The sequence below is a fragment of the Rutidosis leptorrhynchoides genome, chromosome 2 (assembly GCF_046630445.1).
Source record: "Rutidosis leptorrhynchoides isolate AG116_Rl617_1_P2 chromosome 2, CSIRO_AGI_Rlap_v1, whole genome shotgun sequence".
Classification (NCBI taxonomy): Eukaryota; Viridiplantae; Streptophyta; class Magnoliopsida; order Asterales; family Asteraceae; genus Rutidosis; species Rutidosis leptorrhynchoides.
The window spans coordinates 563,764,887-563,836,975 of record NC_092334.1 but is presented as its reverse complement, the minus strand read 5'-3'; the positions used below and the strand labels follow the sequence as shown (position 1 = coordinate 563,836,975).

The 72,089-nt window shown below is 33.7% G+C and overlaps 4 protein-coding genes and 2 long non-coding RNA genes across 28 annotated transcripts; 4 read left to right on the top strand and 2 right to left on the bottom strand.

The window, feature by feature from the left end:
• Nucleotides 1-37,528: 37,528 nt before the first annotated feature.
• On the bottom strand, nucleotides 37,529-43,110 carry LOC139893132 (uncharacterized). 6 transcript variants are annotated; one of them, XR_011774360.1, is made up of 7 exons: nucleotides 42,718-43,110; nucleotides 41,912-42,058; nucleotides 40,489-40,646; nucleotides 40,194-40,391; nucleotides 39,759-39,935; nucleotides 39,102-39,237; nucleotides 37,532-37,837 (listed from the first exon to the last, which is right to left on the bottom strand). It is a non-coding gene; the product is annotated as an uncharacterized lncRNA (long non-coding RNA). The 6 variants fall into 6 exon arrangements; XR_011774356.1 differs by having other exon boundaries at nucleotides 37,529-37,837; nucleotides 39,102-39,935; nucleotides 41,708-42,058; XR_011774358.1 differs by having other exon boundaries at nucleotides 37,529-37,837; nucleotides 39,102-39,935; nucleotides 41,708-41,999.
• Nucleotides 43,111-43,651: 541 nt separating this feature from the next.
• Nucleotides 43,652-46,632, top strand: LOC139889750 (NAC domain-containing protein 1-like). The gene is made up of 4 exons (XM_071872686.1): nucleotides 43,652-43,838; nucleotides 44,421-44,689; nucleotides 44,914-45,060; nucleotides 46,060-46,632. Exons 1-4 carry the CDS (start codon nucleotides 43,652-43,654, stop codon nucleotides 46,525-46,527), a joined length of 1,071 nt encoding a protein of 356 aa, XP_071728787.1. The 3' UTR covers nucleotides 46,528-46,632.
• Nucleotides 46,633-48,036: 1,404 nt separating this feature from the next.
• Nucleotides 48,037-50,950, top strand: LOC139893131 (histone-lysine N-methyltransferase CLF-like). Of its 8 annotated transcripts, XM_071876276.1 has the most exons (10): nucleotides 48,037-48,342; nucleotides 48,995-49,090; nucleotides 49,182-49,229; nucleotides 49,335-49,474; nucleotides 49,589-49,664; nucleotides 49,806-49,858; nucleotides 49,937-50,005; nucleotides 50,087-50,214; nucleotides 50,340-50,490; nucleotides 50,785-50,950. In XM_071876276.1, the coding sequence occupies exons 3-8, from the start codon at nucleotides 49,197-49,199 to the stop codon at nucleotides 50,112-50,114; spliced, it is 399 nt and encodes a 132-aa protein (XP_071732377.1). In that variant the 5' UTR covers nucleotides 48,037-48,342; nucleotides 48,995-49,090; nucleotides 49,182-49,196; the 3' UTR covers nucleotides 50,115-50,214; nucleotides 50,340-50,490; nucleotides 50,785-50,950. The 8 variants fall into 8 exon arrangements, 7 of the variants coding, with proteins under 7 accessions (XP_071732377.1, XP_071732378.1, XP_071732380.1 ...); XM_071876277.1 differs by lacking the exon at nucleotides 49,937-50,005 and having other exon boundaries at nucleotides 50,149-50,214; XM_071876279.1 differs by lacking the exon at nucleotides 49,937-50,005.
• Nucleotides 50,951-56,630: 5,680 nt separating this feature from the next.
• On the bottom strand, nucleotides 56,631-60,544 carry LOC139893130 (uncharacterized). 4 transcript variants are annotated; one of them, XR_011774351.1, is made up of 5 exons: nucleotides 60,152-60,544; nucleotides 59,142-59,492; nucleotides 57,929-58,086; nucleotides 57,634-57,831; nucleotides 56,631-57,375 (listed from the first exon to the last, which is right to left on the bottom strand). It is a non-coding gene; the product is annotated as an uncharacterized lncRNA (long non-coding RNA). The 4 variants fall into 4 exon arrangements; XR_011774350.1 differs by having other exon boundaries at nucleotides 59,346-59,492; XR_011774353.1 differs by having other exon boundaries at nucleotides 59,142-59,433.
• Nucleotides 60,545-61,086: 542 nt separating this feature from the next.
• LOC139889749 (NAC domain-containing protein 1-like) lies at nucleotides 61,087-64,067 on the top strand. Its single transcript, XM_071872685.1, has 4 exons — nucleotides 61,087-61,273; nucleotides 61,856-62,124; nucleotides 62,349-62,495; nucleotides 63,495-64,067. The coding sequence occupies exons 1-4, from the start codon at nucleotides 61,087-61,089 to the stop codon at nucleotides 63,960-63,962; spliced, it is 1,071 nt and encodes a 356-aa protein (XP_071728786.1). The 3' UTR covers nucleotides 63,963-64,067.
• A 1,404-nt stretch (nucleotides 64,068-65,471) lies between these two features.
• On the top strand, nucleotides 65,472-68,385 carry LOC139893129 (histone-lysine N-methyltransferase CLF-like). Of its 8 annotated transcripts, XM_071876269.1 has the most exons (10): nucleotides 65,472-65,777; nucleotides 66,430-66,525; nucleotides 66,617-66,664; nucleotides 66,770-66,909; nucleotides 67,024-67,099; nucleotides 67,241-67,293; nucleotides 67,372-67,440; nucleotides 67,522-67,649; nucleotides 67,775-67,925; nucleotides 68,220-68,385. In XM_071876269.1, exons 3-8 carry the CDS (start codon nucleotides 66,632-66,634, stop codon nucleotides 67,547-67,549), a joined length of 399 nt encoding a protein of 132 aa, XP_071732370.1. In that variant the 5' UTR covers nucleotides 65,472-65,777; nucleotides 66,430-66,525; nucleotides 66,617-66,631; the 3' UTR covers nucleotides 67,550-67,649; nucleotides 67,775-67,925; nucleotides 68,220-68,385. The 8 variants fall into 8 exon arrangements, 7 of the variants coding, with proteins under 7 accessions (XP_071732370.1, XP_071732371.1, XP_071732373.1 ...); XR_011774349.1 differs by lacking the exon at nucleotides 67,372-67,440 and having other exon boundaries at nucleotides 66,770-66,945; nucleotides 67,584-67,649; XM_071876270.1 differs by lacking the exon at nucleotides 67,372-67,440 and having other exon boundaries at nucleotides 67,584-67,649.
• Nucleotides 68,386-72,089: the final 3,704 nt, after the last annotated feature.

Genomic DNA, 72,089 nt, shown 5'->3' with positions numbered 1-72,089 from the left:
AATATGAAAATTTTGTTTTCCAAAACTAAATATATTTAAGAATTATTTTGTTAAAAGATTAAAATAATGGAAATAGTTATATCATAAAACATTTTAGAAAAGTAGAATTATATATATTCATAATAGGTTCAAGTTTTTAAATTACGGTCTGTTGGTGAAGCATGGGATAAAGTCCAAAGGTTAAATAAACGTATGAAATCATCTTAATGAAAAATGTCGAGTTACTTAACTTGTCGATATCCAACATCTAAGTTATTTACACTTCACGTTCTTATTTTCATATTAAATAAAATGAAAGTTAACATAGTTATCTTATCAAGGTCACGAGGAAAATATTATAAAACATGCCTTGGAAATTAAACAGGAATTTCCACTAACCCTTGTCTAGTTCCCGTTAATTGACACATTTGTTCTTACTTATAAATCACTTTACCATTTTTCGAATGTTGTCAAAAAGAATAGATTTCTTAAATCACAGTGGACCTCATAACATAGGCCCGTAATCATATCATAATGTATCTGATAATTCAATCATTTGATACTATCTCTTAATTTTGTCGATAAATATATCGAAACAAATACGTTCATGTAAAGTATCATATATCTAATACTTTGTTAATGTTTTCAGTTAATATTATATATATACATATCTATATACTCATAATTGTTCGTGAATCGTCGAACACGGTCAAAGGGTAATTGATTACATGAATGTAGTTCCAAACTTTTTGAGATTCAACATTACAAATTCTGCTTATCGTGTCGGAAACATATAAAGGTTAAGTTTAAATTTGGTCGAAAACTTCCGGGTCGTCACATATATAAACTATATTACTTAAGATATATAAAAACATATTTTTATCATATATAAAATTTTAATATACATTCTTATTTATTAATAAATGACTTGTATTATTTACTTTAATAAAATCTGATAAATATATTTAAATATATTAAATGACTATATTTAAGTTATATAATAAACATGTATATATTTTGGAGGTCATTTTGGGTCAAGTGGACTTTTGTTGACTTTTGCATATCGATCTCGAGCATTATGATTGTGATATACTATGACCTAACCTAAATTGTTAGACAAATATTGACCAACATATAAATATATATAATTAATATAGGTTCGTGAATCCGAGGCCAACCTTGCACTTGTTCAATGACGTCATATGTATTTTTACTACGAAATACAGTATAGTGAGTTATAGTCCAACTTTTAATATCTAATATTTTTGGGATGAGAATACATGCAGTTTTATAAATGTTTTACAAAATAGACACAAGTAATCGAAACTACATTCTATGTTGGATTATCGAACCGAATATGCCCCTTTTTAGCTTGGTAGCCTAAGAATTAGGGAAATGGCCCCATATTGACGCGAATCCTAAAGATAGATCTATGGACCTTGACAAGTTCCATTCGGGTTACGAATGCTTTAGTACTTCGATTTATCATATCCGATGAGAGTCCCAGAACGATGGGGATATTCTATATGCATCCTGTTAGTTAGGTTATAAAGCGTTCACCATATGAATGATTTTTATCTCTATGCAGTGCGAAATGCCTGATATGAGATGATGTTTATGAGAAATGGAAATGAAAATCTTGTGGTCTATTAAATTAATGGAAATGATTGTTTATGATAAACTAATGAACTCACCAACCTTTGGTTGACACTTGAAAGCATGTTTATTCTCATGTATTAAAGAAATCTTCTGCTGTGCATTTGCTCATTTTAAAGATATTACTTGGAGTCATTCATGGCATATTTCAAAAGACGTTGCATTCGAGTCGTTGAAGTCAACAAGATTATTATTAAGTCATTTATAGTTTGGATATATTATGAAATGGTATGCATGCCTGTCAACTTTCGATGAAATGAAAGTTGTCTTTTAAAAGCGAATGCAATGTTTGTAAAACTTATCATATAGAGGTCAAATACCTCGCAATGTAACCATATGTTATTGTATTCGTCCTTATGGATTAGGACGGGTCGTCTCACAATAAACGTTCTAAATCTGCTGTTATGGAGCCATCTAGCATGCTAAAACATAAGGTAATTATTAAAATAAGTTCTTTTATATTACATATTATTCTAATTTATTTAATAACTAATTTTGGGTTATCACTTCATCAGTAATCGATACTGTTAGTTTTTTAGGAATAGGTCGCTAGTTTTTAATTCATTGTTCTGCTGCTGCATTATTGATTTGCTGCTGCATTACATATGCTAGCCTCGTAATATCTATGTTGTATTCCTTTGTTTATTCTACAGGTTAGAATGGAAATGAAACGTAAAAAGTCTGAAAGTGGAATACAAGACTCGAAGTCGGAGTTGGATAGGTATTTAAATAAGGATGTTGAAGATGATTCAGAGGGTTTTGATATTCTGAATTGGTGGAAGGTAAACAATCCTAGGTTCCGTATTCTATCTCTACTAGCAAGAGATGTTATGGCAGTTCCAATTTCCACCGTTGATTCCGAGTCTGTATTTAGCACTAGTGTGTAGTGACCCGAACTTTTCCATGTTTATATATATTAATTGAGATTGATATTTACATGATTAAATGTTTCCAACATGTTAAGCAATCAAACTTGTTAAGACTTGATTAATTGAAATATGTTTCATATAGACAATTGACCACCCAAGTTGACCGGCGATTCACGAACGTTAAAACTTGTAAAAACGACATGACGATATATATATGGATATACATATGGTTAACATGAGATTATGATAAGTAAGTATCTCCATAAGTATATTAACAATGAGTTATATACATATAAACAAGACTACTAACTTAAGGATTTCGAAACGAGACATATATGTAACGATTATCGTTGTAACGACATTTAAATGTATATATATCATATTAATATATATTAATATATCATAATATCATGATAATATAATAATTTAACATCTCATTAGATATAATAAACAATGGGTTAACAACATTAATTGAGATCGTTAACTTAAAGGTTTCAAAACAACACTTACATGTAACGACTAACGATGACTTAACGACTCAGTTAAAATGTATATACATGTAGTGTATTTAGATGTATTAAAATACTTTTGGAAGACTTCAAGACATATATCAAAACACTCATACTTAACGAAAATGGTTACAGTTACTTTTCCATTCTTTTCTTTCATCAAGAATTCTAGTCGTATTCTTACCCGTATTATACACAGCTTCAAAATGTACTTACTATGAGTATATACCAATAGGAACTAGCATGGGATTCCACTCTTGATTATGTCATGTATGACTAATCAATTTTAACTTCTACCATGAGCTAGTCAACTAACTAGAACTCCTTTTAACCCCACTCACCACTCACCAATTACCACTCATCATTCACTCCATTTCACTTCCAATTCTCTTTCTAATTCTCTCTCAACACACACACACTATTATGAACGTATTTTTCCAGTATTTAATCATTATCTTCATCAAAAATCACTTCAAGAATCAAGCTATAATCATCATAGAAAGAACACTTCAAGAACACTTCAAAAATCCCTTCAAGTTTACTAATTTACTTCCAAGCTTTCTAATCCATTCCAAGTAATCATCTAAGATCAAGAAACCTTTGTTATATACAGTAGGTTATCTTTCTTATTCAAGGTAATATTCATATTCAAACTTTGATTCAATTTCTATAACTATAAACTATCTTAATTCGAGTAAAAATCTTACTTGAACTTGTTTTTGTGTCATGATCCTACTTCAAGAACTTTCAAGCCATCCAAGATCCTTTGAAGCTAGATCATTTCTTGTCACTTCCAGTAGGTTTACCTACTAAACTTAAGGTAGTAATTATGTTCATAACATCATTCGATTCATATATATAAAACTATCTTATTCGAAGGTTTAAACTCGTAATCACTAGAACATAGTTTAGTTAATTCTAAACTTGTTCGCAAACAAAAGTTAATCCTTCTAACTTGACTTTTAAAATTAACTACACACATGTTCTATATCTATATGATATGCTAACTTAATGATTTAAAACCTGGAAACACGAAAAACACCGTAAAACCGGATTTACGCCGTCGTAGTAACACCGCGGGCTGTTTTGGGTTAGTTAATTAAAAACTATGATAAACTTTGATTTAAAAGTTGTTATTCTGAGAAAATGATTTTTATTATGAACATGAAACTATATCCAAAAATTATGGTTAAACTCAAAGTGGAAGTATGTTTTCTAAAATGGTCATCTAGACGTCGTTCTTTCGACTGAAATGACTACCTTTACAAAAACGACTTGTAACTTATTTTTCCGACTATAAACCTATACTTTTATATTTAGATTCATAAAATAGAGTTCAATATGAAACCATAGCAATTTGATTCACTCAAAACGGATTTAAAATGAAGAAGTTATGGGTAAAACAAGATTGGATAATTTTTCTCATTTTAGCTACGTGAAAATTGGTAACAAATCTATTCCAACCATAACTTAATCAACTTGTATTGTATATTATGTAATCTTGAGATACCATAGACATGTATACAATGTTTCGACCTATCATGTCGACACATCTATATATATTTCGGAACAACCATAGACACTCTATATGTGAATGTTGGAGTTAGCTATACAGGGTTGAGGTTGATTCCAAAATATATATAGTTTGAGTTGTGATCAATACTGAGATACGTATACACTGGGTCGTGGATTGATTCAAGATAATATTTATCGATTTATTTCTGTACATCTAACTGTGGACAACTAGTTGTAGGTTACTAACGAGGACAGCTGACTTAATAAACTTAAAACATCAAAATATATTAAAAGTGTTGTAAATATATTTTAAACATACTTTGATATATATGTATATATTGTTATAGGTTCGTGAATCAACCAGTGGCCAAGTCTTACTTCCCGACGAAGTAAAAATCTGTGAAAGTGAGTTATAGTCCCACTTTTAAAATCTAATATTTTTGGGATGAGAATACATGCAGGTTTTATAAATGATTTACAAAATAGACACAAGTACGTGAAACTACATTCTATGGTTGAATTATCGAAATCGAATATGCCCCTTTTTATTAAGTCTGGTAATCTAAGAATTAGGGAACAGACACCCTAATTGACGCGAATCCTAAAGATAGATCTATTGGGCCTAACAAACCCCATCCAAAGTACCGAATGCTTTAGTACTTCGAAATTTATATCATATTCGAAGGGTGTCCCGGAATGATGGGGATATTCTTATATATATGCATCTTGTTAATGTCGGTTACCAGGTGTTCACCATATGAATGATTTTTATCTCTATGTATGGGATGTGTATTGAAATATGAAATCTTGTGGTCTATTGTTACGATTTGATATATATAGGTTAAACCTATAATTCACCAACATTTTTGTTGACGTTTAAAGCATGTTTATTCTCAGGTGAATACTAAGAGCTTCCGCTGTTGCATACTAAAATAAGGACAAGATTTGGAGTCCATGTTTGTATAATATTGTGTAAAAACTGCATTCAAGAAACTGATTTCGATGTAACATATTTGTATTGTAAACCATTATGTAATGGTCGTGTGTAAACAGGATATTTTATATTATCATTATTTGATAATCTACGTAAAGCTTTTTAAACCTTTATTTATGAAATAAAGGTTATGGTTTGTTTTAAAAATGAATGCAGTCTTTGAAAAACGTCTCATATAGAGGTCAAAACCTCGCAACGAAATCAATTAATATGGAACGTTTTTAATCAATAAGAACGGGACATTTCAGTTGGTATCAGAGCGTTGGTCTTAGAGAACCAGAAAATTTGCATTAGTGTGTCTTATCGAGTTTGTTAGGATGCATTAGTGAGTCTGGACTTCGACCGTATTTTCTTTAAAAATGATTGCTTAACATTTTTGTTGGAAACTATATATTTTTAACATATGAATATTATGTGATATATTAATCTCTTAACGTATTTGATATTATGTGATAGATGTCTACCTCTAGAACAAGTCCCATTGACTCACCTAATAATAATGAAGAGTCAAATGTAAATTGGAATGATTCGTGGACTTATTCACAAGTTCCCGAAGAGGAACCGGAAGAAGAGTCTGAACCGGAAGAAGAATCGGAACCGGAAGAAGAAATAGAACCGGTGGGGGAAATAATAAAACGGTTAAGTAAAAGAGAATCCTCAACCAACCGACCAAGGTTAATTATGGTCAATGGTGTTTCCGCTAAGGAAGCAAAATATTGGGAGGATTACCAATTCTCCGATGAATCGGATTCCGACGAGAATTCCGATGATGTTATAGAAATTACCCCAACTGAATTTAAAAAGGCAAAAGAAAATAATAAGGGAAAGGGCATAAAAATAAAGAAATTTAATTCCAACCCCGATGAACTTTATATGTATCGTCAACCCCCGAAGTCCTTAAGTTGTAATAATGACCCGGGAACCTCTAAACCACCAGGTTTTTCTAAACCAATGTGGACAACAACGGCTCGTATTAGGGGAACATCATATATCCCTAGAAACTTGGCAAAACGAACCAAAACCGAACAATAAGAAACGAGCGAGTCGGAATAAGATAGTTGTATTCGTGTGGTGTAATATATGTAATATAGTGTGCTTATGCTTTATGATATATGTAAAAATTGCTTGTATTAATAAGTATTTTTTTTATGAATCTAACTCTTGTCTATTTTACAGTATAAAAACACAAAATGGATAGACAACCCAATATTTTAAGAGACCTACCCGGAGACATGATTGATGAAATCTTGTCTAGAGTCGGTCAGAATTCCTCGGCACAACTATTTAAGGCGAGATCAGTTTGTAAGACATTCGAAGAACGTTCCAAGAATGCCTTGGTTTATAAAAGGCTTTAGTTTGAAAGATGGGGGATATCACATTGGGAAATTCATAAGTTACGATGTGTTTACTTTGATGCATATATTGCGGGGAACCCAAATGCTATTTTACGCAACGGGTTAAGAAATTATTTTGACTCAGTATATCCGAATATAGGACTTCGTGATTTAGAAAAAGCGGCTAACATGCAACATAAAGAAGCATGTTATGCTTACGGGATAGTAATGTTCGCTTCTCACCAAAGTGAGAACAAGAACATCGGGCTACAACTATTAAACAAAACGTTCCCACAAGTGACGGAGTCGGTAATTGGGGTAAGAAATGAGGTTTTTAGGTTATTACGAGACTGTTGGTCATTACGTAACCCTCGTCCCTTTGACGACATTACAACACGTTGTCTTATCAACGGCCATAACGGTTATGTTCCACAAGACCAAGGATGGGAAGTAGTCCTAGTAAAACCAGAATGCATGACTTGTTTCTGGACGTATGAATTACGTGTCTTTATTGCCTTTGCTGAACGACTTGTGTACTAGCTAGAATTATCTTCACAACTATCTTAGTTATTGTGTGCTATATTTCATGCTTTATGTAAAATAAGCGGTATTGTAAGTTTGTAAAATATTGTATAAAAGTTTGAACGCGAAATATTATTACAATCAGTTTTTCATATAGAATTGTAGTAGTTGAATTGTATATTAGCTACTACCCGAATTTAAACTTATAAAACGCTAATATGAAGAAAAAGCTTTTATAAATGAGTTCATATTATGCTACGAAATACTATTAACTACTCTTAATATTCTGTATGATTAACTTGTTCCATTTGACTATTTTGAAGGAAATGGCACCGACTACTCGACACACCGTGAATATGAATGAAGAGGAATTCCGTACTTTTCTAGCTTCAAACATAACCGCAGTACAGGCTGCGCTACATACCAACAATAATCTTGGATCTGGCTGTACAGGAAATCGTGTAGGATGCACCTACAAAGAATTCACTGCCTGCAAACCTTTGGAATTTGATGGAACCGAATGACCGATCGGACTGAAACGGTGGACCGAGAAGGTCGAATCGGTGTTTGCCATAAGTAATTGTACTGAAGAGGACAAAGTGAAGTACGCTACGCATACCTTCACAGGTTCTGTGTTAACATGGTGGAATACCTATCTAGAGCAAGTGGGACAAGATGATGCGTACGCACTACCGTGGTCAGCATTCAAGCACTTGATGAACAAGAAGTACCGTCCCAGAACCGAAGTCAATAAGCTTAAGACAGAACTTAGAGGGTTACGAACCCAAGGATTTGATATTACCACGTACGAAAGACGATTCACAGAATTGTGCCTATTTTGTCCGGGAGCATTCGAAGATGAGGAAGAGAAGATCGACGCGTTTGTGAAAGGATTACCGGAAAGAATCCAAGAAGATATAAGTTCACACGAGCCCGCCTCTATACAACAGGCATGTAGAATGGCTCACAAACTAGTGAACCAGATTGAAGAAAGAATTAAAGAACAGACTGCTGAAGAGGCCAATGTGAAGCAAGTCAAAAGAAAGTGGGAGGAAAACGGTGATAAGAATCACCAATACAACAACAACAGCAATTACGACAATAATCGCAACAATTATCCCAACAATCGCAACATCAATCGCAACTACAACAAACGGCCCAACAACAACAACAACAACAACAACAACAACAACAACAACAACAGCAACTACAACAATCATCCTAACAACAATAATAACCGCAACAACAACAACAATCAGAAGCAGCTATACCAAAGGTGTGAAAAGTATCACTCGGGGTTCTGCACCAAATTTTGCAACAAGTGTAAAAGAAATGGTCATAGCGCGGCGAAGTGTGAGGTCTACGGACCAGGGGTTAATAGAACGAAAGGAACAAATGGTGTCGGAACGAGTAATGGCGGAGAAAGTAGTGTCGGAGCAAGTTATGCCAATGTAGTTTGTTATAAATGTGGAAAACTGGGCCACATTATTAGAAATTGCCCGAACCAGGAGAACACGAATGGACAAGGCCGCGGAAGAGTTTTCAATATTAATGCGGCAGAGGCACAGGAAGACCCGGAGCTTGTTACGGGTACGTTTCTTATTGACAATAAATCAGCTTACGTTTTATTTGATTCGGGTGCGGATAGAAGCTATATGAGTAGAGATTTTTGTGCTAAATTAAGTTGTCCATTGACGCCTTTGGATAGTAAATTTTTACTCGAATTAGCAAATGGTAAATTAATTTCAGCAGATAATATATGTCGGAATCGAGAAATTAAACTGGTTAGCGAAACATTTAAGATTGACTTGATACCAATAGAGTTAGGGAGTTTTGATGTGATAATCGGTATGGACTGGTTGAAAGAAGTGAAAGCAGAGATCATTTGTTACAAAAATGCAATTCGCATTATACGAGAAAAAGGAAAACCCTTAATGGTGTACGGAGAAAAGGGCAACACGAAGCTACATATTATTAGTAATTTGAAGGCACAAAAACTAATAAGAAAAGGTTGCTATGCTGTTCTAGCACACGTCGAGAAAGTACAAACTGAAGAAAAGAGCATCAATGATGTTCCCATTACAAAAGAATTTCCTGAAGTATTTCCGAAAGAATTACCTGGATTACCCCACATCGATCCGTTGAATTTCAAATAGATCTTGTACCAGGAGCTGCACCAATAGCTCATGCTCCTTACAGACTCGCACCCAGTGAGATGAAAGAACTGCAAAGCCAATTACAAGAACTTTTAGAGCGTGGTTTCATTCGACCAAGCACATCACCGTGGGGAGCTCCTGTTTTGTTTGTTAAGAAGAAAGATGGTACATTCAGGTTGTGTATCGACTACCGAGAGTTGAACAAACTTACCATCAAGAACCGCTACCCACTACCGAGAATCGACGACTTATTTGATCAACTACAAGGCTCGTCTGTTTATTCAAAGATTGACTTACGTTCCGGGTATCATCAAATGCGGGTGAAAGAAGATGATATTCCAAAGACTGCTTTTAGAACACGTTACGGTCATTACGAGTTTATGGTCATGCCGTTTGGTTTAACTAATGCACCAGCTGTGTTCATGGACCTTATGAACCGAGTGTGTGGACCATACCTTGACAAGTTTGCCATTGTTTTCATTGATGACATACTTATTTACTCAAAGAATGACCAAGAACATGGTGAACATTTGAGAAAGGTGTTAGAAGTATTGAGGAAGGAAGAATTGTACGCTAAGTTTTCAAAGTGTGCATTTTGGTTGGAAGAAGTTCAATTCCTCGGTCACATAGTGAACAAAGAAGGTATTAAGGTGGATCCGGCAAAGATAGAAACTGTTGAAAAGTGGGAAACCCCGAAAACTCCGAAACACATACGCCAGTTTTTAGGACTAGCTGGTTACTACAGAAGGTTCATCCAAGACTTTTCCAGAATAGCAAAACCCTTGACTACATTAACGCATAAAGGGAAGAAATTTGAATGGAATGATGAAAAAGAGAAAGCGTTTCAGTTATTGAAGAAAAAGCTAACTACGGCACCTATATTGTCATTGCCTGAAGGGAATGATGATTTTGTGATTTATTGTGATGCATCAAAGCAAGGTCTCGGTTGTGTATTAATGCAACGAACGAAGGTGATTGCTTATGCGTCTAGACAATTGAAGATTCACGAACAAAATTATACGACGCATGATTTGGAATTAGGCGCGGTTGTTTTTGCATTAAAGACTTGGAGGCACTACTTATATGGGGTCAAAAGTATTATATATACCGACCACAAAAGTCTTCAACACATATTTAATCAGAAACAACTGAATATGAGGCAGCGTAGGTGGATTGAATTATTGAATGATTATGACTTTGAGATTCGTTACCACCCGGGGAAGGCAAATGTGGTAGCCGATGCCTTGAGCAGGAAGGACAGAGAACCCATTCGAGTAAAATCTATGAATATAATGATTCATAATAACCTTACTACTCAAATAAAGGAGGCGCAACAAGGAGTTTTAAAAGAGGGAAATTTAAAGGATGAAATACCCAAAGGATCGGAGAAACATCTTAATATTCGGGAAGACGGAACCCGGTATAGGGCTGAAAGGATTTGGGTACCAAAATTTGGAGATATGAGAGAAATGGTACTTAGAGAAGCTCATAAAACCAGATGCTCAATACATCCTGGAACGGGGAAGATGTACAAGGATCTCAGGAAATATTTTTGGTGGCCGGGTATGAAAGCCGATGTTGCTAAATACGTAGGAGAATGTTTGACGTGTTCTAAGGTCAAAGCTGAGCATCAGAAACCATCAGGTCTACTTCAACAACCCGAAATCCCGGAATGGGAATGGGAAAACATTACCATGGATTTCATCACTAAATTGCCAAGGACTGCAAGTGGTTTTGATACTATTTGGGTAATAGTTGATCGTCTCACCAAATCAGCACATTTCCTGCCAATAAGAGAAGATGACAAGATGGAGAAGTTAGCACAACTGTATTTGAAGGAAGTCGTCTCCAGACATGGAATACCAATCTCTATTATCTCTGATAGGGATGGCAGATTTATTTCAAGATTCTGGCAGACATTACAGCAAGCATTAGGAACTCGTCTAGACATGAGTACTGCCTATCATCCACAAACTGATGGGCAGAGCAAAAGGACGATACAAATGCTTGAAGACATGCTACGAGCATGTGTTATTGATTTCGGAAACAGTTGGGATCGACATCTACCATTAGCAGAATTTTTCTACAACAACAGCTACCATTCAAGCATTGAGATGGCGCCGTTTGAAGCACTTTATGGTAGAAAGTGCAGGTCTCCGATTTGTTGGAGTGAAGTGGGGGATAGACAGATTACGGGTCCGGATATTATACAAGAAACTACCGAGAAGATCATCCAAATTCAACAACAGTTGAAAACTGCCCAAAGTCGACAAAAGAGCTACGATGACATTAAAAGAAAAGATATAGAATTTGAAATTGGAGAGATGGTCATGCTTAAAGTTGCACCTTGGAAAGGCGTTTTTCGATTTGGTAAACGAGGGAAATTAAATCCAAGGTATATTGGACCATTCAAGATTATTGATCGTGTCGGACCAGTAGCTTACCGACTTGAGTTACCTCAACAACTCGCGGCTGTACATAACACTTTCCACGTCTCGAATTTGAAGAAATGTTTTGCTAAAGAAGATCTCACTATTCCGTTAGATGAAATCCAAATCAACAAAAAAACTCCAATTCATCGAAGAACCCGTCGAAATAATGGATCGTGAGGTTAAAAGACTTAAGCAAAACAAGATACCAATTGTTAAGGTTCGGTGGAATGCTCGTAGAGGACCCGAGTTCACCTGGGAGCGTGAAGATCAGATGAAGAAGAAATACCCGCATCTATTTCCAGAAGATTCGTCAACACCTTCAACAGCTTAAAATTTCGGGACGAAATTTATTTAACGGGTAGGTACTGTAGTGACCCGAACTTTTCCATGTTTATATATATATTAATTGAGATTGATATTTACATGATTAAATGTTTCCAACATGTTAAGCAATCAAACTTGTTAAGACTTGATTAATTGAAATATGTTTCATATAGACAATTGACCACCCAAGTTGACCGGCGATTCACGAACGTTAAAACTTGTAAAAATGACATGATGATATATATATTGTCATAACCCGTCCTTAACCATAAGAATGAGTTAAATAACGTATGATTTCATTGCGAGGTATTGACCTCTATATGCGACATTTTTAAAAGAACAACTGCATTTATTTTACATTACAAACCATAACTCTTATTTTAATACAAGTTTTAGACAATATAAAGATGATTATCGTTTAGCGATAATCTTAGACTTACAAACTTTACATGTGATGATAACAATACGATTTCTAGCATATTTTACATTACAAATCCTCGGATATGCAGTTTTATTTTTGACACAAATATGCATACTCAAGATCTTGCTTAAATTCAACATGTTGCAGCGGAAGCTTTTAGTTATCACCTGAGAATAGACATGTTTAAAACGTCAACATAAAGTTGGTGAGATATAGGTTTAATGCCGGCAGCGATATAAATATAGACCACAAGATTTCATATGTAAACATTTTAATAAGAATATTCTAAGTGGTTGGGCACTTGGTAACCATACTTAACATTTAATCACGTCGCATATTCCCTTTATTATGAAATCTTACTACACCGTACCAAGTGTAGTCACGAAACGAAGTACTGTGCAACCGTTGAATACTGGTCGTCCAGTCCGGTTGGGGTTGTCAGGCCCGATAGATCTATCAACAGGATTCGCGTTTACAATACCGCTGTAAATAATAGTTACCAAGCTACAGGGAAGTATGCCAGTGGTACAACTCAACGTAGAATATATTTTTCAGTTACTTGTGTCCATAACGTAAAACATAAAATACATGTATTCTCATCCCGAAATATTTAGAGTTTAAAAGTGGGACTATATACTCACTTTTGCCTTGAAGATATATATATTTTGACTTGGTCTCCGGTTGATATCACGAACCTATCCATATATAATATATCAATACCTTTTCTTTTTAAAACAATCGTCACATATATATACTTATTATACTTTTAATACTTTTAATAATTTCTTAGTCCGTAGTTAGCAGTCCGATGTTAGTAATTCAATTTTAATGGTTCATTTTTAGGTGTTTAATAAACCCCCAATGAAATAAATAAAACCCCCATCGTATATGTATTGGTCGAGATTAATCTTGACCCACGGTACCGGTGTTGTCAAATGACGTGTTGCGTACATAAAGTACCGGTGTTGTCAAATGACGTGTTGCGTACAATCATGGGATCTTATGATTAATCTTCTCGTATTGTTTACGGGTGATCCTGAACCATATAAAATTAAATTATGAGTACATATATATATAATATCATGTTATTTTAGAAAGATGTGATTTTTTAATTTTCTCCAATTATTTTCGTGGCTAAACTAGTCTTGGATATCCGATTTTGTTTTGGTCATAGTTTCTTCGTTACAACTCCGTTTTCGTTGGTTCAACTTGCCACTTCCTTGGATCGAGTCCTTCTTTAAGAATATGAACTGTAAATACCTTAGTTTGTATTCGAAATCACAGGTCATAGGTCAAACTTTGGTGAAACTTATGAAGTTAATCATTTTCCATCATGTAAACAACCTTAAATGATTATTTTTCTAAAAATACTTATACTTTGAGTTAAATCATGAAATTTTTATGTGTTATCATATTCATAGTAAATATCATTTTTCCAGAAAATAAACCTCCAATTCAAGGTTCAAGATAGTTTTTAATTATCCAACCCAAAACAGCCCCCGGTTGCACTCCGACGTCGTAAAAACAGTTTTTAAGGTGTTCTTTGAAAAACCAAGTTATACCTTGTTAAATTATAATATATTTATGATATATTACAGGTCTTGAAGTATTTTAAAAGTTAAGTTAGAAGGATCTATTTAGTTTGCAAACAAGTTTGAAAACATTCAAACTATGTTCTTGTTGTTAAAATTTTATACCATAAAATAAGATAGCTATACATATATGAATCGAATAAGGTTATGAACATAGTTACTACCTCAAGTTACTTGGACAAGATTGGTGTAAAAGAGGAGTAAAGACCTAGAACCAAAAGGGTGATGGAATTGGATGAAAGATTGGAAGTAAACTTGTGTTCTTGGAAGGATTCTTGAAGTGTTTTTGTAAGAGTTTTCTTATGGTGATTAAGTGATGTTTTTATGGCTAGATCTTCATGGATTTTAGCTGAATGGTTATGGAGTTTCTTAAGAGTGTGTTTTTGTTTAAAGAAATGAGGTAGTAAAATTTGAAAATGGAAGATGTATTTAAGGCCATAAAAACATGATTAATGGAAAAACATGGACAAAATTTGATGTTGTATTTTTATGTAATTAGTCATACTAAACATCAAAAGTAGTTACCTTATACATAAGGCATGAACAAGAGAGTTACCTTATACATAAGGCATGAACAAGGGCTGGTTGGTGGTGATTTTATGTGTATATACCAATAGTAAATACGTATAGAAGCTAGGTATGATACGAGTACATGTACTCTAGATATACGTATAGAAATTTTGTGAAAAATGGAATGAGAATTCAAATATAGCTATTTTTTGTGAATATACTTATATTGTTTTATGTATTTAAGTCCTTAAAAAGTGATTAAATACATTACATATACGATATATGTATAAACATTATAGGTTATAAGTATTTATGTCAAATAACGTTACGTATGGTTATCGTTTTGAAAACTTAAGTTAGTAGTTTCAAAATATACTTATAACTTATTGTTATTAATAAAAAATAAGATATTAAAACATCCTTAGATCATGTTAAATATGTATATATACATATATATACACAAACGTATAATTATCATATATTATATAGTTCGTGATATCATCGGTCAAACTAGACGGTCAAACGTTGTGTAAAACTCATTTCAAAAACATAAATCTCAACAATTTGGATTGCTTATCATGTTGGTAAGGTTTAATTTAGGTAAATATTAATCTTATAAGTATAAATTGATCGAAAAAGTTCGGGTCATTACAGTACCTACCCGTTAAATAAATTTCGTCCCGAAATTTTAAAATCGTACCTATTTTGCGTCATCGGGAAACAAATGAGGGTATTTTTGTTTCATTTGATCCTCTCGCTCCCAAGTAAACTCGGGACCTCTTCGTGCATTCCAACGAACTTTAACGATCGGTATGTTGCTCTGCTTGAGCCGTTTAACTTCACGGTCCATGATCTCGATTGGTTCTTCTATGAATTGTAGTTTCTCGTCAACTTGAATTTCTTCAAAAGGAATGGTGAGGTCTTCCTTTGCAAGACACTTTTTAAGGTTCGAGACGTGAAATGTATTATGTACTCCGGCGAGTTGTTGCGGTAACTCGAGTCGATAAGCTACCGGTCCAATGCGTTCGATGATCTTGAACGGGCCTACATATCTTGGGTTCAGTTTACCTCTTTTACCGAAACGTATTACACCTTTCCAAGGTGACACCTTTAGCATAACCATGTCACCGATCTGAAACTCTAATGGTTTCCTTCGGACATCGGCGTAGCTCTTTTGGCGACTACGGGCTGTTTTCAATCTCTCCTTGATTTGTACTATCTTCTCAGTCGTTTCGTGTATGATCTCGGGACCAGTTAATTGTCGATCTCCTACTTAATTCCAACAAATAGGAGATCTACACTTCTTTCTGTACAATGCTTCGAATGGCGCAGCTTTAATGCTCGCATGATAACTATTATTATACGAGAATTCTGCTAATGGTAGATATTTATCCCATCCGTTTCCAAAATCGATCACACATGCCCTGAGCATGTCTTCAAGAGTCTGAATTGTTCTTTCACTCTGCCCGTCGGTTTGCGGATGATATGCGGTACTCATATCCAAACGAGTTCCTAGTGCCTCCTGTAGTGATTGCCAGAACTTTGAGGTAAATCTACTATCACGATCAGATATAATGGAAATAGGTATTCCATGCCTTGAAACTATTTCCTTTATATATAATCGTAATAATTTCTCCATTCTATCCGTTTCCTTTATAGGCAAGAAATGTGCAGATTTGGTAAGACGATCAACAATTACCCAAATGGTGTCGTATCCCCAGGCAGTCTTTGGTAACTTCGTGATGAAATCCATGGTAATACCGTCCCATTTCCATTCTGGGATTTCTGGTTGTTGAAGTAATCCTGACGGCTTCTGGTGTTCTGCTTTGACTTTGGAACAAGTTAAACATTCCCCAACATATGTTGCAACGTCTGTCTTCAAATTAGGCCACCAATAATGCGTCTTAAGATCTTGATACATCTTTCCAACTCCAGGATGTATCGAGTATCTTGTCTTATGTGCCTCATTCAATATTAACTTCCTTAATCCACCAAACTTTGGTACCCAAATACGGTTTGCAAAATATCGAATTCCATCTTCCCGCATAATGAGTTGTTTCCCATACTTCTTCATTATTTCATTTCCTATGTTTTCTTTAGTAAGAGCTTCTCGTTGAGCCTCTTTGATTTGTGAGTTGAGATTCATGCGAATTTTTATGTTCATTGCTCGTACTCGAATTGGTTCTCGTTCCTTTCTGCTTAAAGCGTCAGCCACCACATTCGCTTTCCCGGGATGATAACGAATTTCACAATCATAGTCGTTTATTAACTCGACCCACCTACGTTGCCTCATGTTCAGCTGTTTCTGATCAAAAATATGTTGAAGGCTTTTATGATCAGTAAACACAGTGCATTTAACCCCATACAAGTAGTGTCTCCATATCTTCAATGCAAACACGACTGCTCCCAGTTCTAGATCATGAGTCGTATAATTCCGCTCGTGAATCTTCAATTGTCGGGATGCGTATGCAATAACTTTCTTTCGTTGCATAAGAACACAACCAAAACCTTGTCGCGAAGCGTCACAATATATTTCAAAATCATCGTTCCCTTCTGGTAACGATAAAATAGGCGCCGTAGTCAACTTCTTTTTCAGTAATTGAAATGCACTCTCCTGCTCAGAAGTCCATTCATATTTCTTCCCTTTTTGCGTTAACGCTGTCAACGGCTTAGCTATTCGGGAAAAATCTTGAATAAACCTTCTATAATAACCGGCTAAACCCAAAAATTGGCGTATCTGCATTGGTGTCTTAGGAGTCTTCCATTTTTCAATGGCTTCAATTTTTGTTGGATCAACCTGAATTCCTTTGCTACTAACAACGTGGCCAAGAAATTGCACTTCTTCCAACCAGAAAGCACACTTAGAAAATTTAGCGTATAGCTGTTCTTTTCTCAACAACTCTAATATTAAAATTAAATGCTGCTCATGCTCTTGCTCACTCTTGGAATAGATAAGAATGTCATCAATGAAAACAATAACAAACTTATCTAAATATGGACTACAAACTCGATTCATGAGGTCCATGAATACAGCTGGCGCATTCGTCAATCCAAACGGCATGACCAAAAATTCGTAATGACCGTAACGTGTCCGAAAAGCAGTTTTCGGTATATCTTCTTCTTTGACACGTAATTGATGATAGCCCGACCTTAGGTCAATTTTTGAGTACACACATGATCCTTGCAGTTGATCAAATAAGTCGTCAATTCTCGGTAGTGGATACCGATTCTTGATAGTTAACTTATTTAATTCACGATAATCTATACACATCCTAAAAGATCCATCTTTCTTCTTAACAAACAAAATTGGAGCTCCCCACGGTGAAGTACTTTGTCGTATGAATCCACGGTCTAGTAATTCTTTTAACTGACTTTGAAGTTCTTTTAATTCGGACGGTTCAAGTCTATATGGTGCACGAGCCACTGGTGCAGCTCCTGGTACTAAATCTATTTGAAATTCTACAGATCTAAATGGAGGTAATCCTGGCAACTCTTCCGAAAAAACTTCAGGATAATCTCTTGCCACAGGCACGTCGTTGATGCACTTCTCTTTTTCTTTCTTTTCGACTTTATTAACATGTGCTAGAATAGCATAACATCCCTTTTCTAAACACTTCTTGGCTTTCAAACAGCTAATGAGTTTTAACTTTGAGTTACCCTTCTCTCCATAAATCATCACCGGCATTTTATCCTTACAATGAATGCGAATTGCCTTCTTGGCACACACAACTTCAGCTCCTACTTTGGACATCCAGTCCATGCCTACTATTACATCAAAACTTCCTAATTCTACGGGTATCAAGTCAATTTTAAACGTTTCTCCGGCTAAATTTATTTTACAATCACGACAAATTTTATCGGCTTTAATTAGTTTACCATTAGCTAACTCAATCATGTACTTAGCATCTAGAGGTAATGATGAACAATTCAATTTAGTGTACAAATTTCTACACACGTAACTTCTATCGGCACCAGTATCAAATATAATAGATGCTGATAAGTTATTAATGGTAAACGTACCCGTAACAAGCTCCGGGTCTTCACACGCCTCTCTAGCATTAATAACAAATGCTCTTCCACGTGCAGATCCATTATTCTTCTCTGGATTCGGACACTGGCTCTTATAGTGACCTTGTTTTCCACACCCATAACAAGTAATGGTAGCCAAAGCAGTTCTATTTGCATTGGTGGCAGGAGTCTTGGTACCATTTGTATTTGTAACGAGAGCCCTACAATCTTCAGCAAGATGACCCTTTCGATTACATTTGTTGCATACCACATTACAGTAGCCAGAGTGATGTTTGTGGCATCGGTTGCATAAAGGATTTTGTCCTTTGTAACCAAAGCTTGAACCACTACCTGCACCTTGCGTGGTTTCTTGTTTCTTAAAAGATTGTTGTTGGTTACCTCGATCATAATTTCCATTCCACTTTCTTTTGTTACCTGATACCTTCACATCAGTATTGGATGCTTTCTTATCCATGAAGACCTGATCCATTAGCTCGTTTGCCATGGTTATAGCTTCATGAATTGTCTTAGGTTTCGATGCTGTAACGTTTGCCTTGACCTTTTTGGGCAAACCATCTTTGTACATTTCAATCTTCCGTTCCTCGGTTGGAACCAATTCAGGACATAGCAAAACTAATTCCATGAATCGCTGATTGTAGTTGGTGATTTCAGTACCAATAACCTTCAGACTTCGTAATTCATCTTCCAACTTCCTAACCTCGTTCCTTGGACAATATTCGTTGATTAACATTGTTTTGAATTCTTCCCATGGAGTATCATAAGCTACATCTCCTCCTACAGCCTTCACAAAATTTTTCCACCACGTGAGTGCACTATCTTGTAAAGTGCACGATGCATACTTGGTCATGTCCTTTTCAACACAACCACTGATTTTAAACACAGTCTCCGTCTTTTCTATCCACCGGGTTAAACCGATCGGTCCTTCCGTTCCACTGAATGATGAGGGCTTGCAAGCTTGAAAAGTCTTGTAGGTACATCCTACACGAGGATTTGGGTTAACTGCAGCAGCTCTTGCAGCTTCGACCCATAACATTCTGTCGTTCACTCGCTGGTTGATGAATTCCTCGACTTCTTGTTCCGTCATTCGATTCAATCGCGCCATTTCCTAATGAAAGAAAATAATTATTCACATGGAATATTATAGATGTAGTGTGTATTTATAGTACATTATAGCTTGTTAATAATATGAACCAGGTATTATTATAAAAGCCTTTTCTTCTTATTAGCATTTTATAATTATATCTAGGGTAGTACCTACCCGTTAATGTTCATACTTAATAGCTTAGTACAGAACCAATTACTACAATCTAAATAATACTTAACCATGGAAAATTATTGCATTTCATACTTCACTATTTTACATATGCTTATCTTACATCGAATATTAAGCACACCACACTAATAATATTATACAAAACATTATATGATCCCATGGTTTAATACGGCAGTGCATCGTTTGGTCTATTTTCTAGGACGTTTAGGTTCAAGGAATGGCCTAACGCTTATCCTAGCTGTCTGCCTATATTTTGGCGGTGGGGCTGAAGAACTGGATGCCGGGATAGAACGAATAGGAATAGCGGGAATAGGGGTGGTAGTGTCTAGTGGAGTTGGTGCCACATCATCCTTACTAAACTCAGGATTTGAATTTTCTAATTCATTAGCCTTTCGTTTCTTTCCTAGTTCGAACTTGTCTTTCATAATTTCTTGTATTTCTTCCTCGGGTTCACTTTCCTCCTCTGGTTCACTTTCCTCCTCGGGTTCACTTTCCTCCTCGGGTTCACTTTCTGGGTTCTTTATTGTTGGTTCATCCGGAATTTGTGAGTCTTCCCCAAAGATATTATTTTCGTCATCGGATAGGTTAATGACTGAAACACCATCTGAAGATTCTGATTCGGAGTCGCTGAATGTGATAATAAGTTTTGAGCCCGACATCTATCACACAACAACTAACCCATTAGTACTACATAATATTTACATATAAATTTTAACCAACAATGATAAGCAATGGTTGTTAAATCAGATCCGGTCAAAGTCCAGACTTACTAATGTATCCTAACGACTTATCAGTTACACACACTAATGCAAACCTGGTTCGCTAAGACCACCGCTCTGATACCACATGTCATAACCCGTCCTTAACCATAAGAACGAGTTAAATAACGTATGATTTCATTGCGAGGTATTGACCTCTATATGCGACATTTTTAAAAGAACAACTGCATTTATTTTACATTACAAACCATAACTCTTATTTTAATACAATTTTTAGACAATATAAAGATGATTATCGTTTAGCGATAATCTTAGACTTACAAACTTTACATGTGATGATAACAATACGATTTCTAGCATATTTTACATTACAAATCCTCGGATATGCAGTTTTATTTTTGACACAAATATGCATACTCAAGATCTTGCTTAAATTCAACATGTTGCAGCGGAAGCTTTTAGTTATCACCTGAGAATAGACATGTTTAAAACGTCAACATAAAGTTGGTGAGATATAGGTTTAATGCCGGCAGCGATATAAATATAGACCACAAGATTTCATATGTAAACATTTTAATAAGAATATTCTAAGTGGTTGAGCACTTGGTAACCATACTTAACATTTAATCACGTCGCATATTCCCTTTATTATGAAATCTTACTACACCGTACCAAGTGTAGTCACGAAACGAAGTACTGTGCAACCGTTGAATACTGGTCGTCCAGTCCGGTTGGGGTTGTCAGGCCCGATAGATCTATCAACAGGATTCGCGTTTACAATACCGCTGTAAATAATAGTTACCAAGCTACAGGGAAGTATGCCAGTGGTACAACTCAACGTAGAATATATTTTTCAGTTACTTGTGTCCATAACGTAAAACATAAAATACATGTATTCTCATCCCGAAATATTTAGAGTTTAAAAGTGGGACTATATACTCACTTTTGCCTTGAAGATATATATATTTTGACTTGGTCTCCGGTTGATATCACGAACCTATCCATATATAATATATCAATACCTTTTCTTTTTAAAACAATCGTCACATATATATACTTATTATACTTTTAATACTTTTAATAATTTCTTAGTCCGTAGTTAGCAGTCCGATGTTAGTAATTCAATTTTAATGGTTCATTTTTAGGTGTTTAATAAACCCCCAATGAAATAAATAAAACCCCCATCGTATATGTATTGGTCGAGATTAATCTTGACCCACGGTACCGGTGTTGTCAAATGACGTGTTGCGTACATAAAGTACCGGTGTTGTCAAATGACGTGTTGCGTACAATCATGGGATCTTATGATTAATCTTCTCGTATTGTTTACGGGTGATCCTGAACCATATAAAATTAAATTATGAGTACATATATATAAAATATCATGTTATTTTAGAAAGATGTGATTTTTTAATTTTCTCCAATTATTTTCGTGGCTAAACTAGTCTTGGATATCCGATTTTGTTTTGGTCATAGTTTCTTCGTTACAACTCCGTTTTCGTTGGTTCAACTTGCCACTTCCTTGGATCGAGTCCTTCTTTAAGAATATGAACTTTAAATACCTTAGTTTGTATTCAAAATCACAGGTCATAGGTCAAACTTTGGTGAAACTTATGAAGTTAATCATTTTCCATCATGTAAACAACCTTAAATGATTATTTTTCTAAAAATACTTATACTTTGAGTTAAATCATGAAATTTTTATGTGTTATCATATTCATAGTAAATATCATTTTTCCAGAAAATAAACCTCCAATTCAAGGTTCAAGATAGTTTTTAATTATCCAACCCAAAACAGCCCCCGGTTGCACTCCGACGTCGTAAAAACAGTTTTTAAGGTGTTCTTTGAAAAACCAAGTTATACCTTGTTAAATTAGAATATATTTATGATATATTACAGGTTGATAAGGCTAAAAAGGAACATATATTTCATAGCAATATCCCTCCTAAATAATAGGTTTTCATATGTAATTGTATTATATTTTCATTGTAATTGTTTAAATAAATAAGTGCGAAGACAAAAGGCGAAAACGAAGAATTGAAGACAAAAAGGTCCAAAATGCTCAAATATACAAGATACAATTAAAAAGGCTCAAAATATTGATGAAGAACGTCTAAAAATGACAAGAGTACAAATCGCGGAACGCAAAGTACACGATAAAAAATAGTACGAAAAGACGTTCGAAAATCCGGAACCGAGACCCGAGCCAAGAAGAAACGCCCGACGCAATGTACCAAAAATATCTAGTCTACTATGCATATAAATATAATATAATATATAAATAATTATTAAAATTATTTATATTTTATATATATTTAATAAATATGTCGACGAACAAGATGACAAAAGATATGTGAGCTGTCCAGCGTGGCCATGCGACTCGCATGGCAAATAGGCATAAACCCATGCGAGTCGCATGAGGATCAGAATCAGCTCACATTCTATAAATTGCCAGTTTTTCGTTCGTTTTTAACACCACACACATAATAATAATACTCTGTAATAAATAAATATATATATAATATATATAGTATAGTGTAGTTTTATATTAGATTAATTCGGGTTATGTAAAGGTTATTTTACGGGTTTTAAAGTCGGAGCTCTGTCCGTGTAACACTACGCGATAAATAATCAATGTAAGCTATGTTCTTCTTTTTAAATTAATGTCTCGTACTTAAGTTGTTATTATGCTTATTTGAACCGAAGTAATCATGATGTTGGGCTAAAATACTAAAATTGGGTAATTGGGCTTTGTACCATAATTGGGGTTTGGACAAAAGAACGAAACTTGTAGAAATTAGACTATGGGCTATTAATGGGCTTTATATTTGTTTAACTAAATGATAGTTTGTTAATGTTAATATAAAGATTTACAATTGGGCGTCCCTATAAATTACCATATACACTCGATCGGACACGATGGGCGGGGTATTTATATGTACGAATAATCGTTCATTTAACCGGACACGGGAATGGATTAATAGCCACTAGAATAATTAAAACAGGGGTGAAATTACATTCAAGGGTAATTGGTGTAATTGTTAACAAAGTAGTAAAACCTTGGTTTACACGCAGTCGATAACCTGGTGTATTCATTAAACAAAGTATTAAAACCTTGTTACAATTCGAATCCCCAATTAGTTGGAATATTTAACTTCGGGTATAATAATAATTTGACGAGGACACTCGCACTTTATATTTATGACTGATGGACTGTTATGGACAAAAACCAGACGGACAGATTAAATAATCCAGGACAAAGGACAATTAACCCATGGGCATAAAATTAAAATCGATACGCCAATATCATGATTATGGAAGTTTAAATAACCATAATAATTATTTTATTTTATTTATTTTACGCACTTTAATTTTTGTCATTTATATTTTTGCATTAGACTTTAATTGTGACTTTAAGATATAAAATCGACAAACCGGTCATTAAACGGTAAAACCCCCACTTTTATATATTATTATATATATATTTATATATTTTTGTACAAATATAATTATATAAAAATAAGTGTTTCATAAGCCCGTCTCCCTGTGGAACGAACCGGACTTACTAAAAACTATACTACTCCGCGACTAGGTACACTGCCTATTGTGTTGTAGCAAGGTTTTGGTATATCCATTTTGTAAATATTTAATTAAAACTTGTTAAATTTTGTAGCATTCTGTATTAAAAATATAGTATATTTCGTAACCCCACGCTACGACATCAAGTTTTTGGCGCCGCTGCCAGGGACTCGGCGAAATATTTATTTACATTTTTAGAAAAACAATATAAAATCTATAAAAAAAAATTAAAAAAATTAAAAATCTTTTAAAATCGAAAAAAAAAAAAAAAAAAAATATTTTAAATCTATTTTTAAGTTTTTCTTATATATTTATAAAATTATAAAGTATTTTTAGTTTATTTTAGTTTTTAAAATTAAGTTTTTATTTTAATTATATATATATATATATTTTATTTAAATATAAAACAGAAAATATAAATAAATAATAAATATTACGTTTGAACCTGTCATTGACCCCCCTGGTTTGAACCTGCAAGACAGGTCATGCGACTCGCATGACCCCCTGCCTTAAATCATGCGACTCGCATGACAGGGTCTGCCAGGCCACATCTTACCCTAATTACGCATTAAATACGGATTTTAATATTATTATTACTTAAACCCTAATACTATTATTATTATTATAATTAAGTTTTTAGTTTATTTTATTTTTATTACTTTAAACTAGTTTTATAATATATAATACTTAATACTATAATATATAAAATATAAAAATAATATTTTTATAAAATCTAATATTTTTATAACTTTTTATCTCTTTTATATTTTGTGCCTTTTTATTTATTTTTAGCGTAATTTTTGTATTTTTATCATTCGTGCTTAGTTTTAAGTCTAGTTTTTGCCGTAGTTTCATTTTTATTTCTAGAATTTTTAGGCATTGCCGTAAAATCCCTTAAGTGCTTTTTCTTTAGACTAAGATTTAGATGCTTTAGAATTTTGCGACGCCGTTTTTATATTTTAGTACCTTTTTAAGTTATTACCATTTGGGATATAGTTTTTCTTTTAAGCTTTAATATTTTTAGACGCAACTTTTAATTCTTAGTTTTTAATTCCTTTTTAAGTTACGACGCGCTATTTTCTTATTTTTATTTTTCGACGTTTTTCGACGCGCAATCTTTTTCTTTCTTATTTCTCGACGCTTTAGTTTTTAGGACTTAGAAATTTTCTCTATTTCTTATCTAATATCTCAAACAGAAAGAAAAATTATTTAAGTGGTTAAATTAATGGACGTTGACAATTTTCTGCTTCGTAGTAATAGTTGGATTTGTTAGTGGCTGAGTTGTGAGCTTCCGATTTAAAGGGTTCTGGCTCCCTGCTGCATCTTTTGGCTATTCGAAACGTGGGCAAAAGCAGAAAAGTCTATTAATTGGACAACTTATATAAGTTTTTCTATTTTTATAACTAATAGGATAATTAGTAAATGCACCACATTGTAGCTAAAATTTGGCCATCGCAATAAAATGGAAAATTTTGAAAACAAGGCTATGGAAACCCTTTTTGATATCCAAAATCAATTAAATCAATACTCTCAAACGAGTGTTGATGACAATTCGTTCGGTCAATCTTGGATCACGAATGATGAAACAATAACTGGTTGTGAAATCTGTGGAGATTATCACTCAACATGGGAATGTTACTATTACGTTCCTATGGAAAATTACGCACCCACAGAACCTGCATGGAACGATTATGAAGAACGCAATTCAAACTGGGATTATTCCCAAGAATATATCCAAACTCAACAACCAGAAGACGAGGAAAATTACGTGTCCGAAAATTCTTTAGATCATATGAAAATCAAACTCGAAGAACTCGATGCTCAAAATGAACAAATGAGAGAGTTTGTAAACCGGCAAGCTGAAACTCTATCAGATTACACACCTGTTGATCTGAGGAGTCGTGTGCAAGAAAATCTCAAATCATCGAATTTTGATGAATTCGAGAGCTCCGAAATCACCAACTATCCCGATGATACTTTTTATTCAGTTTTACCAATTTCACAACATATCGACACATTAGCCTCTACCGACGAAATCATCGATCCACCAATGGATGAAGAAGAAGTAAGGGTGACAAATTGGAACTCTTGGGAAAACGATAACGTTGAAAATTTTACCCCCGAGACCAAAGTGGTGGGACCGATAAGTACCATTAATGAAGAAGAATCTACTTCGATCCCGAAATTCACCATTCCACAACCTTCCAACCCAATATTCTCAATAGACAAATCATCTACCGAAGATGAACTAAGAACTGTAATAGATAATGACACCTCAAATTTTACCCAAATGGGTAATAGAGGTGAAAACTTTGATCCCGAGAATGAACAGAAGGAAATGTTAGGAATTGACCACCCTATAGGAATATGTATGTCAGTGTATAACGATCCATTTGACCAAGAACCAGAAAAGAGACATATCCATTTACTAAAAGCTACACTTAAAAAAGAATTAAGTAGTGACGATCGGGTGGGTCTAAACTTTAAACCCATTAATATATTTTATACCACCCGAGATGTAAATAACTGGCTCACTATTTTAATTCGAGGAACTTATTCCACCGACTTCACATATCGTCAGCTAAAGTGTAGGGAAGTCTAACCCCACTTAACGTTAAATTAGGGGTTCGGGTTAGTGCATAACTCGTTAATAAACATGCATGATAAATTAGGGTAAAAGATGCATTTTCAAAGATTAGCAAACAGTTCAGAAAAGCAACCATTTTTGAAGAAAAACATGTGTGATAATACAAGAAGGAATGAACGATGTGGCGCGCCATCTATCATTCGTCGAGCTTTGTAAGTACAAACTAGGTATTCTTAATCACTTTTCTACACTAATCACCCTCATGAATTTATAATTAGAGTCTGATTTCATGCAAATGAGGGCATTGCATGATCTCAAGTGTGGGGAAGGGTTATAAATTCTCTCGGGTTTACACTTGGTTTATTTGCCAAATTTTGTGAAAATTTGAAAAAAATTTCAACTAAATGAATTTAAAATCATGTTTATACATATTTATGAACGATGAAAACTAGGTGTTAATACCGAAATTATCGTTACCTTAAAAAGGACATAAATTGAGAAACAACCCAAAACGCTTGAATTCATTTAAGAATGGAATAGAAGAGAATAAAAAGGCAAAGAAATAAACTAAGTGTGGGGAAAATGTACCAAGTTATTCAATTAAAAATTATCTATCACATGTTTCTGTAAAGTTATTGCAGGTGCTTTTGTTTTGAACTAAATTAATAGTTTTACCCGGTTTATTGTGATACTTTTGAAAGAAAGATGGATCTACACGATGAATCAATTCCATCATTAGAAGGAAGTAAAGTCTTTCGAAAAAGACACGCGCTTCTTGATTTAGGTCATGAAGTTGTCGTCCAGACCAGTTGTAGGTTGACGAAAAATCTAGAAAAGTCATCACTAAAATCGGCTGGAAATCCACGGACCTCAGCATCAAACAGGGTCGCCAAGTGGTCAGATTTATCCTAACCATGAGAAGGATTTATCTCGTACAATGGGGAGGCACCGTGCAAATTAGCTTGATAAGACTAATGAATCAGATCCCCAGAAAGGATAATCTCCTTAAAAGATTAAAAATCAGCTTTTAAGCCTGATATTACTCAATCCTTGAGATTGACCTTAAAGATTGAGAATTACAAACTCATGGAATTCGATGATATCTAAACTCGAGCTTGAACGAGAAAATATTTTGATCAAAAATACAAACCGATTTGTTTTCTGAAAACCCATTTTCAATGCGTTCATTACCATTGAACGTAAAATCCTAGGAATTTACCTGGAATTCATTAGGTCACCGGAACCAAATCGGGTGTCAACCGTAAGAACGGTGGTTGCATAGCATGGTCAGAGACAGGACCTTGTGCCAGACCGAAAAATCATAGGATGATCTTTACTATTGCTCCTACCAAGGATAGTTCTAGCATCCGACACGTTTAAAAAGACCATGAAAATTTGCATGTCATTAGACATTGCCTTAACAGTTTCTTGTTCATCGCTTTCCTTTACAACCGGACGGTAGTTTACCGAAAGGTAATATACGGAACAAGTAAACTGGATGTGTGCTTTCCGATACCAGGATAGCAGTGGATTACACGAACCTAAAAGTTTTAAGCCAAAATATTGATCCACAAATATATTTTGCAACACCAAAGAATGGATTAAATCAGAAAACTTGTCTAGGGTAAAATCTAGCTTGAATTTTCAAAAGATCAAATGTTTTCATAAAGATCCAATTTCCTTAAGGATCTACATTTTTATAGTCATGTGGGACTGTAAACCGCCTTTCAAATGTGCACTTTGCTTTGGAAACCGAAAGTAAATCGGCTATTTGATTGTAAGTGTCGTTGACCTAAACCCAAGGCAACTGTGGATGACACACCCACCTTTAACCATGGTTCTATCATTACTATCATTGTTTATACCGCTCTATCAAAATCACTGATGTACAAAGTGTGAAGAATAAAGAAGTGATTCGTGTGATGTATTATATTATTTCAAGACTGTATTGCTTGAGGACAAGCAACGCTCAAGTGTGGGGATATTTGATAAGGCTAAAAAGGAACATATATTTCATAGCAATATCCCTCCTAAATAATAGGTTTTCATATGTAATTGTATTATATTTTCATTGTAATTGTTTAAATAAATAAGTGCGAAGACAAAAGGCGAAAACGAAGAATTGAAGACAAAAAGGTCCAAAATGCTCAAATATACAAGATACAATTAAAAAGGCTCAAAATATTGATGAAGAACGTCTAAAAATGACAAGAGTACAAATCGCGGAACGCAAAGTACACGATAAAAAATAGTACGAAAAGACGTTCGAAAATCCGGAACCGAGACCCGAGCCAAGAAGAAACGCCCGACGCAATGTACCAAAAATATCTAGTCTACTATGCATATAAATATAATATAATATATAAATAATTATTAAAATTATTTATATTTTATATATATTTAATAAATATGTCGACGAACAAGATGACAAAAGATATGTGAGCTGTCCAGCGTGGCCATGCGACTCGCATGGCAAATAGGCATAAACCCATGCGAGTCGCATGAGGATCAGAATCAGCTCACATTCTATAAATTGCCAGTTTTTCGTTCGTTTTTAACACCACACACATAATAATAATACTCTGTAATAAATAAATATATATATAATATATATAGTATAGTGTAGTTTTATATTAGATTAATTCGGGTTATGTAAAGGTTATTTTACGGGTTTTAAAGTCGGAGCTCTGTCCGTGTAACACTACGCGATAAATAATCAATGTAAGCTATGTTCTTCTTTTTAAATTAATGTCTCGTACTTAAGTTGTTATTATGCTTATTTGAACCGAAGTAATCATGATGTTGGGCTAAAATACTAAAATTAGGTAATTGGGCTTTGTACCATAATTGGGGTTTGGACAAAAGAACGACACTTGTGGAAATTAGACTATGGGCTATTAATGGGCTTTATATTTGTTTAACTAAATGATAGTTTGTTAATGTTAATATAAAGATTTACAATTGGGCGTCCCTATAAATTACCATATACACTCGATCGGACACGATGGGCGGGGTATTTATATGTACGAATAATCGTTCATTTAACCGGACATGGGAATGGATTAATAGCCACTAGAATAATTAAAACAGGGGTGAAATTACATTCAAGGGTAATTGGTGTAATTGTTAACAAAGTAGTAAAACCTTGGTTTACACGCAGTCGATAACCTGGTGTATTCATTAAACAAAGTATTAAAACCTTGTTACAATTCGAATCCCCAATTAGTTGGAATATTTAACTTCGGGTATAATAATAATTTGACGAGGACACTCGCACTTTATATTTATGACTGATGGACTGTTATGGACAAAAACCAGACGGACAGATTAAATAATCCAGGACAAAGGACAATTAACCCATGGGCATAAAATTAAAATCGATACGCCAATATCATGATTATGGAAGTTTAAATAACCATAATAATTATTTTATTTTATTTATTTTACGCACTTTAATTTTTGTCATTTATATTTTTGCATTAGACTTTAATTGTGACTTTAAGATATAAAATCGACAAACCGGTCATTAAACGGTAAAACCCCCACTTTTATATATTATTATATATATATTTATATATTTTTGTACAAATATAATTATATAAAAATAAGTGTTTCATAAGCCCGTCTCCCTGTGGAACGAACCGGACTTACTAAAAACTATACTACTCCGCGACTAGGTACACTGCCTATTGTGTTGTAGCAAGGTTTTGGTATATCCATTTTGTAAATATTTAATTAAAACTTGTTAAATTTTGTAGCATTCTGTATTAAAAATATAGTATATTTCGTAACCCCACGCTACGACATCACAGGTCTTGAAGTATTTTAAAAGTTAAGTTAGAAGAATCTATTTAGTTTGCAAACAAGTTTGAAAACATTCAAACTATGTTCTTGTTGTTAAAATTTTATACCATAAAATAAGATAGCTATACATATATGAATCGAATAAGGTTATGAACATAGTTACTACCTCAAGTTACTTGGACAAGATTGCTATAAAAGAGGAGTAAAGACCTAGAACCAAAAGGGTGATGGAATTGGATGAAAGATTGGAAGTAAACTTTGTAGTGACCCGAACTTTTCCATGTTTATATATATTAATTGAGATTGATATTTACATGATTAAATGTTTTCAACATGTTAAGCAATCAAACTTGTTAAGACTTGATTAATTGAAATATGTTTCATATAGACAATTGACCACCCAAGTTGATCGGTGATTCACGAACGTTAAAACTTGTAAAAACTATATGATGACATATATATGGATATATATATATAGTTAACATGATACTATGATAAGAAAACATATCATAAAGTATATTAACAATGAACTACATATGTAAAAACAAGACTACTAACTTAATGATTTTTAAACGAGACATATATGTAACGATTATCGTTGTAAAGACATTTAATGTATATATATCATATTAAGAGATATTCATACATGATAATATCATGATAATATAATAATTTAAAATCTCATTTGATATTATAAACATTGGGTTAACAACATTTAACAAGATCGTTAACCTAAAGGTTTCAAAACAACACTTACATGTAACGACTAACGATGACTTAACGACTCAGTTAAAATATATATACATGTAGTGTTTTAATATGTATTTATAAACTTTTGAAAGACTTCAATACACTTATCAAAATACTTCTACTTAACAAAAATGCTTACAATTACATCCTCGTTCAGTTTCATCAACAATTCTACTCGTATGCACCCGTATTCGTACTCGTACAATACACAGCTTTTAGATGTATGTACTATTGGTATATACACTCCAATGATCAGCTCTTAGCAGCCCATGTGAGTTACCTAACACATGTGGGAACCATCATTTGGCAACTAGCATGAAATATCTCATAAAATTACAAAAATATGAGTAATCATTCATGACTTATTTACATGAAAACAAAATTACATATCCTTTATATCTAATCCATACACCAACGACCAAAAACACCTACAAACACTTTCATTCTTCAATTTTCTTCATCTAATTGATCTCTCTCAAGTTCTATCTTCAAGTTCTAAGTGTTCTTCATAAATTCCAAAAGTTCTAGTTTCATAAAATCAAGAATACTTTCAAGTTTGCTAGCTCACTTCCAATCTTGTAAGGAGATCATCCAACCTCAAGAAATCTTTGTTTCTTACAGTAGGTTATCATTCTAATACAAGGTAATAATCATATTCAAACTTTGGTTCAATTTCTATAACTATAACAATCTTATTTCAAGTGATGATCTTACTTGAACTTGTTTTCGTGTCATGATTCTGCTTCAAGAACTTCGAGCCATCCAAGGATCCATTGAAGCTAGATCCATTTTTCTCTTTTCCAGTAGGTTTATCCAAGGAAATTAAGGTAGTAATGATGTTCATAACATCATTCAATTCATACATATAAAGCTATCTTATTCGAAGGTTTAAACTTGTAATCACTAGAACATAGTTTAGTTAATTCTAAACTTGTTCGCAAACAAAAGTTAATCCTTCTAACTTGACTTTTAAAATCAACTAAACACATGTTCTATATCTATATGATATGCTAACTTAATGATTTAAAACCTGAAAACACGAAAAACACCGTAAAACCGGATTTACGCCGTCGTAGTAACACCGCGGGCTGTTTTGGGTTAGTTAATTAAAAACTATGATAAACTTTGATTTAAAAGTTGTTATTCTGAGAAAATTATTTTTATTATGAACATGAAACTATATCCAAAAATTATGGTTAAACTCAAAGTGGAAGTATGTTTTCTAAAATGGTCATCTAGACGTCGTTCTTTCGACTGAAATGACTACCTTTACAAAAACAACTTGTAACTTATTTTTCCGACTATAAACCTATACTTTTCTGTTTAGATTCATAAAATAGAGTTCAATATGAAACCATAGCAATTTGATTCACTCAAAACGGATTTAAAATGAAGAAGTTATGGGTAAAACAAGATTGGATAATTTTTCTCATTTTAGCTACGTGAAAATTGGTAACAAATCTATTCCAACCATAACTTAATCAACTTGTATTGTATATTATGTAATCTTGAGATACCATAGACACGTATACAATGTTTCGACCTATCATGTCGACACATCTATATATATTTCGGAACAACCATAGACACTCTATATGTGAATGTTGGAGTTAGCTATACAGGGTTGAGGTTGATTCCAAAATATATATAGTTTGAGTTGTGATCAATACTGAGATACGTATACACTGGGTCGTGGATTGATTCAAGATAATATTTATCGATTTATTTTTGTACATCTAACTGTGGACAACTAGTTGTAGGTTACTAACGAGGACAGCTGACTTAATAAACTTAAAACATCAAAATATATTAAAAGTGTTGTAAATATATTTTGAACATACTTTGATATATATGTATATATTGTTATAGGTTCGTGAATCAACCAGTGGCCAAGTCTTACTTCCCGACGAAGTAAAAATCTGTGAAAGTGAGTTATAGTCCCACTTTTAAAATCTAATATTTTTGGGATGAGAATACATGCAGGTTTTATAAATGATTTACAAAATAGACACAAGTACGTGAAACTACATTCTGTGGTTGAATTATCGAAATCGTATATGCCCCTTTTTATTAAGTCTGGTAATCTAAGAATTAGGGAACAGACACTCTAATTGACGCGAATCCTAAAGATAGATCTATTGGGCCTAACAAACCCCATCCAAAGTACCGGATGCTTTAGTACTTTGAAATTTATATCATATCCGAAGGGTGTCCCGGAATGATGGGGATATTCTTATATATATACATCTTGTTAATGTCGGTTACCAGGTGTTCACCATATGAATGATTTTTATCTCTATGTATGGGATGTGTATTGAAATATGAAATCTTGTGGTCTATTGTTACGATTTGATATATATAGGTTAAACCTATAACTCACCAACATTTTTGTTGACGTTTAAAGCATGTTTATTCTCAGGTGAATACTAAGAGCTTCCGCTGTTGCATACTAAAATAAGGACAAGATTTGGAGTCCATGTTTGTATGATATTGTGTAAAAACTGCATTCAAGAAACTGATTTCGATGTAACATATTTGTATTGTAAACCATTATGTAATGGTCGTGTGTAAACAGGATATTTTAGATTATCATTATTTGATAATCTACGTAAAGCTTTTTAAACCTTTATTTATGAAATAAAGGTTATGGTTTGTTTTAAAAATGAATGCAGTATTTGAAAAACGTCTCATATAGAGGTCAAAACCTCGCAACGAAATCAATTAATATGGAACGTTTTTAATCAATAAGAACGGGACATTTCATAGTGGAAGGGTGTTAGATGCGTTTAGGAGTTCTCTAACTCCTAATGTGGCTGAGAGTTTAATCTGAACACAAGACTGGTTTCGAGAAAATACAATGCTGATAGATCCGGTAGAAAATTGGGATGAGATGCATAGGATTGAAGAAGGTAATTTGGTTATATTTAATATTTGACTTGAACTACTGTCATTTTGCATTATTGACTATATTATATTAGTCTTGACATGACTGACTTATTAATGTCTTTTTATCATGTAATTGTAGAACTTGGAAACGAGTGAAGTCTGAGTTATTTGAGATGAGCAACCAAACTTGCAATGGAGTCATGGAGCCATGAGACTCGAGTTGGATCAATAAGGCTGCTCATGATGTTTGATTATTTTGATTTTATTTTGGATTCTAAGTATGGATTTTTTTTATGTTCTTGTTTTGAGTTTAATGTTTTTATAGTTTGATTTCATTTTCGCAATCGACGTTGTTTATCAATTACTTCGTATTATGAATTTTTATACTTGGAAGGCTGAAAATTAAGTTGTTGATGTACTGCTTGTCCCGTTTTTAATTATGATAGTTACTATGCTCCAGCCTCCATGCCTCCAATGGTGTTTATCACTTTATATAGTTCATTACTTCATTGATAATTTGATATAGTTTAGTATACAACTTGTATACTCTTAGACTACTTATAGTTTAGTATACAACTTGTATACTCTTGGACTACTTATAGTTTAGTATACTTGTAGTTTAATCAATAATATATGTTGTTGTTTTTTTTTTTAAAAAAATACATTTTTTATCTATAAGTTTTAATTTGGTTTAACCAAAACCAATCCATTTAAACCGATTTCTTATTTGGTTAGATTGGTTTGGTTTTGTCAACTTTGGTTCGATTATTGGTTCTAAAAAAAATTCTTGACTGAAAAAACCAAACCGAATAAACCCATTAAACCGAAAACCAACTGAATGATCACCCCTAATTGTATGACATTTTGTTGTTCTTTTTATAGTTGTATTACTTTCAGCATAATTCTTGAGTATTTAATTGTCGGTATATTCCTTCTGTGAATATAGTGAACAATAAAATAAATGTGAAACTCGAGTTACGTATAGAAAGGAATGATGTATTTCTGATCTACAGTTACAACTTAGTTCAAAGTAACGATTATGGGTCAATCTATATATTGATAGTAAACTTTTATGGACAGATGACGGATGTTTGATTCATTTCTGATTAAGTTACTATAAACACTGATATTGCTCGGTTTATATATATTTTACATCGCAATATCGGGTTATGTTTCATTGGTTTTATAATGAAGAGTGAAGATTTTATGATGATTGAAGATAACGCCTTTTATGTCAAGCTGGTGTTTTGGTCAAGAGTGGGTGATTTTTGAGGATTTTAGAGTGTTTCGGGTCCAAAATATCGAGTATAAACTTCTAGGTTCAAACCCGAGTTAATGCCAATCTTTAAAGTGAAGTTTCAAGTTGAAAATGTGTTTCCAGGCCTCGCTATCGTGAGATTTTAGTCACCAATCGAGAGATCGGATTCGAGTACAATTTCACGAACCGAGAAAGAGAAAAATGAGCGCATGAGCAGATTTTACAGCCCTCACGGTCGCGAAGTTAATAGAGGGAACAGGCTCGTGATCGTGAGCCCATGTCGGCCAGACCAAATCTTATTTAAATCGCAGCTCGATTCAGTTTTGGGTATCGCGATTTTGGACGAATAGAAGTCATTTTTTGGGGCGATTTTAGGGTTTCTAAAGCCAATCTTCATCAATTTTGAAGGAGCAAAAGATCAAGATCAAAGATTGGATGTCTACTGATTATTAACATTGGTAACATTTATATTAGTGATTTTATCATGTTTTTTCATCGTTTATGATTGTGTGTTTGATTCTCTCATGAATATGTTAGGCTAAACTTTTAAGTGTTTGCTTTAATGTAAGACTTTTGATGATGGATTGCTCTATATTTTGATGTTATTCAAATATTGTTTGATTGAATTTGTTCTTCCATAAATCCATTATTAAGTTTGTCTATTTGCTTTAATTGAACTAGAACTATACAAGTTTTTACTAGTTAATGTGAGTTAATTGGTGATTAATAACTTGTACTTCAATACTTTGTGATCTAAACATTTACATGTGAGTGTAGGTGGTAGTTGAGTAGCATTATGACAACATAGTCGTGTAGTTTATCTTGAATGATCTTTATAAACTAGGTTTTATGTGAATTTAACCAAGGAAGAAACTAATTGATTAAACAAAGTAAATAGAACTATGAATGATGTTTATGTGAATTTACAAAGTTCATTAGGTCTAGTTTGTGGATATTGTGAGATTGAAGTGAATTATTACTTATTTAATAACCGGTTTAATTGTTAAAGAGCAATTCTAGTCAATTGTTGAAATTTAAAGTGAACATTATTTCGTCTATCTGGTTATTCGTTAAATTTACTTTTCGTTATTAGTTTAATTACAAAACTCCACATTTTACAGTTTTTGCTTTTAGGATAATTATTAGTTTTAAAATCTTAATCAACCGCTCTATGTTGAACGAGAATCTTTTATTAATTACAATTTAATAATTAACTCAATTATTCCTTTTATTATATTATTAATATTAATATTAATTACTTGAAAGCACAGTCAACCACAACTCCATTTAGCGTATTTCAGTTTTTACAATTTCTATTTTATACAGAGTAAAAGATGTTGTTTCCCGACTTTGAAAAGTTGTAATGCAAGAAATCCCGATCCATTTATCTATTCCTTATCTCTATAAATATATATCAAACCCGGTATATGAATCATCTATATATTGACATATTATTCATATTGAATCTAATAATTGTTTAACCATTTTTATTAGTATATCACATAGACTTAATAGTATAATGAATTTAATTTATCATTATTAATCTTTTAAATGATTTTTCAATATTGCATCAGCTAAAAACTAGTACTAGAATAGTTAACAATTATGATCCGGGTTGATGAAAAGAATTCGTGTCTTATGCAAAATTCATTGTAAATATTCGTGTATGTTACAAATATAATTTCGTGTTACTTTATTTGAAGGTTATTCGTCTACAACACACTTGTACATATTATTAAACTAGATTTTAAGAGCTCGTGCGTTGCACGGTAGCTCTAAAAAATAGTTTTCAGAATCATTATTGTTTGTACAGTATTGTTTGTTGTTAATACCAGTTGTACAAACTCCAAAAAAAGGAATCAACATATCACAAGAATTGACTTCATGTACTACATTTCTTGAATTATTCTCACTACCAATACAGGTTAATAGGTCAAATTTTCCACCTTCAACTAAATATACTACTATGTTAGACTAATAAGTAATAAGTAATGCATTAATAGTTAAAAGGACTGCGGTGGCCATGTATTCCAGATATAAGCTATTGCTTTACTTGATATTAGCAAGTTTCCAACCTTGAATACTGCATTTTTAAACTACTGGTCCAGAATTCCTTCGGTTTTTACAAGCTTATAACCCTACAAATAACATTAAAAGTTATGTGTTAACAGTTTTATGAGCTCGTCCATTGAACGGAAGTCGTAAAATTGCATTTTCACACACTCGTGAATATGCGTGTCATATATGATACTACGGGTGTCATGGTAACTTTATGTTGTATGTAGGTTGAATTCTAATACAGTTTCTATAAACCATCATCTTAATAGTATAAACATATGCAGCATATTCGTAAATGGGTAAAAAAAAATTTTTAGGATAAGGGGACTTTGCCCCGAAAAAATCTATTAGAGAATATAAAGGTACAACTACAACGGGCTTACAAACGGGCTTACATGGAGTTTTTAGTGAACGCGAGAAACACTTTTACAAATGACACCATGATGACAAAACGAAAGACCAAAACAAACTAATGCGGCGAATTAGTGAACGTTCCAAGTTCTACAATCATAAAAATATTGGAGCATACAAATAAAATAATACCACAAAACATAATACAAGATAGTCAATATATGCTTCAAGTTTGTTCCATAATTAATAATTTGCATCCTTCTTTTGGTCTTAAAAGTATGAGTTGTCTCGTACATTTGCCAAAGCCCAAGTGACCCATCTCAAATAACAGCAACAATTGGATAACCCACTCATAATTGGCCCAACAGTAATAAATAGCATAGGAGCCCAATCTATTACCAAAACTATAAAACCGGCCCACGACATGAATATTCAACACTTGTTCATATGGACGCAGCCTTATAACAATTATAATACGGTTGGCCCACACAAAATGAATTGCACCGGCCCACTCATACCCCCTTTTAAAGAACTGGCCCAAATTCGATCTAGTCTTTTTCTTAATCCTTGACCTATGAGCTGAATTTCGCTAAACCAAACCATAATGTCTATACAGCCCAAAGTAATGAAATAATTGGACCCGTAATAACTAATGAATTGTAGGCTATTTTAGGGACCATTTTCAGACATCAACAAAGAGAAACTCCATTTAAAAACAATAATGTCACTAATTAACTTGGCCTTTTTATTTATGATCTGCTAACATGGTAAATTCCATAAGAAAAGCCAAGGTCATCATAATAACAACATAACACATACAACCATAGGCAATCTCCCATAAACTGAGACTATGACTTTTTATGGTCAAAAAAGCATCATTAAACCAATAATGGGCAACTTGAGACTATGACTTTTTATGGTCAAAAAAGCATCATTAAACCAATAATGGGCAACTTGACTGTTAAATTCAACACTGCAACAAATAAAATGAACCTGGAAATCACTTTGGATGTGAAGGCAGCTCCAATGGTAGTTGACATAACCTTTGATTTCAGAGACATTCCAGCAAGATATAACCTTGATAATCCAGTAAGATGAGCTCCAATGGGTCAAAATTGACACCTCTAGTCTAGACAATAAACATAAATATTCCTGAGATTACTTGTTAAAGATGCTTTCTAGAGCGACCCTGAAAGTCACCATGCCAAGACGTTCAGAAGGAAAAACAGCATGCATTAAATAGGTTCTAATTACTAACTTAGAAAGTGGAAAAATATTAAACTACATTAAATATAATAATTACAAAGAGCGAGTAAAATGGGTGGTGGGTGGGTTGATTGTTAACAGAAAAGCTTGAACACAATGTTAAATATAATTAGAAAGTACTTATCCATATTTCAAATTCGATAATCATAAAAGTTTTTTATAGAAAAAATAGCAGGAAGTACTATTAATTTAATACTACTTAAGAGTGACTTTCAACTAACAGTCCTGTTCTTTTTTTTTTTTTTTTTTTGCAATTCTTTTCAATTTAACTGTAATGTAAAAAAATTGACCTAAAATGACCGACTCGTAAGTTAATGGGTGAAAATTGCCACCCAAATGACTCTATACCCCTTTCGTCAACAAAATATGAACGTAATTAATAACCTCATATTCAAGATCATCAGCTGCAAAAAAACATGTCCGGTTGATGCTCATATTTCTCACCCTGAAGACCACCCGATCTCAAAATATCACAAAGAACCTCCAAACTATTCCCTTGTGGTATCTTCTCGACCTCGTGTAATATAGGATTTACTAACATTTATGTGACTGGTTCTATACCTGCATTATAATGATGAAATTAAATTGGTAAACGACATAAATAACAAACATATTGCAATATCGAGTTGTCCCATACACACATCAAACCGTATACCCATTAGTTTGTAGTACAACAATTATATTCATTCTATCAAATTATTATAACTAATTTTGAGCCGTTTTGACCCGTTTTAACCCAAAACTGCTTTTGACCCATTGTAACCCCAAACCACTATCAACTTATTCTAACTAAGAATATATGTTATATGAAGTATATACCATTTGAAACATGGAGAGTTTATCCAAAGGTAGATTTTGGCCATCAAAAGTTGTACTTAAGACGTTCATAACGAAATCAAGCCTAAGCCCGATTCCATTTGCACCACATGGGTATGTGTACATCTTGTCATCTAGCACACATTTTTTGGCATGATTAATTATCATCTCTTATGTCTTGTTAGACGATCTACCAAGTAGCTATAATAATTTAAAACATAAAATTGAAGTTAAATCCTGTATTTTTGGAACAGATGTGTGAATATTACATAAAAATCTGAATATATGATCATCTTACCTTGCGCATAGTAAGGATGGATTGGTAACACACATTTTCAGAAAGCCTTTTACAGTGTATGATGTTTTGCTAATCGTTTGTGAATAACACCATCTTTTTAATCTTTACTAATCGCCAGATTTCGTCTTCTAAGGCCAAAGGATGGTGCTTTTGGTATGCTGAAAAAACATTACAATAGTTAGTTAATTTATCAAATTTATTGTTGGGTAATTTAAACTCATTTGCATACAATTAGCTCGACTTGATTTGGGGTTAATCTCATAATGATAATAGAGCGAGTCAAATGGATGGATAAAGTCAAACATGTTAATATAGGTGTTTTTATGTCTAACCTCCTGAATAATATTATATAACTTAATGATAATCATTGTAGTATAATATTGTTTTTGAATTTGAAATTTTAACTAAAGCATAAACTATTTTTAAAACATTTTAAAAGGGAATCCAAAGTGTTTCTGAGTCAATATGAGTTGATGAAGTCTGACCCATTCTAAAATGACCTGTTTCAACCTGAAATAATTTAGACTCGTTACGACAAGAACTAATTTTGACCAGTTTCAACCTTAACTAATTTTGACCCGTCTTAAACTGAGACAAATTTGACCCGTACTGACGTAAATTAATTTTGACCCGTTTAACCCGAAACTGCTTTTAACCCATTTTAACCCCAATCACTTTGACACGTTTCAATCTGAACTAATTTTGACAAAAGAAAACTGTCAAGGATGGTTACCATTAATTTCTAAAAGCATTAACATTATCCAAACCCCTTTTGAACCCCCATTCTAATAACCTTAACCTTGATGGCACACTCTATTCTTGATGGGGTAATATCTTGAACCATTACAAGATCGGGTTCTATAATCTGTCAACAAATGGGTAAAGGCTAGTAGAAAATCCAATTAATTTATACAAACCAATGAAGGAAACCAAATCATTAGTTTTAGTTTTTTATACAAAAAGTCGATTTCAACATAAACGAATTAGTAAAAACAAAATACAGTACTTATATGAGAGCGATATAACACAAAGCAAAATCATTTATCCAGCATATCTTTCTTCATTTTTATGTCCAAACCCAAAATACAATAATCATCTGGAATCATAATCGAGGAAGAAGTATACAACAACAACAACAACAACAACAACAACAACAACAACAACAGACCCAATCCCACATGTGTGAGGTATGGGGGATGTGGGACGTAGATAATCCTACCTCTATCCTAGAATAAAGATAGATCAAGAGATTGCTTCCAAGTGAAACACTCACAAGAGTAGAGAAAGTCCTCCCTCTCTCTATTCGACAGATAAAGAGATTGCTTCCAAGAGGACCTCCGGCCCAAAAAAGTAGGAAAATCATTAATAAAAAATGCTTAATAGAAGATAAATCAACAAATGCTTTTTATAAAGATTCACTCACTTGCAACAATTGCCAAGGCTAGAAAGATACCAAAATGTATTAATTTATCAGTTCAACCCATGTAGTAAGCTCTGTCAACCAAAGACAACTACAAAAGAACACATTATGTGAATATGTAGATTTGATGCCCTCTAGAAAAACAGTACCCTACACAATGATGTAACCAAAAATTATATTTCAAAATTGATTATTTTGATGATAACAACAACGTAAAAAAAATCATAAAAAGACAGGTATATGCACATCAAGTCGAAGCCAATAACATCAATGATGGATAGCTTTAAGCTATCATCCAATAAGTCAGTGATAATAAGTTCCCACAGATTTATACAGATGGACATAACATTATATGTAATTTATAAGATAATTGCCAGCATATCATACATCATAACATTTTTTGAATAGTTTACAACATGTTCAATAACGTATCCGCTCATTCTCGTCATATACAAATCCAAAATTTATATAATCATTTATATAACATACTCGAACAAATCTCAAGTTAATAACTAAAAATGTATTATATGTTAAAAATAGTTCCAATCAACTGCCTTTCAAATAAAAAAAAAAGTTCCAATCAACATAAAAGAATATAAAATCATTGTACAAATTGAAAAATTGGTATTCATGAATGTTAAAAGATGAATTCATTAAAACTATTTGAATAGAATAACGAAACTGTTTTTAAGAATAAAAGTTACATACATCGCAAGAATTAATGTAACTAATTTTAAAATTTTGACTAATTTTGAAACTTTAATCAATTAATATAACTAATTTGAAATTACAGAGTTAGGGTTACATACAGTAATGACATGTTTTTGAAGAATCACCAATTTCCGGTGTGATTGTATTCATATTCACCATTACATACATCTATTGACCCATTTCAGTTGTGGTGTAATACATAATGACATTTTTTTGATCGATACGAAACCCTAGAGTTGACGGTGTTTAGCAAACAATTCAATAGAAACGTAGGAGATGAAGATCAGTTTTGCGTTTTGTATGATGAAGATGATTGATGAATCTGACAGATAAACAGATTGTATGAGAGGAAGATGTGAAGCGGTTACTTAGTGAAACTCTAAAACTAATTCAAACCTATACGGTATTGCTCAGAAAAATGTCACGGATTAATTGGTGGTATTGCCGATTCGATTTACGACCGGTACAGGCCTGCATCGGCGGTGATAATGGTGACTGTGTTTTTTTCTGATAGGAGAAAGAGAAAAGAGATGTATTTATAGTTGTGAGAATACATATTAATTTTATTGGGACATGTGTCCTTTTGTCAATAGGTTTGAAGGGAAAATTGCCACCAATAGGATAATTACACGTGGAAGTGAATGGATGGAGTGATTGACAGCTTTACACGTCAGCAAATCCTTTACGGTTTGTAATATGTAGAGATTTTTAAATAATACATTGGCTTTTTAAAAAAAAATAATAATAATAAAAAAATTAGTACTCCGTATAAAGCTAGAATAGTGAAACGGTTGCGATTATATTTAATATTTTTTTCTCCGTGCTCTAAAAATAGCCAATTTCTTGATCATCGTGTCTAAGAGTCACCAGGGTTTCTACATTCACCGGCAACCAATTTTTTTGTATGCTTTACTTTGCTTGCATTACCTTCAATCATCAATCAAACAATGTCATTACCTTTCTCATAATCTTTTTTTTTTTTTTTTTTTTTTCCTTTTTTTCTTTTAATCCAATTTTCTCTTACCAATCAATATGAGTCAAAAATTAACGGTGCCGGTGCCCGTGCCGCCGACGTCACTCGCTCCTGGATTCCGATTTCATCCGAGTGATGATGAACTCGTGCTTTATTACTTAAAGCGTAAAGTTTTCGGCAAACCTTTTCGATATCAAGCAGTCGCAGAAGTTGATATTTACAATTCTGAACCTTGGCAACTTCCCGGTATAAAATTAAATTAATTCTCATTTGCTTGTTTACGATTAAAATTATGAGTTATGATTATAATTATAGTTATAGTTATAATAATTATATATGAATGCGAATTATTTCTGTTTTAGTTTTTGGGGAAACTTTCAATCTTAGAAATTGAAGTAAATATCGCTTTAGTAAAGATAATTAATACTTAAGATTGTTATCTTGAAATGTTGTTGTAAGTAATTATATGCCCTAGGTGACGTGTTTAATACATAAAACACGATGATCTTTATGCATCTTTTTGCATATTTATTATATTGCCCCATAATCATTGTATGACATTTTGTTGTTCTTTGATTTCAACATGATTCTTGAGTATTGTTAGTGAATTCCTTCAGTAAATATATAGGGAAAAAAAAAAAAGTAACGATTATGGGTCGATATTAAGCTTTGTTGGACAGATGACGTAAGTTTCATTCGTTTCTGATTAAGTTTGTATAAACACTTTATTAGTTTTAAAGTCTTGTAACTTGTTTAATGATGTACAAGTGTGTGAGTGTTTTTCAGCATAATAAGGTTATTGATCTTTTGTGACTTTTTGTTTTTTAGAATTCTCTCTGTTGAATTCAAGAGACAAAGAATGGTACTTCTTTAGTCCTATTAACAAGAATTATGGTACTGGTTTTCGTGTGAAACGTGTAACTAAGCAAGGATTTTGGAAGTCGACCGGGCAGGACCGGGCCATACAACACAACGAAGAAACAATAGGATTCAAGAAGACGTTAGTTTTTCATACGGGTCGAACCGCAAGTAGCGAGCGCACAGATTGGGTCATGCATGAATATCGACTTCCTGACCATGAATTGCAACTAGCTCAAGTAAGTTTGGATCACATATGATTACTTGTATTATGTAATTAATTGGTACATCTCTCTCTTTCATTCTCTTTCTAGTATTGAATTAGGCGTTTTGTCAATAAATCAATTTTTTTTTTTTTTTATAACTAGGAAGAACGAGCACACCGGCTCCCTTGTTTGGTATTTAGTTATTATAATTTAACTGATAGAAATACTTTTTTTTTCTGGGTGATGTGGAAAAATAGGATGCATATGTGTTGTGCCGAATATTCGAAAAGAGTGGGCTTGGACCGCCAATTGGACATTGTTATGCACCATTTCTTGAGGAAGAATGGGACGATGATAAAACGGCTAATGGTGATGGAACTCAAAACGATGTTGATGTTGTGCAGGTATTATTTCTGCTTTTAAGTTGTTAGTATTTGACGTTATAGTTCTAATCAAATGTTGAGACGTGCATGAAACAAGTCCACTATATGGAACACGAATGGACATCATTATGGAACGTTATCAATATATATATATATATCAAGGAAGATGGTCATTGTTTGCGTACTGTGCGTACTATATTTAGCTAATCCACGTCTGCATATATAGTATATGAGAATACCATATATAGGTGACGTTATGTGCCCTAGTATGCATCAATTAACATACATTGTTTGTAGGTTATCAATTTTGTTAGCATATATAGCTTTGTACATTAGCTAGTATGTCAATAGTTGATTACGATATCCAAAACTATATCATCTAATGAAATTTATAGTTTAGGATGGCGGTTTATTAAAAACTGCAAAACCCTAGTATTTAATTAGCAACACTTTGTCTGATTTTTGCGCGTCACAAACTATAAATGTGTGACCTGCTTTCTATCTTGTTACACTATTTCTTTATTTTAAAAAATTCATCCTCAGTATTATCTTTGAATTCGTTAAGCGTTGCAATTGATTGTCGTAAGCACACCTACATGATACAATTACTTTTCTTAAAAAATCAGTAATAATTAGTGCAGAATACGGTTAATTTTTCCTTAAAAAATCAGCAATAATGTAATTTTTCTATTGCGAGTTTTAAGCGTTAGTCCAGGTCAAATGTAAAAGGTTTTCCATGTTCTGGCTACCCGGGAGGGCGGGTAATCCGACCCCATACTCTGATGTACGCAACTCAACATAATTACTCCCTGGCTATTTCCAACCCATCCCTGACCACCACTAAATATTCCTGGAAAGGATTCGAACCTGGGATCTCTTTCAAGGAATGAGGGCCCCAACCACTAGGCTATCTTAGTTTATTTTACTCGAAATTTAAGTTGTATACGATCAAAAGTTTGAATCTTTTATTTTCTTTTCTCCATAAAGTTTGAATCTTTTGTGTTTTGTTGATGAGACCAGGAGGGTGCTCAAACTGGTATTTGCAAGAGGGAAAGATTAGAAAACCTCGATTTAAATTTGGAACCCGAGCTATGTTTGTCTAACAAACGATCAAAACAAACAGAACCAAATATGAGCAATGCTAACAGTTCAGAGGATTCGGTTACAACAAATGAAGCACACGGTGGAACAACAAATTACTCATTAGCTGCACTAAAGGATTTTTCTTTATTGGAGGCGGTTTCAGCCTATCAGGTTAATCGTCTGGCCAGAATTTCGTCATTTGACGTTTCTACCCTTGAGAAATCAGTGCCTGAAGGGTATTTGAAATTCATTAGTAACTTGGAAAAAGAAATCATTATTGAGACAATTAGTAAAGAGAATTGGAAGATTGAAGTGATGCGAGCACAAATGCTGATCAAGATTCTTCAGACTCGAGTTGACTGTTTGACCGCAACGAACAACGAATTGAGGATGGACGTTAAATAATTACAGAAATAGTGAACAAAAGTTTTAGGTAACATGACTTATTCTGAGTATAGTAATATAATCTAGTCGGAGTTTATTTATAATAGTGCATGGTTTCTAAACTCTATACCGTTTTGTAGAAGTTATGGAAACGTTTAGCGTAGATGGTACTTGAACTTGGTGTTTTCATCATATGCTTAAATGCAGTTACTCCTTGGTTAGAAAGTTTGATCCGGTTCGATTCTCTATGAAACTTAAGTGTGATCATGCATATTTGAACATGCCATTGTGTTCAATATTATTTGTAGCCATACCAAGTGACATTGTATAAGGGGAGTATTGCTGTGTTGGTATGCTACTAAATTATATTCATACAAATGAAAAATAGAGATGATATACACCACAAAGGTGTATTGCTATCACCACATTGCATTCTTGCAATGTCCACACCGAGTCGCTGGAAATTAGTAAAAAATTTTACTAACCAATAAATAATATTTGATGATATTATAAGGATCCACAACGTACAATACCTTCATGTAGACATTTTATCTTCAGAATCACTAATAGATACAGCCCACCTGTATATGTGTGTCAACTGTTTGTAATTACAATAGTTTTATCAGTTTACAACAAGCAATCATGACTAAGACAGAACCCACACTGTACCCATCAGATTCATCTATAGTGTAAACAAACTGCCAATCACAATCTTATGTAGCACTTTTCTAACATGGACACAAATGGAAAGTATATAGTGAATTACGGAGTAACATTTAAGACATTTATTGAATAAAGCGTTAAGAAAATGATACCACAATACCACATTCTTTACCGCATGCTCATAATCTACAATACGACCACAAAGAACTACAGTATCAAAATACTCTGCACAGAATGAGCACAAGTACTCAACCATTTCAGCTCCGCGACGACAGTCCCTTTGACGTCATGAAACACATCTGCACTGAAATATTGGGAGATACACAACTTCGTCAAATCTTCAATCATATACTTCCTACTACAAATTATTAAGAATTAGTTCTGTGTTTCCGAACACCATTAAACAGAAAATCAAACACTAATTAGTGATTCCACAAACTGTGGAGGATACTTTGATCTTGCACTAATCTGCATAACAGTTCAACAAAAACACTACAAGAAAAAGGGTCATTAGTGACCAATTTTTAGTGACGATTTATTATTTGGTCACTGATAATACCATATAGTTACCATTAAAAAGTCGTCACTAAATCTTGGTCATCATACGACATTAGTGACCAAAAAATAATTGTCACAAAAATATGTACACAACAGAGACCAAAAACTGGTCACTAATTTAGAAAAGTAGTTACCAAAAAATAATGATCTCAAAGACGTCTTTTAGATTTTACACCCAACCATAGCAAACTATATACTATTAATATCTAAGTTATACAATACAATAAATGTATATATCAGCCACAAGATCATATATATTTGAAAATTTGGGGTGAAAAGGGTATATTAGTGATTTTTGGGTTTCGAGCAACAAAAATAAAAAATAAAATATGATTCATTCCCACTCTTATTCAATTAACATTTCGGCTCCTCACGTTTACAAACCGCCATCGTCTCGATCATCTTCGATAAATCAACGTCAACCTAGCCGTCACTGTCGCCGCCACTCTCACCTACCGTACTCACCGCTCAGCCACACTAGCTCCGTCGGCCGTTTGCACACTGTTATTCCGCCATACACGGAGACATCGGTTTTGATGCGAAAACTGTTGTCGGCGAATGACGGGTAACGGTAACTGTTCTCCTTAAATTGATAAAGTTTCATGCGATCTAAAGGTATGTTGATTATAAACCGCAACTAATTTGTTAAGTTTTGATTGTAAACCTAGATAATTTTACCTCACTTGACCAATTATTGTTCATTTTTGTTAATTTTTGGGACCTTCATTCATGTGATTTGGACATTATTTGTTGAATCATGTTTTTAAACAGTGTGGAATTGGAGATATTTGAAATTGATGTAGATGATATGGTGCGGAGGTTAGTGAAAGTGATTGCACTCTACGTGTATGTTGAAATGCCTGAATGAGAATGTATAGTAGCTTCTGCTATCAATTAAGAATTTGACAATATATTTTAGTTATATTCAGTTTTATGAACTATGGTTGTAATTAAGTTCTATTTTATTATAATTCCAGATATAAAATATAAATATGTTTGTGTCTTGTATGGAGTGTTAAGGTTTAAAAATTGTGGATGAATATGGAATGATGTTAGTATCTATCTATTGGTTATAATATTACGAGTTAAATGTGTTTGGGATGGTTTGGTTTGTCTGAAAAAACTTTTTGTGAGGTTCTTTTATTTGATTTTATTTAAGATAGCGTGTTCTATATTGTTTCAGTGATTCTATGAAAAAAGATTTATGCATGTGATAACACTTTTGGGAAAATAGGGTTAAACAAATGGCCTTTTGGTTTTTTTGTAGCAAAGATACTGGCTTCATTAAAGCCAACCGAAATGATTCAAAAGACATTTGATAAAGGAGAACCTAAGTCATCCAAAATGTAAACAAAATCAGCAGGTACACATTGCTTTGTTTGAATTTGCTTCTACTACTTACCGTCAATGTTTAACCCAAAGATCGTAAATATATATATATATTTTTTTTATAGGTCTCTAGGCATTCTATGGAGAATAACCACATGGGCTTTCTTGAATGGGTATGCATTTTGCATTTTGGCGAGGATCTTTAAAGTGTATAATATATATGTGTTTAAAGCTAATACTTTCTTTATATATGTTAACATTGGTTATTGTAATAAAAGGTTGAACGAAAATGCAGAAATCAAAAAGTGGCAGAATATCAATCTGTAGTCAGCAGGAGGATTTATAATGATCAAAATGGGAGTGAAATTCTTGTCTGCAGTGACAGTGAGGAAGAAGAAATCGATGAAGAAGAAGATAAGTAAGAGTTTGTCGGCTCTGAAGATAACATTATTCGGTTTGTTTACTTCACTTTAAATGCTTCGATCATGAAATATATATTACAAATATTCTTATGGTGTGTTAATGCTCCCAGAAAGATTGTTAAACAACTTGGACCATTTGATATTGTCTACGATTTACTGGCTCAACTAGGACCATTCGACGTCAAGGTAAGCACTTTCTGGATATGCCATTACTGTTCACGATTGACATTCTTCTGTTCGGTTATTTTTTCCAGTTGCGTTCTTCGTTTGATGCTATTCGTATCATGTTATTACGAGTTAATTAATCCCTTTTCTTTATATTGGTAGATCTTTGATTGTAAATCACATGGATGTTCACAGGAGCTTGTATTTTCTGTAAGGTGACTTTCCTCGTTGATAAAAATTTATCTTGATCCTATACATAATTAAGTCAAGTTAACCTTAACTATTCTAATAAGGCTGATAAACCAAATTGGAACAATATTAATGAAGAAAATATTCCTTGTTCCCCACATTGTTGTCTCCAGGTATTTTTCTATTTCTTACCATAACAGTTTGATACTCCATTGCTTACGTAAGCGTATATTCAAAGATGCCTATTTGATCAGTGATCTAATGGTAGAAATGACGAACTGACAAAAAACAAGTTTGGGAATTCGAATAACAATAGACAAATGACGTATTTTGAGTCATGGCGAACTTTAGAGTAGGATCTGGATATGTTAGGGCACAACAGGTTAGTACATGATTGTTTTGCCTTGGTCCAAAAATGTTCTGGAGAATAATATTATTTTTTTGCGTGCTTTTTGTTTGTTAATACATCATATATTTAGTTAGTTCGATCTTTTTTCATTCTTACAGCTGTTCGATAGCTAGAAATCTTATGGGTACACTGCAGACATGTGTCGAAGTAAATTATATCTTGAAGAATCATGAAAATAACCAAGCGTTTCAAGACGACAAAGCAGATTCCGTAGATGATGGGAGCAAGATTGAGACTAATGAGAATACGGTTAGTATATATAGTGTTATGTATCATAATATCAGTTTGTTGATGCAGAAACAACTTATCTACTTATTGTTCATTTCATTCCAGTTTTAAGCAGAAAAATGATCTCACATTCTAAAGTTAGGCTCTGCTAAAAATTTGGTCAACAAAGTTTGACCATGCTTTTATTGACTTATTACCACAGTAGGGCATGAACACCAGTAGAAACAAACATTGCTACGTAATTATAGATAACCAGCTGGTAATGATGATTCAGTCATTTGTATATCAGTTTTTGAATATTGTAAGCGGGTACAGGTACTCAAGATCAACAAGAGAAGCGTAGTGATGGCTTAGCCAAGAAGACATCTACTATAGCATAGATTGATGTTTTTCAAATTGTTTTCTTGTTGTGGATATTTTTGTGATTTTGTAATTGAAGTTGAAAAACTACTAGATGTTGAGTTTAGCAAGTACATTTTAGAAATGATATGTTTTTGTTTGATATATAAGTTGAGTTTTAATTGATTGCAAAAACAATTATAGCATAATTTGAGCATTCGTATCATATTATCTCACTATAGAGAATTAACAATTGTGACCACATTATGGTCTCTAATAGAAAATTAGTGACCACTTTTTGGTCTCTAAATTGTGACTAGTGTTTGGTCTCTAAATTGTGACCACTTTTTGGTCAATAACAAGAAAGTGTGACCATTTTTTTGGTCACAATTAGTAAACGCTAGTGACCAATTTTTTTCGGCACTAATATTAGTGACCATAATTAGTTGGTCACTTCAGTGACCAAGTTAGTATTTTGGTCTCTAATTATGTTTTGTGACGAACCTATAGTGACGAAAAGTGACCAATTTATTTTGGTCACTAATTTAACTTGATGACTATATTTGTATGATTAGTGACCAAAAAGTGCTTGTCACTAAAGCTATTTTTTCTTGTAGTGAAATAAAGTGTTCGAATACTTTGATCTAGCACACACGACGAAGAATAATAACATGGCAAAATGCAATGAATTCAAATGTATTTAATATTAACGATAGTATTGATACTGATCAGATGTAAAATGTATAATACATTTAAAAAAAGTAAAACATTTTATTATTAGTCACGAAAGCATTAATTGAAAACATTAGTATCGTAAATTTTAGTATATACAATTACAATGCACGATAGTTTTGATTAATAGTTTTACATAACTTAATATATAGTTTTACAACATATGTTATTTACTTTGAAAGCAATACGATTACCCTATTAGCACATACTTTCGCAATGAAAAACCTAGTTACCGTCAATACTCTTCGTGTTGCTGAAAGTGATACCCTGTTACAATCAATTCAATTGATTCAGTCAGTAATTATGTCAACCCTCCATCCGCTTTTTGATCTTATTGTAATACTCTTAGTGTCCTGAAAGTTTGAATTCAGTATAACTTTTAATAAAGCTCCATAGTACATTGCTTCTGATAAATAGCTATTACAAGATAATCGCTAAACTTCTTTCTAATAGAATTCGAGTTGTGATGTCAAAGATTATAGGGAGCGAACAAAGCGCATTCCTCACGGGTCGATATATTATGGATGGGATTTTGGTTCTCAATGAAAGTGTAGTGGATTTGAAGTGCCGCAGGAAAAAGAGTTTCATTTTTAGGATTTCGCTAAAGCGTTCGATAGCATTAACTGGAATTTCCTTTTATCTATGATGTGCCGAATGGGATTTGGTGCTAGATGGATTAAATGGATCGATTCATGCCTCAGATCAGCTTCGGTTTCCATACTCGTCAACGGTTCCCCTACCAAGGAATTCAAATTGGAAAAAGGAATTAGGCAAGGGGACCCCCTCTCGGCTTTTCTTTTTATTATTGCGGGAAGGGTTGAACTTACTTGCAAAAGAGGCTATTGAGAAGGGACTTTTACGTGGGGTTGAAATAGGAAAAGACAAAGTGCCGTTGTCACACCTTCAATGTAACGACCCTGGTTTTTCCAACGTTATTTATTAATAATTATTATTAATACGTGTGATTAATCGAATGTATGTTATTACATTTACATGTTGCTTTAATTGCCCGTACTCGAACTTTAAATGCCCGAAACGTCTTTGTGACACCCGGAACTTGCACGAATAATATTTTAAGATATTATTTACATTCATGATTAATTTTATTAATCATTTTAATTAACTAAGGCCTTTAGTTAGTTACTTGGGCTTAAGATGGACTTTTATTGGATTACTTGCTAACTACTTGCAACTTGGGCCTTTTAAGTGTTAATGGACTAGTGTAAGCCCACCCTACTTATATTATGGATTAAACTAGCCCATGTTTACATGTAAGTATGATACTTGAACTTAAACTAGTTGGTTACATAGAATTGGAATCTAGTTGCATGTAATCCCCATGTAATCACCCACTTTAACCACCTTTTGTAAGCCTTACCATGCATGGACCAACAAACAACTCCCTTCCCCCTCTTACCCCCCTAAACCGTCGGCTAGTATGCCCATATGGGGTGTTTTGGTTTCCATTTTTCATTCACAACTTACTTGCATTTCCCTCTCAAATACACACACACAAACTTGCTTCATTCTCTCTCAAATTCTCTCTTGTTCTTGTAAGTTAACTTGAAGTTTTTCTTCTTCTTTTTCCTTGTGAAAACCGTGGCCTTCATCATCAAAATCATCATCATCTTTTGTTGGTTGTTACTTAATCTTGTTGTAGTTTAATTACTTGTAGATTACTAAGTTGTTTACTTACTTACTTACTTGTCTTTCTTTACATGTTTCAAGAATCAATTCTTTAGTTTGATTCTTCACTTATATCTTGTATTTATCAAGAACATCCAAGAACATAATCTATCTAGTTATGTTCTACATATTTTGTTTCAAAAGATTTAAAGTTTATAATCTTTATAATTGTTACTTGTGTTCTTGTTTGTTGTATGTTACTAGAATACCACCTTCATGGTTGGTTTAGGCTTATCATTCATTTTCTTTATTTCTTATTGTTAGTTGCTTACTACACATTTGAACAAGGACATGAAACCAACAAGAGCTTACACTTTGGTGCAAGTATCATGGATCCAACACTTGGTTGTGATCTTTCTTAGTGTTCATGAACTTGTTCATAAACTTACATGTAACCTTGGTCATGATTACTAGTTAATCTTGATCTTATATTTCTTGGATCTAACTTGTTAGTTCAAGAACAACACTTTAAACTCTCTAACTTGTGTTGATTTGACTTAAGAACTATAGATCTAAACTTTTGAGTCTTGAATCTTCAAGATCTAATTAAGAACTATGTTCTACAAGCTAAAGATCTTGCTTACTTAAGTTCAATTCAAGTTTGTAACTTATTATTGTTTTAAAAGTTCATGTGTGTGCTAGATCTAAGACTTTGACGAAACCTTGGTTCATCAAACATTATACAACTCTTAAGTGAGTTGATCTACATGTCTTAGACTCACACTTGTGTTGCTAGTGTCAAAACTTAGTTAGAATTACTTTCATTGTTCATGTGTGTGTAGATCTAGGACTTGATGTAACCTTGGTTCATCAAATTCATGTCTTAGACTTGCACTAAGGTTATGATGGACAAATCTTGGTTAAGATGATGTATTCACATCCATGAGTTGTGCACTTGAAGCTAGACGCATCAAGGATGAGAACCATGATGAGCATCCAACACCAAGATCACCGGAACCCTTGAAAACCCACTGCATTCTGTCCAAAAGTTTCTGACCTACTGCTTCTGGAACAGACCAGTAGACCTGGGCTGTTCTAACCTTGATTTTTAGATAGAACTTTTCGAGTAGATAACTTTTCATATAGGACTCGTCTTAATCCGAGTTACGGTTTAGGATTTATGGCCCTCCGATCGTTACCATGTCCTTTAACGTTGTGCAGAAATTTCTGACCTACTCGCACTTAGACCGTCGCCACGGTCAAACCAAGACGAGTTTGCTTCTGTAAATTTTACCACACTTAAGGGACTCATAGACGGAGCCATGACCACTGGTCTCACCTTAATTCAGTAAGGGTAGAGGCCATGGTGACTGACCGAAGTCAGCCTTTGTTTTAAACGACTTTCATAAACGAGTCTTACTTGTTACCTTTTGTTTAATGATGATTGATGATGACCCTTATGACCTTAATTACGTACTTGTAAACCTTTTGAGACGACTGATTGACTTAGTGCTATTTGACTTAGGTTGAGGACGTTTGGACCGTTACTTGCACACCACTTTCCGACTACTACCTTACCATTACTACTAATCATTGTGAGTTATAGCATTCCCTTTTTACTTTAACTTATTTTGGGAACTGAGAATGCATGCGGATTTTATGTTTTACATACTAGGCACGAGTACTTAAACTTTATATATGTGTGGGTTATATAACGGCAGAAACATTCCCTTTAGCTCGGTAACGTTTAATCATTGGTTTTTGAACCATGAACGCGAATCTTAGATATGGATCCATAGGGTTTGACATCCCCACTCGGGCTAGTAGCGCTAGCATTTAACGAGTGTTTAATACTTCGAGGTTATACGCACTTGCCAAGTGCACTTTAAGGGGGTACATTAAACGTTAAGTTAGTTACCGGGTGCCCACGGTTAAGCATATACTTTTACATACTTTTGAAACGCTCGTTGTAGCACTGAAATCTCGTGGCCTACTTACATTACTGTTATACTTAAACTATAGCTCACCAACCGTTGTGTTGACCTTTTTAAGCATGTATTTTCTCAGGTGCTTGAAGTCGCTTCCGCTATCTTACTAGTCGTGCTGTAGAACCCGCTGCCTAGAGTTGTTATCGCATGACTACTTATGTTGCATTCAAACTTTTTACTTATGAACTTATGTTATGCAACGACCATTATGGTCACGTACACTTATTTAATGCTTCTACTTAGCGAAGCATACTTTTGATTTGTAAAACAATTGACGTATGTCATGACGTCACTTTTATTTATGAATGTAAACTCTGTTTTGAAAACGCATATAGTACTTAACCTTGTAATGATCCTGTTGTTGATGGTCCGTACATGATGATTTAGTACGGGGCGTCACATTTGGTATCAGAGCATTGGTTGTAGGGAATTAGGATGCATTAGTGAGTCTAAGACCGACCCGAGTAGGATTCACTAATAGGGCTAATCTACAACTTGTTAGTTTACTTGTTTCCGCTGAACTTACTGCATGCTGCTGCTTACTGTTACTGCTATATGCCGTATGCTACTACGTGATTTCACTACTGCATGCTATTACTCGCTTTCGATTGCATGCTAGTTTCGTACGATTACTGATATTGCCATGCTACTTATTGTTATACATGAATTAAACTGTTGGCCTATTATTTGCTTGCTTTATGACATACTGACATGGAAAATTTATTTTTCCTTGTTCAGATGTCGGACGTTCCACCTACTGACATCCCGAGCGGCTCAGGCCCCGTTGTTCCACCCACTGCTGCACCTGTTGCTGCTGCTGCTGCTGCCGACATTCCGGCCCCGACACCCACTGGCGACCCCGGCGCCTCTAGTTCTGGAGCTAGCTCTAGTGTGCCTATCCCGGCGTCTTCTTCCAGACCCCCGAGGCAACTGGCTCGCATTGGTGGCATGGAGATCCCCGCGGAGTTCGGGGAAGGTCCCTTCCGTAATCACTGGCGCACACCTTGCCGACGCACTGCCGACGGCCGCTTAGCCGTGATTACGCCAGGCCGACACCGACAGATGTTGGCCGCTTTCGGATATGTTGAGCCACCCGCGCCACCACCGCATGATTCAGACGACGGTTCTTCCACCGATGCTTCTTCAGACGACACCTCATCTGACGACTCCAGTGATGAGGAGGATCCCGCTGACCGACCGATTCAGGCACCTTCTACCCCGCCGAAGAAGCGGTATCGCTTCGCTGGCATAATTCCTGGTCGTACTGTCACTGACGCTTATGGTCGGCGTCGTAGGATCACTGCTCGTAAACGGCTGGTGCCGTACCCCGCCGACCCACAGATATTACCGTCTCCACCCAGAGCCGGACCATCCACTTCAGCTCCACCGGCTCCACCTGCACCGCCAGCACCACCTGCCCCACCATCTTCCTCTAACCTTTGATTTCAGAGACATTCCAGCAAGATATAACCTTGATAATCCAGTAAGATGAGCTCCAATGGGTCAAAATTGACACCTCTAGTCTAGACAATAAACATAAATATTCCTGAGATTACTTGTTAAAGATGCTTTCTAGAGCGACCCTGAAAGTCACCATGCCAAGACGTTCAGAAGGAAAAACAGCATGCATTAAATAGGTTCTAATTACTAACTTAGAAAGTGGAAAAATATTAAACTACATTAAATATAATAATTACAAAGAGCGAGTAAAATGGGTGGTGGGTGGGTTGATTGTTAACAGAAAAGCTTGAACACAATGTTAAATATAATTAGAAAGTACTTATCCATATTTCAAATTCGATAATCATAAAAGTTTTTTATAGAAAAAATAGCAGGAAGTACTATTAATTTAATACTACTTAAGAGTGACTTTCAACTAACAGTCCTGTTCTTTTTTTTTTTTTTTTTTTGCAATTCTTTTCAATTTAACTGTAATGTAAAAAAATTGACCTAAAATGACCGACTCGTAAGTTAATGGGTGAAAATTGCCACCCAAATGACTCTATACCCCTTTCGTCAACAAAATATGAACGTAATTAATAACCTCATATTCAAGATCATCAGCTGCAAAAAAACATGTCCGGTTGATGCTCATATTTCTCACCCTGAAGACCACCCGATCTCAAAATATCACAAAGAACCTCCAAACTATTCCCTTGTGGTATCTTCTCGACCTCGTGTAATATAGGATTTACTAACATTTATGTGACTGGTTCTATACCTGCATTATAATGATGAAATTAAATTGGTAAACGACATAAATAACAAACATATTGCAATATCGAGTTGTCCCATACACACATCAAACCGTATACCCATTAGTTTGTAGTACAACAATTATATTCATTCTATCAAATTATTATAACTAATTTTGAGCCGTTTTGACCCGTTTTAACCCAAAACTGCTTTTGACCCATTGTAACCCCAAACCACTATCAACTTATTCTAACTAAGAATATATGTTATATGAAGTATATACCATTTGAAACATGGAGAGTTTATCCAAAGGTAGATTTTGGCCATCAAAAGTTGTACTTAAGACGTTCATAACGAAATCAAGCCTAAGCCCGATTCCATTTGCACCACATGGGTATGTGTACATCTTGTCATCTAGCACACATTTTTTGGCATGATTAATTATCATCTCTTATGTCTTGTTAGACGATCTACCAAGTAGCTATAATAATTTAAAACATAAAATTGAAGTTAAATCCTGTATTTTTGGAACAGATGTGTGAATATTACATAAAAATCTGAATATATGATCATCTTACCTTGCGCATAGTAAGGATGGATTGGTAACACACATTTTCAGAAAGCCTTTTACAGTGTATGATGTTTTGCTAATCGTTTGTGAATAACACCATCTTTTTAATCTTTACTAATCGCCAGATTTCGTCTTCTAAGGCCAAAGGATGGTGCTTTTGGTATGCTGAAAAAACATTACAATAGTTAGTTAATTTATCAAATTTATTGTTGGGTAATTTAAACTCATTTGCATACAATTAGCTCGACTTGATTTGGGGTTAATCTCATAATGATAATAGAGCGAGTCAAATGGATGGATAAAGTCAAACATGTTAATATAGGTGTTTTTATGTCTAACCTCCTGAATAATATTATATAACTTAATGATAATCATTGTAGTATAATATTGTTTTTGAATTTGAAATTTTAACTAAAGCATAAACTATTTTTAAAACATTTTAAAAGGGAATCCAAAGTGTTTCTGAGTCAATATGAGTTGATGAAGTCTGACCCATTCTAAAATGACCTGTTTCAACCTGAAATAATTTAGACTCGTTACGACAAGAACTAATTTTGACCAGTTTCAACCTTAACTAATTTTGACCCGTCTTAAACTGAGACAAATTTGACCCGTACTGACGTAAATTAATTTTGACCCGTTTAACCCGAAACTGCTTTTAACCCATTTTAACCCCAATCACTTTGACACGTTTCAATCTGAACTAATTTTGACAAAAGAAAACTGTCAAGGATGGTTACCATTAATTTCTAAAAGCATTAACATTATCCAAACCCCTTTTGAACCCCCATTCTAATAACCTTAACCTTGATGGCACACTCTATTCTTGATGGGGTAATATCTTGAACCATTACAAGATCGGGTTCTATAATCTGTCAACAAATGGGTAAAGGCTAGTAGAAAATCCAATTAATTTATACAAACCAATGAAGGAAACCAAATCATTAGTTTTAGTTTTTTATACAAAAAGTCGATTTCAACATAAACGAATTAGTAAAAACAAAATACAGTACTTATATGAGAGCGATATAACACAAAGCAAAATCATTTATCCAGCATATCTTTCTTCATTTTTATGTCCAAACCCAAAATACAATAATCATCTGGAATCATAATCGAGGAAGAAGTATACAACAACAACAACAACAACAACAACAACAACAACAGACCCAATCCCACATGTGTGAGGTATGGGGGATGTGGGACGTAGATAATCCTACCTCTATCCTAGAATAAAGATAGATCAAGAGATTGCTTCCAAGTGAAACACTCACAAGAGTAGAGAAAGTCCTCCCTCTCTCTATTCGACAGATAAAGAGATTGCTTCCAAGAGGACCTCCGGCCCAAAAAAGTAGGAAAATCATTAATAAAAAATGCTTAATAGAAGATAAATCAACAAATGCTTTTTATAAAGATTCACTCACTTGCAACAATTGCCAAGGCTAGAAAGATACCAAAATGTATTAATTTATCAGTTCAACCCATGTAGTAAGCTCTGTCAACCAAAGACAACTACAAAAGAACACATTATGTGAATATGTAGATTTGATGCCCTCTAGAAAAACAGTACCCTACACAATGATGTAACCAAAAATTATATTTCAAAATTGATTATTTTGATGATAACAACAACGTAAAAAAAATCATAAAAAGACAGGTATATGCACATCAAGTCGAAGCCAATAACATCAATGATGGATAGCTTTAAGCTATCATCCAATAAGTCAGTGATAATAAGTTCCCACAGATTTATACAGATGGACATAACATTATATGTAATTTATAAGATAATTGCCAGCATATCATACATCATAACATTTTTTGAATAGTTTACAACATGTTCAATAACGTATCCGCTCATTCTCGTCATATACAAATCCAAAATTTATATAATCATTTATATAACATACTCGAACAAATCTCAAGTTAATAACTAAAAATGTATTATATGTTAAAAATAGTTCCAATCAACTGCCTTTCAAATAAAAAAAAAAGTTCCAATCAACATAAAAGAATATAAAATCATTGTACAAATTGAAAAATTGGTATTCATGAATGTTAAAAGATGAATTCATTAAAACTATTTGAATAGAATAACGAAACTGTTTTTAAGAATAAAAGTTACATACATCGCAAGAATTAATGTAACTAATTTTAAAATTTTGACTAATTTTGAAACTTTAATCAATTAATATAACTAATTTGAAATTACAGAGTTAGGGTTACATACAGTAATGACATGTTTTTGAAGAATCACCAATTTCCGGTGTGATTGTATTCATATTCACCATTACATACATCTATTGACCCATTTCAGTTGTGGTGTAATACATAATGACATTTTTTTGATCGATACGAAACCCTAGAGTTGACGGTGTTTAGCAAACAATTCAATAGAAACGTAGGAGATGAAGATCAGTTTTGCGTTTTGTATGATGAAGATGATTGATGAATCTGACAGATAAACAGATTGTATGAGAGGAAGATGTGAAGCGGTTACTTAGTGAAACTCTAAAACTAATTCAAACCTATACGGTATTGCTCAGAAAAATGTCACGGATTAATTGGTGGTATTGCCGATTCGATTTACGACCGGTACAGGCCTGCATCGGCGGTGATAATGGTGACTGTGTTTTTTTCTGATAGGAGAAAGAGAAAAGAGATGTATTTATAGTTGTGAGAATACATATTAATTTTATTGGGACATGTGTCCTTTTGTCAATAGGTTTGAAGGGAAAATTGCCACCAATAGGATAATTACACGTGGAAGTGAATGGATGGAGTGATTGACAGCTTTACACGTCAGCAAATCCTTTACGGTTTGTAATATGTAGAGATTTTTAAATAATACATTGGCTTTTTAAAAAAAAATAATAATAATAAAAAAATTAGTACTCCGTATAAAGCTAGAATAGTGAAACGGTTGCGATTATATTTAATATTTTTTTCTCCGTGCTCTAAAAATAGCCAATTTCTTGATCATCGTGTCTAAGAGTCACCAGGGTTTCTACATTCACCGGCAACCAATTTTTTTGTATGCTTTACTTTGCTTGCATTACCTTCAATCATCAATCAAACAATGTCATTACCTTTCTCATAATCTTTTTTTTTTTTTTTTTTTTTTTCCTTTTTTTCTTTTAATCCAATTTTCTCTTACCAATCAATATGAGTCAAAAATTAACGGTGCCGGTGCCCGTGCCGCCGACGTCACTCGCTCCTGGATTCCGATTTCATCCGAGTGATGATGAACTCGTGCTTTATTACTTAAAGCGTAAAGTTTTCGGCAAACCTTTTCGATATCAAGCAGTCGCAGAAGTTGATATTTACAATTCTGAACCTTGGCAACTTCCCGGTATAAAATTAAATTAATTCTCATTTGCTTGTTTACGATTAAAATTATGAGTTATGATTATAATTATAGTTATAGTTATAATAATTATATATGAATGCGAATTATTTCTGTTTTAGTTTTTGGGGAAACTTTCAATCTTAGAAATTGAAGTAAATATCGCTTTAGTAAAGATAATTAATACTTAAGATTGTTATCTTGAAATGTTGTTGTAAGTAATTATATGCCCTAGGTGACGTGTTTAATACATAAAACACGATGATCTTTATGCATCTTTTTGCATATTTATTATATTGCCCCATAATCATTGTATGACATTTTGTTGTTCTTTGATTTCAACATGATTCTTGAGTATTGTTAGTGAATTCCTTCAGTAAATATATAGGGAAAAAAAAAAAAGTAACGATTATGGGTCGATATTAAGCTTTGTTGGACAGATGACGTAAGTTTCATTCGTTTCTGATTAAGTTTGTATAAACACTTTATTAGTTTTAAAGTCTTGTAACTTGTTTAATGATGTACAAGTGTGTGAGTGTTTTTCAGCATAATAAGGTTATTGATCTTTTGTGACTTTTTGTTTTTTAGAATTCTCTCTGTTGAATTCAAGAGACAAAGAATGGTACTTCTTTAGTCCTATTAACAAGAATTATGGTACTGGTTTTCGTGTGAAACGTGTAACTAAGCAAGGATTTTGGAAGTCGACCGGGCAGGACCGGGCCATACAACACAACGAAGAAACAATAGGATTCAAGAAGACGTTAGTTTTTCATACGGGTCGAACCGCAAGTAGCGAGCGCACAGATTGGGTCATGCATGAATATCGACTTCCTGACCATGAATTGCAACTAGCTCAAGTAAGTTTGGATCACATATGATTACTTGTATTATGTAATTAATTGGTACATCTCTCTCTTTCATTCTCTTTCTAGTATTGAATTAGGCGTTTTGTCAATAAATCAATTTTTTTTTTTTTTTATAACTAGGAAGAACGAGCACACCGGCTCCCTTGTTTGGTATTTAGTTATTATAATTTAACTGATAGAAATACTTTTTTTTTCTGGGTGATGTGGAAAAATAGGATGCATATGTGTTGTGCCGAATATTCGAAAAGAGTGGGCTTGGACCGCCAATTGGACATTGTTATGCACCATTTCTTGAGGAAGAATGGGACGATGATAAAACGGCTAATGGTGATGGAACTCAAAACGATGTTGATGTTGTGCAGGTATTATTTCTGCTTTTAAGTTGTTAGTATTTGACGTTATAGTTCTAATCAAATGTTGAGACGTGCATGAAACAAGTCCACTATATGGAACACGAATGGACATCATTATGGAACGTTATCAATATATATATATATATCAAGGAAGATGGTCATTGTTTGCGTACTGTGCGTACTATATTTAGCTAATCCACGTCTGCATATATAGTATATGAGAATACCATATATAGGTGACGTTATGTGCCCTAGTATGCATCAATTAACATACATTGTTTGTAGGTTATCAATTTTGTTAGCATATATAGCTTTGTACATTAGCTAGTATGTCAATAGTTGATTACGATATCCAAAACTATATCATCTAATGAAATTTATAGTTTAGGATGGCGGTTTATTAAAAACTGCAAAACCCTAGTATTTAATTAGCAACACTTTGTCTGATTTTTGCGCGTCACAAACTATAAATGTGTGACCTGCTTTCTATCTTGTTACACTATTTCTTTATTTTAAAAAATTCATCCTCAGTATTATCTTTGAATTCGTTAAGCGTTGCAATTGATTGTCGTAAGCACACCTACATGATACAATTACTTTTCTTAAAAAATCAGTAATAATTAGTGCAGAATACGGTTAATTTTTCCTTAAAAAATCAGCAATAATGTAATTTTTCTATTGCGAGTTTTAAGCGTTAGTCCAGGTCAAATGTAAAAGGTTTTCCATGTTCTGGCTACCCGGGAGGGCGGGTAATCCGACCCCATACTCTGATGTACGCAACTCAACATAATTACTCCCTGGCTATTTCCAACCCATCCCTGACCACCACTAAATATTCCTGGAAAGGATTCGAACCTGGGATCTCTTTCAAGGAATGAGGGCCCCAACCACTAGGCTATCTTAGTTTATTTTACTCGAAATTTAAGTTGTATACGATCAAAAGTTTGAATCTTTTATTTTCTTTTCTCCATAAAGTTTGAATCTTTTGTGTTTTGTTGATGAGACCAGGAGGGTGCTCAAACTGGTATTTGCAAGAGGGAAAGATTAGAAAACCTCGATTTAAATTTGGAACCCGAGCTATGTTTGTCTAACAAACGATCAAAACAAACAGAACCAAATATGAGCAATGCTAACAGTTCAGAGGATTCGGTTACAACAAATGAAGCACACGGTGGAACAACAAATTACTCATTAGCTGCACTAAAGGATTTTTCTTTATTGGAGGCGGTTTCAGCCTATCAGGTTAATCGTCTGGCCAGAATTTCGTCATTTGACGTTTCTACCCTTGAGAAATCAGTGCCTGAAGGGTATTTGAAATTCATTAGTAACTTGGAAAAAGAAATCATTATTGAGACAATTAGTAAAGAGAATTGGAAGATTGAAGTGATGCGAGCACAAATGCTGATCAAGATTCTTCAGACTCGAGTTGACTGTTTGACCGCAACGAACAACGAATTGAGGATGGACGTTAAATAATTACAGAAATAGTGAACAAAAGTTTTAGGTAACATGACTTATTCTGAGTATAGTAATATAATCTAGTCGGAGTTTATTTATAATAGTGCATGGTTTCTAAACTCTATACCGTTTTGTAGAAGTTATGGAAACGTTTAGCGTAGATGGTACTTGAACTTGGTGTTTTCATCATATGCTTAAATGCAGTTACTCCTTGGTTAGAAAGTTTGATCCGGTTCGATTCTCTATGAAACTTAAGTGTGATCATGCATATTTGAACATGCCATTGTGTTCAATATTATTTGTAGCCATACCAAGTGACATTGTATAAGGGGAGTATTGCTGTGTTGGTATGCTACTAAATTATATTCATACAAATGAAAAATAGAGATGATATACACCACAAAGGTGTATTGCTATCACCACATTGCATTCTTGCAATGTCCACACCGAGTCGCTGGAAATTAGTAAAAAATTTTACTAACCAATAAATAATATTTGATGATATTATAAGGATCCACAACGTACAATACCTTCATGTAGACATTTTATCTTCAGAATCACTAATAGATACAGCCCACCTGTATATGTGTGTCAACTGTTTGTAATTACAATAGTTTTATCAGTTTACAACAAGCAATCATGACTAAGACAGAACCCACACTGTACCCATCAGATTCATCTATAGTGTAAACAAACTGCCAATCACAATCTTATGTAGCACTTTTCTAACATGGACACAAATGGAAAGTATATAGTGAATTACGGAGTAACATTTAAGACATTTATTGAATAAAGCGTTAAGAAAATGATACCACAATACCACATTCTTTACCGCATGCTCATAATCTACAATACGACCACAAAGAACTACAGTATCAAAATACTCTGCACAGAATGAGCACAAGTACTCAACCATTTCAGCTCCGCGACGACAGTCCCTTTGACGTCATGAAACACATCTGCACTGAAATATTGGGAGATACACAACTTCGTCAAATCTTCAATCATATACTTCCTACTACAAATTATTAAGAATTAGTTCTGTGTTTCCGAACACCATTAAACAGAAAATCAAACACTAATTAGTGATTCCACAAACTGTGGAGGATACTTTGATCTTGCACTAATCTGCATAACAGTTCAACAAAAACACTACAAGAAAAAGGGTCATTAGTGACCAATTTTTAGTGACGATTTATTATTTGGTCACTGATAATACCATATAGTTACCATTAAAAAGTCGTCACTAAATCTTGGTCATCATACGACATTAGTGACCAAAAAATAATTGTCACAAAAATATGTACACAACAGAGACCAAAAACTGGTCACTAATTTAGAAAAGTAGTTACCAAAAAATAATGATCTCAAAGACGTCTTTTAGATTTTACACCCAACCATAGCAAACTATATACTATTAATATCTAAGTTATACAATACAATAAATGTATATATCAGCCACAAGATCATATATATTTGAAAATTTGGGGTGAAAAGGGTATATTAGTGATTTTTGGGTTTCGAGCAACAAAAATAAAAAATAAAATATGATTCATTCCCACTCTTATTCAATTAACATTTCGGCTCCTCACGTTTACAAACCGCCATCGTCTCGATCATCTTCGATAAATCAACGTCAACCTAGCCGTCACTGTCGCCGCCACTCTCACCTACCGTACTCACCGCTCAGCCACACTAGCTCCGTCGGCCGTTTGCACACTGTTATTCCGCCATACACGGAGACATCGGTTTTGATGCGAAAACTGTTGTCGGCGAATGACGGGTAACGGTAACTGTTCTCCTTAAATTGATAAAGTTTCATGCGATCTAAAGGTATGTTGATTATAAACCGCAACTAATTTGTTAAGTTTTGATTGTAAACCTAGATAATTTTACCTCACTTGACCAATTATTGTTCATTTTTGTTAATTTTTGGGACCTTCATTCATGTGATTTGGACATTATTTGTTGAATCATGTTTTTAAACAGTGTGGAATTGGAGATATTTGAAATTGATGTAGATGATATGGTGCGGAGGTTAGTGAAAGTGATTGCACTCTACGTGTATGTTGAAATGCCTGAATGAGAATGTATAGTAGCTTCTGCTATCAATTAAGAATTTGACAATATATTTTAGTTATATTCAGTTTTATGAACTATGGTTGTAATTAAGTTCTATTTTATTATAATTCCAGATATAAAATATAAATATGTTTGTGTCTTGTATGGAGTGTTAAGGTTTAAAAATTGTGGATGAATATGGAATGATGTTAGTATCTATCTATTGGTTATAATATTACGAGTTAAATGTGTTTGGGATGGTTTGGTTTGTCTGAAAAAACTTTTTGTGAGGTTCTTTTATTTGATTTTATTTAAGATAGCGTGTTCTATATTGTTTCAGTGATTCTATGAAAAAAGATTTATGCATGTGATAACACTTTTGGGAAAATAGGGTTAAACAAATGGCCTTTTGGTTTTTTTGTAGCAAAGATACTGGCTTCATTAAAGCCAACCGAAATGATTCAAAAGACATTTGATAAAGGAGAACCTAAGTCATCCAAAATGTAAACAAAATCAGCAGGTACACATTGCTTTGTTTGAATTTGCTTCTACTACTTACCGTCAATGTTTAACCCAAAGATCGTAAATATATATATATATTTTTTTTATAGGTCTCTAGGCATTCTATGGAGAATAACCACATGGGCTTTCTTGAATGGGTATGCATTTTGCATTTTGGCGAGGATCTTTAAAGTGTATAATATATATGTGTTTAAAGCTAATACTTTCTTTATATATGTTAACATTGGTTATTGTAATAAAAGGTTGAACGAAAATGCAGAAATCAAAAAGTGGCAGAATATCAATCTGTAGTCAGCAGGAGGATTTATAATGATCAAAATGGGAGTGAAATTCTTGTCTGCAGTGACAGTGAGGAAGAAGAAATCGATGAAGAAGAAGATAAGTAAGAGTTTGTCGGCTCTGAAGATAACATTATTCGGTTTGTTTACTTCACTTTAAATGCTTCGATCATGAAATATATATTACAAATATTCTTATGGTGTGTTAATGCTCCCAGAAAGATTGTTAAACAACTTGGACCATTTGATATTGTCTACGATTTACTGGCTCAACTAGGACCATTCGACGTCAAGGTAAGCACTTTCTGGATATGCCATTACTGTTCACGATTGACATTCTTCTGTTCGGTTATTTTTTCCAGTTGCGTTCTTCGTTTGATGCTATTCGTATCATGTTATTACGAGTTAATTAATCCCTTTTCTTTATATTGGTAGATCTTTGATTGTAAATCACATGGATGTTCACAGGAGCTTGTATTTTCTGTAAGGTGACTTTCCTCGTTGATAAAAATTTATCTTGATCCTATACATAATTAAGTCAAGTTAACCTTAACTATTCTAATAAGGCTGATAAACCAAATTGGAACAATATTAATGAAGAAAATATTCCTTGTTCCCCACATTGTTGTCTCCAGGTATTTTTCTATTTCTTACCATAACAGTTTGATACTCCATTGCTTACGTAAGCGTATATTCAAAGATGCCTATTTGATCAGTGATCTAATGGTAGAAATGACGAACTGACAAAAAACAAGTTTGGGAATTCGAATAACAATAGACAAATGACGTATTTTGAGTCATGGCGAACTTTAGAGTAGGATCTGGATATGTTAGGGCACAACAGGTTAGTACATGATTGTTTTGCCTTGGTCCAAAAATGTTCTGGAGAATAATATTATTTTTTTGCGTGCTTTTTGTTTGTTAATACATCATATATTTAGTTAGTTCGATCTTTTTTCATTCTTACAGCTGTTCGATAGCTAGAAATCTTATGGGTACACTGCAGACATGTGTCGAAGTAAATTATATCTTGAAGAATCATGAAAATAACCAAGCGTTTCAAGACGACAAAGCAGATTCCGTAGATGATGGGAGCAAGATTGAGACTAATGAGAATACGGTTAGTATATATAGTGTTATGTATCATAATATCAGTTTGTTGATGCAGAAACAACTTATCTACTTATTGTTCATTTCATTCCAGTTTTAAGCAGAAAAATGATCTCACATTCTAAAGTTAGGCTCTGCTAAAAATTTGGTCAACAAAGTTTGACCATGCTTTTATTGACTTATTACCACAGTAGGGCATGAACACCAGTAGAAACAAACATTGCTACGTAATTATAGATAACCAGCTGGTAATGATGATTCAGTCATTTGTATATCAGTTTTTGAATATTGTAAGCGGGTACAGGTACTCAAGATCAACAAGAGAAGCGTAGTGATGGCTTAGCCAAGAAGACATCTACTATAGCATAGATTGATGTTTTTCAAATTGTTTTCTTGTTGTGGATATTTTTGTGATTTTGTAATTGAAGTTGAAAAACTACTAGATGTTGAGTTTAGCAAGTACATTTTAGAAATGATATGTTTTTGTTTGATATATAAGTTGAGTTTTAATTGATTGCAAAAACAATTATAGCATAATTTGAGCATTCGTATCATATTATCTCACTATAGAGAATTAACAATTGTGACCACATTATGGTCTCTAATAGAAAATTAGTGACCACTTTTTGGTCTCTAAATTGTGACTAGTGTTTGGTCTCTAAATTGTGACCACTTTTTGGTCAATAACAAGAAAGTGTGACCATTTTTTTGGTCACAATTAGTAAACGCTAGTGACCAATTTTTTTCGGCACTAATATTAGTGACCATAATTAGTTGGTCACTTCAGTGACCAAGTTAGTATTTTGGTCTCTAATTATGTTTTGTGACGAACCTATAGTGACGAAAAGTGACCAATTTATTTTGGTCACTAATTTAACTTGATGACTATATTTGTATGATTAGTGACCAAAAAGTGCTTGTCACTAAAGCTATTTTTTCTTGTAGTGAAATAAAGTGTTCGAATACTTTGATCTAGCACACACGACGAAGAATAATAACATGGCAAAATGCAATGAATTCAAATGTATTTAATATTAACGATAGTATTGATACTGATCAGATGTAAAATGTATAATACATTTAAAAAAAGTAAAACATTTTATTATTAGTCACGAAAGCATTAATTGAAAACATTAGTATCGTAAATTTTAGTATATACAATTACAATGCACGATAGTTTTGATTAATAGTTTTACATAACTTAATATATAGTTTTACAACATATGTTATTTACTTTGAAAGCAATACGATTACCCTATTAGCACATACTTTCGCAATGAAAAACCTAGTTACCGTCAATACTCTTCGTGTTGCTGAAAGTGATACCCTGTTACAATCAATTCAATTGATTCAGTCAGTAATTATGTCAACCCTCCATCCGCTTTTTGATCTTATTGTAATACTCTTAGTGTCCTGAAAGTTTGAATTCAGTATAACTTTTAATAAAGCTCCATAGTACATTGCTTCTGATAAATAGCTATTACAAGATAATCGCTAAACTTCTTTCTAATAGAATTCGAGTTGTGATGTCAAAGATTATAGGGAGCGAACAAAGCGCATTCCTCACGGGTCGATATATTATGGATGGGATTTTGGTTCTCAATGAAAGTGTAGTGGATTTGAAGTGCCGCAGGAAAAAGAGTTTCATTTTTAGGATTTCGCTAAAGCGTTCGATAGCATTAACTGGAATTTCCTTTTATCTATGATGTGCCGAATGGGATTTGGTGCTAGATGGATTAAATGGATCGATTCATGCCTCAGATCAGCTTCGGTTTCCATACTCGTCAACGGTTCCCCTACCAAGGAATTCAAATTGGAAAAAGGAATTAGGCAAGGGGACCCCCTCTCGGCTTTTCTTTTTATTATTGCGGGAAGGGTTGAACTTACTTGCAAAAGAGGCTATTGAGAAGGGACTTTTACGTGGGGTTGAAATAGGAAAAGACAAAGTGCCGTTGTCACACCTTCAATGTAACGACCCTGGTTTTTCCAACGTTATTTATTAATAATTATTATTAATACGTGTGATTAATCGAATGTATGTTATTACATTTACATGTTGCTTTAATTGCCCGTACTCGAACTTTAAATGCCCGAAACGTCTTTGTGACACCCGGAACTTGCACGAATAATATTTTAAGATATTATTTACATTCATGATTAATTTTATTAATCATTTTAATTAACTAAGGCCTTTAGTTAGTTACTTGGGCTTAAGATGGACTTTTATTGGATTACTTGCTAACTACTTGCAACTTGGGCCTTTTAAGTGTTAATGGACTAGTGTAAGCCCACCCTACTTATATTATGGATTAAACTAGCCCATGTTTACATGTAAGTATGATACTTGAACTTAAACTAGTTGGTTACATAGAATTGGAATCTAGTTGCATGTAATCCCCATGTAATCACCCACTTTAACCACCTTTTGTAAGCCTTACCATGCATGGACCAACAAACAACTCCCTTCCCCCTCTTACCCCCCTAAACCGTCGGCTAGTATGCCCATATGGGGTGTTTTGGTTTCCATTTTTCATTCACAACTTACTTGCATTTCCCTCTCAAATACACACACACAAACTTGCTTCATTCTCTCTCAAATTCTCTCTTGTTCTTGTAAGTTAACTTGAAGTTTTTCTTCTTCTTTTTCCTTGTGAAAACCGTGGCCTTCATCATCAAAATCATCATCATCTTTTGTTGGTTGTTACTTAATCTTGTTGTAGTTTAATTACTTGTAGATTACTAAGTTGTTTACTTACTTACTTACTTGTCTTTCTTTACATGTTTCAAGAATCAATTCTTTAGTTTGATTCTTCACTTATATCTTGTATTTATCAAGAACATCCAAGAACATAATCTATCTAGTTATGTTCTACATATTTTGTTTCAAAAGATTTAAAGTTTATAATCTTTATAATTGTTACTTGTGTTCTTGTTTGTTGTATGTTACTAGAATACCACCTTCATGGTTGGTTTAGGCTTATCATTCATTTTCTTTATTTCTTATTGTTAGTTGCTTACTACACATTTGAACAAGGACATGAAACCAACAAGAGCTTACACTTTGGTGCAAGTATCATGGATCCAACACTTGGTTGTGATCTTTCTTAGTGTTCATGAACTTGTTCATAAACTTACATGTAACCTTGGTCATGATTACTAGTTAATCTTGATCTTATATTTCTTGGATCTAACTTGTTAGTTCAAGAACAACACTTTAAACTCTCTAACTTGTGTTGATTTGACTTAAGAACTATAGATCTAAACTTTTGAGTCTTGAATCTTCAAGATCTAATTAAGAACTATGTTCTACAAGCTAAAGATCTTGCTTACTTAAGTTCAATTCAAGTTTGTAACTTATTATTGTTTTAAAAGTTCATGTGTGTGCTAGATCTAAGACTTTGACGAAACCTTGGTTCATCAAACATTATACAACTCTTAAGTGAGTTGATCTACATGTCTTAGACTCACACTTGTGTTGCTAGTGTCAAAACTTAGTTAGAATTACTTTCATTGTTCATGTGTGTGTAGATCTAGGACTTGATGTAACCTTGGTTCATCAAATTCATGTCTTAGACTTGCACTAAGGTTATGATGGACAAATCTTGGTTAAGATGATGTATTCACATCCATGAGTTGTGCACTTGAAGCTAGACGCATCAAGGATGAGAACCATGATGAGCATCCAACACCAAGATCACCGGAACCCTTGAAAACCCACTGCATTCTGTCCAAAAGTTTCTGACCTACTGCTTCTGGAACAGACCAGTAGACCTGGGCTGTTCTAACCTTGATTTTTAGATAGAACTTTTCGAGTAGATAACTTTTCATATAGGACTCGTCTTAATCCGAGTTACGGTTTAGGATTTATGGCCCTCCGATCGTTACCATGTCCTTTAACGTTGTGCAGAAATTTCTGACCTACTCGCACTTAGACCGTCGCCACGGTCAAACCAAGACGAGTTTGCTTCTGTAAATTTTACCACACTTAAGGGACTCATAGACGGAGCCATGACCACTGGTCTCACCTTAATTCAGTAAGGGTAGAGGCCATGGTGACTGACCGAAGTCAGCCTTTGTTTTAAACGACTTTCATAAACGAGTCTTACTTGTTACCTTTTGTTTAATGATGATTGATGATGACCCTTATGACCTTAATTACGTACTTGTAAACCTT

Coding starts and splice junctions, on each gene's coding strand:
- LOC139889750 (XM_071872686.1), top strand. CDS start 43,652: ATGAGTCAAAAATTAACGGTGCCGGTGCCCGTGCCGCCGACGTCACTC. Junction 43,839..44,420: donor TGAACCTTGGCAACTTCCCG/GTATAAAATTAA, acceptor TTTGTTTTTTAG/AATTCTCTCTGTTGAATTCA. Junction 44,690..44,913: donor ATGAATTGCAACTAGCTCAA/GTAAGTTTGGAT, acceptor GTGGAAAAATAG/GATGCATATGTGTTGTGCCG.
- LOC139893131 (XM_071876273.1), top strand. CDS start 49,197: ATGGAGAATAACCACATGGGCTTTCTTGAATGG. Junction 49,665..49,805: donor TAGGACCATTCGACGTCAAG/GTAAGCACTTTC, acceptor TTATATTGGTAG/ATCTTTGATTGTAAATCACA. Junction 49,859..49,936: donor GAGCTTGTATTTTCTGTAAG/GTGACTTTCCTC, acceptor TATTCTAATAAG/GCTGATAAACCAAATTGGAA.
- LOC139889749 (XM_071872685.1), top strand. CDS start 61,087: ATGAGTCAAAAATTAACGGTGCCGGTGCCCGTGCCGCCGACGTCACTC. Junction 61,274..61,855: donor TGAACCTTGGCAACTTCCCG/GTATAAAATTAA, acceptor TTTGTTTTTTAG/AATTCTCTCTGTTGAATTCA. Junction 62,125..62,348: donor ATGAATTGCAACTAGCTCAA/GTAAGTTTGGAT, acceptor GTGGAAAAATAG/GATGCATATGTGTTGTGCCG.
- LOC139893129 (XM_071876266.1), top strand. CDS start 66,632: ATGGAGAATAACCACATGGGCTTTCTTGAATGG. Junction 66,910..67,023: donor ATCGATGAAGAAGAAGATAA/GTAAGAGTTTGT, acceptor TAATGCTCCCAG/AAAGATTGTTAAACAACTTG. Junction 67,294..67,371: donor GAGCTTGTATTTTCTGTAAG/GTGACTTTCCTC, acceptor TATTCTAATAAG/GCTGATAAACCAAATTGGAA.